The 68,229-nt window shown below is 36.3% G+C and overlaps 3 protein-coding genes across 6 annotated transcripts; all 3 read right to left on the reverse strand.

The window, feature by feature from the left end:
- Nucleotides 1–8,457: 8,457 nt before the first annotated feature.
- Nucleotides 8,458–9,588, reverse strand: LOC112778906 (uncharacterized). Its single transcript, XM_025823175.1, has 4 exons — nt 9,289–9,588; nt 9,158–9,199; nt 8,974–9,070; nt 8,458–8,873 (listed from the first exon to the last, which is right to left on the reverse strand). The coding sequence occupies exons 1-4, from the start codon at nt 9,586–9,588 to the stop codon at nt 8,458–8,460; spliced, it is 855 nt and encodes a 284-aa protein (XP_025678960.1).
- A 2,508-nt stretch (nt 9,589–12,096) lies between these two features.
- LOC140182380 (uncharacterized) lies at nt 12,097–12,953 on the reverse strand. The gene is made up of 2 exons (XM_072228564.1): nt 12,857–12,953; nt 12,097–12,710 (listed from the first exon to the last, which is right to left on the reverse strand). Exons 1-2 carry the CDS (start codon nt 12,951–12,953, stop codon nt 12,097–12,099), a joined length of 711 nt encoding a protein of 236 aa, XP_072084665.1.
- An 8,218-nt stretch (nt 12,954–21,171) lies between these two features.
- Nucleotides 21,172–26,016, reverse strand: LOC112775300 (uncharacterized). 4 transcript variants are annotated; one of them, XM_025818862.3, is made up of 4 exons: nt 24,478–26,016; nt 22,965–24,281; nt 22,417–22,531; nt 21,172–21,684 (listed from the first exon to the last, which is right to left on the reverse strand). In XM_025818862.3, the coding sequence occupies exons 1-4, from the start codon at nt 25,120–25,122 to the stop codon at nt 21,452–21,454; spliced, it is 2,310 nt and encodes a 769-aa protein (XP_025674647.1). In that variant the 5' UTR covers nt 25,123–26,016; the 3' UTR covers nt 21,172–21,451. The 4 variants fall into 4 exon arrangements, with proteins under 4 accessions (XP_025674647.1, XP_025674646.1, XP_072083308.1 ...); XM_025818861.3 differs by having other exon boundaries at nt 21,172–21,693; XM_072227207.1 differs by having other exon boundaries at nt 22,412–22,531.
- Nucleotides 26,017–68,229: the final 42,213 nt, after the last annotated feature.

The raw sequence follows: 68,229 nt of genomic DNA on the forward strand, positions 1-68,229 counted from the left end.
TTAGACAGGTGTGTTAGTACAAACCTTGTATTGAATTTTGAAAAATGTCACTTTATGGTAAAACAAGGAATTGTACTAGGACATGTTGTGTCTAATACCAGTATTTCTGTAGATCCAGCAAAGGTAGATGTCATTTCTAGTTTACCTTACCCCTCCTCTGTGAGGGAAGTCCGTTCGTTCCTTGGCCACGCAGGTTTTTACAGGAGATTCATTAAGGGCTTCAGTAAGGTAGCATTGCCTTTATTCAGATTGCTACAGAAAGATATTGAGTTCGAGTTCAGTGAGGATTGCATGCAAGCGTTTGATAAGCTGAAGATCGCCCTAACTCAAGCTCCAATTGTGAGAGGACCAGACTGGAGCCAGCCATTTGAAATTATGTGTGATGCCTCCAACCATGCAGTAGGAGCGGCGCTGGCTCAGCGCGAAGGTAAAGACCCTTTTGTAATTGCTTATGCGTCTAAGACTTTAGACGCTGCTCAGTCTAATTACACTACTACTGAAAAAGAGCTTCTTGCTATTATTTTTGCTCTGGATAAATTCTGAGCCTATTTACTTGGTACTAAGGTGGTAGTGTACTCATACCATGCAACTGTAAAATATTTATTAGCTAAAAAGGAGTCTAAACCAAGATTGATACGTTGGATACTGTTGCTGCAAGAATTTGATTTAGAAATTAAGGATAGGAGTGGTAACTAGAATTTAGTGGCAGACCACTTGAGTCGCCTTGAGCACATTAAGCATGACTCCACCCCTATCAATGATACTTTCCCATTTGATAGTTTACAAGCAGTATCTGAAGTAGTTCCTTGGTATGCACCTGTAGCTAATTATCTAGTTAGCCATACTTTCCCTCCCAATTTTACTAAGCATCAAAGGGACAAGCTGAAAAGCGAGTCTAAATACTTTATATGGGATGATCCATATTTGTGGAGGTGTGGTGCTGACCAGGTAATTAGAAGATGTATACCACAATCAGAATTCCAGTCCATTTTAGAGGCATGCCACTCTTCTGAGAGTAGAGGACATTTTGGCCCTCAAAGAACAGCTAGAAAAATCTTAGACTGTGGATTCTGGTGGCCTACTCTTTTTAAAGATGCTGTTGAATTTTGTAAATCTTGTTCCCCATGCCAAAGGTTTGGTAATATATCCAAGAGGGATGAGATGCCTCAAAAGATTATGCTTTTCTGTGAAATTTTTTATGTTTGGGGCATTGACTTCGTGGGACCCTTTCCAAACTCTAATGGTTACCTTTATATATTGTTAGCTGTAGATTATGTTTCTAAATAGGTGGAAGTAATTCCTACCCGTACTGATGATGCTAACATTGTTGTTTCCTTTGTTAGAAACCATATTATTTGTCGCTTTGGGTCACCACGAGCAATCGTGAGTGATCAAGGCACTCACTTTTGTAACAGGAGATTGACAGGATTACTGAAAAAGCACGGGATTGTTCATAAAGTAGCAACAGCTTATCATCCCCAAACCAATGGACAAGCAGAAGTGTCTAACAAAGAGATTAAATGCATTTTGGAGAAGATAGTAAAACCTCATAGGAAAGATTGGAGTGCTAGGCTACAAGATGCACTCTGGGCATATAGAACAGCGTACAAGACACCCATTGGGATGAGCCCCTTCCGCTTAGTATACGAAAAGGCTTGCCACCTTCCAGTGGAGGTGGAACACAAAGCTTTCTGGGCTGTAAGGGAGTGAAACATGAATTTTGAAGAAGCTGGTGCTGAAAGGAAGCTGTAACTAGCAGAATTGGAGAATCTTCGCCTAGAAGCATATGACAACTCCAGGCGTTACAAGGAGAAGATGAAGGCTGTCCATTACAAGCACATAAAAAGGAGAGAATTCAAACCAGGAGAGTTAGTTCTTCTATATAACTCCAGGCCGAGGCTTATGCCAGGTAAACTGAGATCAAGATGGGAAGGTCCTTATAGAGTAAAAAAAGCAGAGCCATACGGAGTTTTTCACCTGCGTCACCCTTCTAGCTCTAAATTCATCAAGGTCAATGGACATCGCCTAAAGCTCTACCATGGAGAAAAGATTAAGGATCACAAAGAACTAGAGGGTTTCTTCTTGAAAGACCCACCAACAGAAGCAGAATGAGCCTAAAGAACGTCCAACTTAAGGACGTAAAAGCAAAGTGCTAGGTGGGAGACAACCCACAATGGTATGATCGTTCCGTTTCAGTCTTAGTTTTATTTTACTTTATTCTATTTTTGTTTTTGTTAATGACTTTTCTCATAATCTCTGCATATAGCCTGCATCTGCATTTGCATTCTGCATATAAAAAAAACGCACGCGACGCGCAAGCGTCGCTGACGCGTCCGCGTCATAATTGCATTCGAAAGAAAAGAGAATTGAACAGAAAGTCACGCGAGAGCGTGGTTGGAGGCGTGCCTTAAGCACAAATATGCCCACGCGACCGCGTCTGCATCATGTTGAAAAATAGCCTTCCCACGCGTCCGCGTTACCCACGCGACCGCGTGGCCCTGCAAAATTGACGTAAAGAGGTGTATGGCAGAGAGTTATGATGGAGCTGGGCTGAACTCGTGCTGGAAGCACAAGTCCTATCACGTGAACGCATGCCCCACACGTCCGCGTCATTTTTCAAAATATGGCCATTCACGCGATCGCGTCACTCACGCGAACGCATCACCCAGATTTTTGGCAAAACGTATATAAAACAGAGAGTTGTGTGTACGCGAGGTTGCACTCGCGCCAATAGCACAAATCAGGCCACGCGATCGCGTGACCCACGCGTCCGCGTCACCTGAAAAATATCACACACCACGCGATCGTGTGACCCACGCGTCCGCGTCACATGCGGCGCACAACTTATCCAGATCAGCCAAATATCTTATCTTCTCTTCCCCAAATCCAAATCTTTTCTTTTCCTTCTTATTTCTTTCTTCTCCCTTCTTCCTTCTTTATTCTTTCTCACTTTTTACTTTCCCCATTCCTTATTTTTCACATCCATTATCAAGGTTATTTTCTTTCTTTCTTTACTTTTTACTTTTCCTTTATTATTTTTCTTTATGTTTTCTTTTTCTTTTTACTTTCATTATCTATATTTTCTTTTTTTTTCTTAAATTGGTGTTAAAAATCTAATTGGGTGATTATTTTCTTTTACATTTTGCTTGTGAATTATTGTGGTATTGTTTGACAATTAATATTACTTCTTAAAGGGTTGCTTGCATGTTCAACTTAATATTTTCAATAACATATTCACCATGCATGCTAAGTGTTTGTGAAAAAGCCTGTATGGCATTGTGCATTATTTTTATGTTACTACTATTCTAATGCTTATTTTTCACAAAACACATTTTTTATTTTATTGATTAAATATAATTGTCAATACAAACATGTTGTTAGTTTGAAAGAGTTGATAATCTAACATGGACATTTAATGCTTGATCTATGCTACTCATGCCTTTGCCGGCATGCCAATAAACATCTTGCATTTAATTGTCATCACCTGCACTTGCTATATTTCCATTGATGAACTTCTCACATGTAGTCATGACCATGTGTTAACGACATCCTTCTTCACCGTGCATTGATTATCACCTATACTATCCATTCCCTTGCTCGAACCCTTAGCTTTACATATTACCTTCTTTTTCCCTTTTCAGGATGGCCACCAAGAAAGGTAAAGAGAAAGCTACTCCCAAACCACTAGCAAGGAAAGGAACAAAAAGGACACTAACGACAAAGCCATCTTCAACAGTGGTAAAGCCCTCAACAAAACGAATCAAGAGGATCATCAAGGTCGATGAAAAAGAGAAAGCTTTTCCAGCAAAGGACACTGCGCGGTTCACTAACCGCTACTGTGAGCAGATGTTCCCTATCCTGGCATAGAGGAATTATAACAATGAGTACCTTCTCGTCCTCCTGACCAACATTGTTGAATTTGTTGAGCCCCGCATTGAGTGAAGACAATGGGAATTCCTACAGAGACAGCCACGGCAGGTTAACCTTTCATGGGTAGTTGAATTCTACTCTAATTTTCACATGCCAACCATGCAGTCTGTCTATGTCTGTCAGAAGCAAGTCCCTATAATAGAAGAGGCCATTCAATGAGCTTTAGATCTTTTCCCTGCTCCAGAAGGATTGGACGCATTCCAAGAAGCCTCACTCAAGCGCCAGACATACCAATTTGACTGGGACGCCGTTCTCAGAGTTATCGCACAACCTGGCAGCATATGGATCTACGGATACCATCGGTCCCGACCTAAGGGAATATTGGCTTCAGCACTCACCTTGGAGGCTCGAGTATGGGCACAGATCAGGTCCCATTATGTCTTTCCGAGCACTCATGAGTCCTCCTTCATTGCAGACATGGCTGTTTTACTCTGGTGTATCCTTACAGACCGACCTCTAAACCTACTAAGACACATTCGGCATGCTATGGGACACGTACAGATTGCGGACAACTTACCTTTCCCCGCCTTGGTTTCAGATCTAGTCTCAGCAGCCAGAGTCTCCTACAGAGCTGGGGACACTAATGCCATTGATTCCACGAGATGATCAATACGTCCCTAACGGGAAGTATATCAGACCTCCAGCAGCCACTATCAACCGGAGCATAGAACCAGTAGAAGATATCCCTTCTTCTTCCACATCACAAGCACCTTCAACAAACCAACTGCTCCATCAGATACTTGAGAGGCTAGACTGGCTTGACTGAAAAGGAAAGCAAAGAGAGCACCGTAACAAGCGCAGATTTACATACCTCAAGGAGCTACTTGTTGGTAACCACCCACCTCAAGAAGACCCAGACACCCCGGACTCCACTTCATTTACTAGCACAGGGAGCCATGACGGCCCCGATAGTGGAGATGCTGCTACCAGCCCCCCTTTGTTTCTGACTGATGGCACCGAGGACGGTGCAAAGCTTTAAGTGTAGGGAGGTCGGTCAGTACCTGACTTCCGGAGGTAATTTCTCTTCCTTAGCACCAATAAAATAGGATATTTATTTTATTTTTTTCTTCTTTTGTTAGGATAGGATAAATTGCATAGTAATAGGTTAATTGCATGCATGTTCTATTTGGTTGAAAAATTAATAAGTTTCTTTTTAAGACCATATTTTTGAAAAATTTCACTAATTTAAATCAAAAATTTTTTGTTAAAATGGTTAGAAGTTGTATTTGGAACATAGTCTAAAAAGCTAAGAACACACAACCTGAGAGATTTGAGCTTAATTACATGGTTACATTATTTAACCATAATATTTTATTCTTGTGTGTTTACTTCTCTATGATTGTAATCTTTATTTTGTTCCATCCTATATGTCCAATGTTTAATGTGTTATATGCATGCATATGATTGAGGTCATTAATTATTTTAGCTCACTTATCCCAAAATAGCCTACCCTTCCTTTCACCTTTGTTAGCCACTTTGAGCCTTTTAAATCCCATTTGTTCTATATTTTACCACATTACTAGCCTTAAACGGAAAAACAATTAAATATCCCAATTGAATCTTTGGTTAGCTTAAGATAGAAATTGTGTGTCAATTGAGTATGGGAAGATTGTGGGAACATGGGTTAATAAGGGAATATGTCATGATAAAATAATAGAAATTTGGGTACCTACTCATGTGAAACTAGAAAAATTAAAAATTCATGTGCATTGGCAATGTTATGTTTATTTTTATGCTGCAAAAAAATAAATAAATAAATAAATAAATAAATACTCAAGTAATTAAGTAATTAAATAAGGGGACAAAATTACCCCAATGCTAAGTTAAGTTAATGAAAAGATCAATGCATATGTGATACAAGTTAAGAGAAAAGTTGATGCATGAGTATGTAATACAAAAGTGGGAAAACTTTGGGTAAGTTAAGGATGCTTTAAGAAGAAAATAAGAGTGTGTATGTTAGGTAAGAGCTTAGGTTAATCAAGGATTCAATTTATAGTTCACTTAGCCATATATATACCCTCACCTTTACCTTGGTCCCATTACAACCTTGAAAAGACCTCATGATGTTTGCATTGGTACATTAAATATTTGTTGATTGGTTAGGTGAAGAACAAGGTTTAGAAAGCATGATTAGAGAAGATTAGAGTGATTACCCTATACACTAGAGAGACTAGAGTGCATATACACCACCAATGAGGGTTCAATGCTTAAATTCTATGTTCCCTACTTTCATGAGCTATCTTCTTACAAGTTTACTTGTCTTTACTGTATAGTTTGAATTAGTGAAGTTTGAGTTATTTTCGTCTTGAAGAACTTATTTATTCTAACCAAGTAGACAGAATCATATAGTTGCATTCATATACATAGATTGCATTGCATTGCATGAGTCTTACTTTTCCCTACTCATTTATTTTATCTCCTTAAGCTAAGCATGAGGACATGCTAATGTTTAAGTGTGGGGAGGTTGATAAACCACTATTTTATGGTTTATCTTGTGTTTAATTGAATGATTTCATCAAGTTTTCACCCACTTATTCATACTAATTGCATGATTTTTTAACTCCTTCCTAATGTTGTTTTATGATTGAAAACTTGCTTCCTAGAGATCTTTAATTAGTATATTTTAATTCTCCTTTATACCATTCGATGCCGTGATCCATGTGTTAAGTATTTCAGGCTTCATAGGGCAGGAATGGCTTAGAGAATAGAGAGAAAGCTTACAAAAATGGAAGGAACACAAGAAACTAAGGAGATGACCAGTGAACACCGACGCGCGCGCATGGCTCACGCGAGCGCGTGGAATGGAGAAAATCGCAGCGACGCGAGCGCGTGCCTGACGCGAACGCGTGTATTGGAGTCTGCACGAATGACGCGAACGCATGGACGACGCGTACGCCTAAAAAGGAAAATCGCTGAATGACGCGAACGCGTGGACGACGCGTACGCGTGACCTGCACGATCTGCAGAAATAGCAGAAAATGCTGGGGTGATTTCGGGCCGCGTTTTGACCCAGTTTTCGGCCCAGAAACACAGAATAGAGCTAGAAAACAAGCAGAGACTCAACACACACGCATAGACGGAGAGACACATTCATTCATATTAGGATTACTTTTAGTTTTAGATCTGAATCTAGAGAGAGAATTACTCTTCCTCTAGTTTCTCTTTACATTCCTAGTTATTGCTTTTGCTTTTGGATATTGAAGAGTCATTACCTCCGTTGAAGACATTATTCTAGTTTATTTATTTTGTCCCTTATTCTTCCATATCCTTATTTACTTTATCTAGAGTTCTAATTGGATTATTTTCATGGATTATTGATAAAGAGGATTACTTTTATTTTTAATTAATTTTCAGTCTCTATTTTATTTGAATTAATTTATTATGTCTTCTTATATTTTTCTGAGTATTATATTTATGTCAATGGAGTAGATTTCCCAAACTTGACATGGGGGTTGATTAAAAGGAGACACTTGAGTTGGAAGGCTTAAGTGCTGATTAAATTGGAAGTTGTTGGCTAGTTCTGTATTTACTAACGCTAGACCTTTCCAAGGGAGAGGACTAGGATTTGCGAATAAGGATTAGCTCAATCACTTGACTTTCCTTTATTTAGTAAGGGTTAACTAAGTGAAAACAATAACCTTTTTGATACTACACTTAAAAGATCCCAACAAGGATAGAACTTCCAATTAATCATTCCCCCAAGTCAAGGATTTTTATTAGAATATTAATAATCATTCTTAGTTTTATTGCTTTAATTTATAATTATTTAATTGCTCATTATTCAAACTCAAACTCTCTTGAAAATTCCTGATTAATAAGTTAGCACCCTTTCCTGCAACTCGTTGGGAGACGACCTGTGACTCATACTCCCAGCATTTTTATTTTTAAATTTCGTGACAACTTTTCTAAATTGACAAGGCGGATCTTAGCTGATTAAGAACTATACTCTCAACGCATTCTCTATATTGATTTCTTAATTAGCCGACTTCTGCCTGCACGTCAGTTACCATAGATAAATCTCAAAAGTGAAAGTATATTGTCATATGCCATTGTAGTAAATGTGCCATACACTATATTTTTTTTGCGACATTCTTCAATCAAAGCATCAATGAAGGTTGTATCCATTTCATCGGTCCATCTTAGGGTATCCCGGCTAGTGGCCTCACTTTGGCATGATGCTTTCTTTGTTATTAACACCTGTCAATCTACAAAATAAGTGGATAGAAACAACATACCATAATCTTAAATCAAATTATTTGTAAACTATCTTATCAGTTATTCAACAAATAAAGATTCAATACACTCCATAAGTACAACATGTGACAAGTTGATTCAATAATTGCACACCAAAATCAATAAACAGAATATAATAATACATCAAGAGGTAACATGAATTTAATAATAACACATCAAAGTTAAAATATCAACTCAGCATACACATAATACAACTAAAAACTTTATTTGCAAAATTTTTTAAATGAGTGATCAGAGCCCTAGTTGATAGTCAGCCCACATTTGAACAGCTATTTAATCCCTTAACATGGCTCTCCACCTATAGTCTTCATCTTGTTCATGTCGAACTATTTCATCCTCTTCTGGATTATTTTCTTGTAGTTCTCGGTCAACTTGAGCTATGAGATGTGGATCAGGATCTACATCCATTAAAATGTTATGTAATATGCAACAAGCTAGCACAATTTCAGTCATAGTTTCAAAGTCATAATGTGGTTCAGTGCCACTTGTGATTATTGCAAATCTTTTCTTCAAAACTCCAAATGACCTTTCGATAACATTTCTCAATGAAGCATGACGAAGATTAAATAATTTCTTTTTATTTTCTGGGTCACGTCTTGCATACTCTTTTAAGTGATACTTTACACTTCGATATGGGGTAATTAATCCATGCTTCAGCATGAATCCAGCATCTCCAAGGTAAAATTTTCCTACAGAATCCATCATTTAAAATGATTAATTTAGTATAAATACACAAACTACTAATCTTTACCTACTAATGAGACAATGATGTTTTATGTATATGCTAACCTCGTGGAAGTTTAAGATTATCATCCCTCAATAATGCATTTTTAATAACTTTTGAGTCAGATGTTGTTCCTTCCCAACCCGTTAATACATAAGTGAACTTCATATCAAAATCACATGCAACTAATACATTTTGTGTCGGCCACTCTTTTCTCCCTTAAAATTTGGGTTGATCTGCTATTGGTACTTTGACACGAAAATGTGTTCCATCTACAGCTCCAATACGGTCCTAAATAATAGTCCATTATTTAATAAAATAACATGAAATTGTATATATCAATCAAAATTATTTATTCCTATAATTGTACATGTCCATACCTTAAAATAAGGATAAAATCTATGATTGTGAAGGATCGCTGGAGAAATAATGGATGCAGATGGTTGTCGAAGAAATTCATCTTCTAGTAAAATAATTGCCCATAACATAGCATGGAAGTAGCGGCTAACAGTTTCTCCAGACCGGTGGTAGAAAAAAGAAACGGTTCTAATTTTCACATTATGAGCTATTATATACAAGAACCTAGCAACTTGCTCCTCTATTGTAACATGTTTTGTATCTCTCACTTGACATGTTACTCTTAATTTCTCACACAATTGAAAAAATGCATCAGGGTCCATGCGTATGATATCACAACACCTATGAGTTTTCCTTAATTGTTGCATTAAAGTAGCTCGAATTTGTTCTCGCCCAACCATTTTATGGGAGATGAATTTGTCAACTCACGTAGACATCAATCTCAATAAATATAACATGTACACGATGTAACATATCAGTGTTATTGTGCATAATTTCTGTCGTCTTTTTCAATCCTCCTTCAAAACTGTTAATATATGTTCTTGGTTTTCAAGGGTTAACATATTTTCCTGATTATCAACCCCAAACTTAAAGGAAGGGTTTAGTGGAAAATCACAATTAAAGATGTCTTTCATATTGGCGACCAAAAAACGTTCTTCATGATCAGCCTTATCCATTTAACAAGCACTTTGTAGTTTTAAATGTACATATCGTAGATTTACGGCACCAACAAAAAGAAAAAAAATGTAGCATCATAAGTTAAGCATAAGCAATGCAATTAAATAACTATTATTTATATATAGAGTAAAGTATTATTTTTGTCCCCAACGTTTGGGGTAAGTCTTATATTTGTCCCTAACGTTTCATTCGTCCTATTTACATCCCCAACGTTTGAAAACTGATTCAATGTTACCCTCCCGTTAAATTGACTGACGGAACACTAACGGAGATGCTTACGTGGCTAACTTTGTCCACTGTGGCAAATGTTTTTCCTAGTGACCGTTACTGAGAAAGAAAAAAAATAAATATTTATTTAAATGGGGGAACCCTAATTTGAGAATGCAACTCTTGTCCCCTTCTTCTTCTCACCATCGCCGACTCTGCACTGGTCGTTGGTGAGTCCATGGCTTCGCAGGCCTCCCAGGCGGCGCCTAGTTGGAGTGCTTCGTATCGAAACAGCAGCCAAGGGAGGCGACGGAGAACAACTTGTTACTGTGGGGAGAGGCTAGTACTTGTGACTTCATCAACGGCAGAGAATCCCGGAAGGAGGTTTTGGGGCTGTGTTAACTATGGGGTAAGTAGAAAACGTAATTGTTGGGGTTTAGCTGTTACCTGGTTATCTTATTTGAATTTTTTTTTTTTGTTTTGGCCTAGATTGGAGAAGAGTGTGGGTACTTTGTATGGGCAGAGTCTGAGAAGGAGCAAGAAGTTGCACGATTGAAAAGGAAAATCACAGGCTTGAAGGGTAAAGTTACAACACTTGAGAGGATGTTGACAATGGCGGTAGCAGTAGCTCTGGTTGGATGGACATGTGCTATGATTTTATTGTGAAAATTTGTCACTGACAAGAAATGGGAGGTTTTTTCTGCATTAAGGTTGCAAAACATAGGTGGTAGTGTAGGCTTCTTGGCAATATCTTGTCTGTATTTTGGAGTATGGGTGTAGGAATTGGGTTGGATGAAATGTAAGATGTTGATTGAATGATTTTGAATGAAAATTCATTGTTACCCAATTTTATCTGTTCAGTTTACATTGTCATGGAACATCATTGAAGTAACTATTTGCAACCTTGATTAAATGAATCATTGACATGGGAATAACATCAAATATTTGCCTCAACATTAGGCCTATATAGGCGATAGTCATACAAGTTAACCAACATAGATGTCATGTAGATATCCAAAAACTGGAAATATAAGTCAACCTAGATGATAAACATTGTTTTTGAAGTAGCAGCACCTCCAGATACAAAAAGTGAAACCAACAACCATAGTTTCTAACAGAAAACAAAATGCAAAATACAAAAGGTATCACAAGTGATATAAGTTCACAAGTGACCATAAATCACTCCAAATTCTTCCATGCTCTTGGTGGAGTCCTGGCCATGAACCTAAGGGTGGACTGGCTGACCCTCTTCACTGGAGTGGACAGAACCCTTGCAGTGGTTGGGGCTGGTGCAGAAGCAGTTTGTGAATGATCCACTTTAGCCCTTTTCACTGTAGCTTGTGATTGCTGGGAGCTGACACCTGAGTTTCTCTTTGGGTGTGAGGGTGATTTGTTGTTGCTTCCCTTCTGATTCCTATTTCCACTTTCACTAGCCTTACTAGAAGGTGTCTTGGCGGAGAGTCTCACACTTTTTCTGACCCCTCTCTATGACCTCCGCTTTGAAGCAGAATTACCAGCAGTCTCAACCTATACACAAGACAGAGCAACAATTAATTGAGATAAGAAAATGAAGACATCAGTAAGCACAACAACAAATAATATATGACATATACTTACAGCAGGAGATGGAGTGACTTTGCGCTTCTTTGGACAACTCCTTTTGTTATGACCAGAGCACAAACAATAAGAACACTTTTGTTGCTGTCCTTCACGAGACAGGCCAGTCCTACTTGATTGCTCATCAGCAGCTCGTGTCCTCTTCTTCTTTGGCCTCCCAATGGGTTTTCTATAAGTGGGAGGCAACACATCCTCCATTTGTGTTCTGTCCCAAAGGTTTGGTCCATTAACAGGGAACACAACATGTTGGTAGCAGGAGATGTATGCAGCCTTCTTATAGTAGCCAGATACATAGGTATCAACGTTGAAGCACATTTTCCTTATACAAGTCATCGCATGTGCACAGGGAATCCCAGACAGTTGGAACTTCCTACACGAGCACTCTTGATTCCTAAGATCCACCACAAATTTTTCCTTCCCCCCTGGATGCTAACCACCTCATATGTATCACGTCCAGCATACACACTAACCCAGTTCCCACTTAGTTCTGCCTGTTTTTCTACTTTAATTCTAATCCGTGGTAACACATCTCTATTGTAAGGCATTATCCTATCCCTATTGTCAGCACAACGTTTCATTATATAAACACGAATATCCTCTAGCATAGTCACTATTGGCTTCTCCCTAGCCTCAACCAGAACAGAGTTAAACACTTCACACATACTGTTAACTAAAGTGTCACACCTAGGTCTACACACAAACCTGTGACGACACCAGTACTTTGTCGGTATCTCCATTAGATAGTTGTATGCCCCTTGATCCACCTTCTGTATCTCACCCATCCTCCTTTCCCATTCTTGATAATAGGTAGCCTTGGTAGCATTCCACATTATTAGCTTCAACTGGATCCCTGGATATCTCTTCTTGAAATTTGCATACAGGTGTCTAACACAAAACCTATGGTCAACCCCAGGCAGAAGCTCCTCAAAAGTTGGCACTAAACCTATTGCATCCACAAAATAAATGAGTGTGCATTATTCAATGTATGCTACAACAGTTGTATAGTAAGGGGTAGAGAAAAGAATAGTACCTTCTGTTGGTCAGACATGAAGGTGCAGGTCCTAATCTTGTCAACTCACAGATCATCACACAGAAGCTGGAGAAACCATGTCCATGAGTCCTTGGTTTCAGCTTCGACAACTGCGTATGCTATCGGTAGGATTTGATCGTTTGGGTCCCAACCCATTGTAGTTAGGAGCCAGCCTCCATAGGGTGTCTTCAGGAAGCAGCCGTCCAGCCCAATCATCGGCTTACATGCCATGAAACTCCTCCTACAAGCATCTAACATCACATATACCCTCTCAAATCTGGGTCTTAAATCTACCCCTGGCACTGGTCGTTCAGAAGCAAACTCCGAGGCCTTTGGACTTTCAAATGCACGGAAGACCCTAGGTTAGTCTTCAGCAACTCATGGCAGTAGTCATACAACCTTCTATACTGCTCTATGTATGTCTCCTGCAACTCATCCAGAGCAAACTGTCTGACCCTAGAAGCCTTAGACTTGGTCAACTCCACATTCCACTTTGTGTAGGCTTTCCTCATTAGTGTGGTTAACTTAATCTTTGGGTTCTCAGCAATTTTATTCAGAAAAACTTTACTCAGCCACTTGGCATGCATGATACCAATCTTCAACTCCCTGGAGTAGTTGTGCTTGTTATTGCAACTCTTCAACTGCCAACTTCGCTCATGTTTCATCTTTTCACAGTATGCATACCACTCACAACCCTCCACACACTCCACTTTAACCCTCCTCAGATCCACCTTAGAGAACCTAAGACCTCTTCCACTACTGACAGCATATGCAGTCACACAGTCTTTGAACTCCTCCCTTGACACATACAAGGTTCCCACTTCCCACTTGTATTCACTCATGTTCTTCAAGGGCCTGTGAATCGGAAACCTCTTTCCCATGTCCTCTTTATCATCACTCAACGGAATATCTAGAAAATCCTCACTATTATAGCCTACATCCTCATCCCCAAATCCTCCTACAATTTTTTTCTTACCAACAGTTGGTGTAGCTGGCTGTGAAGATTGACCCTGGGACTGACTAGGTATAGACTTTTTTTGCCCCTCTTCCGTGATGTTCACATCAACTAATCCTTCAGCTCCCTCCCTATCATCATCACTGTCACCAAAGCCAAGGCTTTCATCTGATGCATTCCTAGCAATTGATTCAGAGCTCCATGAACTTTCACTCCCCCTAGGTTCATAGTCATCATCATCAGTGGTCTCACTCCCCTCATCCTCTTCTTCAACAGCATCATTGGGCCCAACCTCATCCTTTTCAGTGGGCCCATCAGTAGCTAGTATTGACCCAAGCCCAACACCAGGGCCTTCATACACAACAATTGGGCCAGGCCCAGCCTGAACACTTCCTTCAGCAGGAGCAGTAATTTGCCCAGGTTGCACATCTTCTCCCACTTCACTTGTCTTGTGAACAACATAAACCTCAACCATATCATCTCTCACCCCAATTCTTGCCATATCCATGGCATCTTTATCATTTTTTAGCATGGTCAATTCGTCCTCTAACCTAGCATTCACAGCTTTATACCACATCGCAGCGATATCCTTCTTCAAATATCCCTGTATACTAACTATCTCATACACCTCAATCAAACTCCATTTATCGTCATTACAGAAGTCTACAATGGATGTCTCCCCACCCAAATACCTAACAGCACCTCCTTCAAGCCGAAACCTCCCCTGGTGATAAATTTTTACACTAAAGTCACTCATCTCTTCCGCTACGTTTCCTATTACAAGTTTCAAACATTATAAAACCACGGTGATCAGTGTGAAGGCCAGAAAGTCTAAATCAAAATATTGCCTTACATCAACAGCCTCAAACCCTAACAGCAACAACATAACAATGACAGAACCTTATGTATACTCATCTTTACTTGCATGACCTATTCACATCAAACGAAAATCAAACATAGATTCAACATACCTTTTCACTCTGTCTCGTTTCCGAGTTCCTGGTACCACCAACACGGGGCAATGCTATTCTCTGTAGGGAATATAGACCACACCAGCACGCTTCAATCGGTCTTCTTCCTTAGTATTCAAGGGCAAAGAACATGCGATCACAAGTCGATAGGGTTTACGGAGTGTGGGTGGAATGCGAAGTGTTACGTTTTTTGTTGCTCTCCTCTGTTTGCAAGCATTTTGTATGCTTAAAGGAAACATTACGCGCGAAGAAAAACTCGCGTCAATACACACGAGTGGGGTTACCAACGTGTCTGGTCCACGTAAGCATCTCCATTAGTGTTCCGTCAGTCAATTTAATGGGAGGGTAACATTGAATTAGTTTTCAAACGTTGGGGACGTAAATAGGACGAATGAAACGTTAGGGACAAATATAAGACTTACCCCAAACGTTGGGGACAAAAATAATACTTTACTCTTATATATATGACCTCCTAATCAAAGAATATAATTAATTGTAAAAGAATCTTAACCAATTGACAAATAACTATTTTTTATAACTTTCGAACAAATTTAAACATATACTGCATATGAAAGGAAAAAAACAAAAAAATAAAAAAATAAAGCAACTAATAGGTGTTAATGTGGTTTTGGGTTTAAGTTTACATAAAAAAAATTATGGATATATAGAAAAGAGTATTTTAGAAAAAAATTATTGAACACTATAAAAGAGAATTTTCTTTATATATAATGACTATTCACATAAAGATAGTAATTAATTTCTTTATGTTATATCATAAATTAATTTAATCAAATATTTAAAATTACTTAACGATTTTTAGCTGTCCTTTTTATATAAAAAAATATTTTAATCATCTTCATCACCTATCCCATAATCTATGTGAGAATTACTTATGAATTTTGTGTACAAATAAATAAAATAGCTGAATAGTTATAAAAGTGTAGATTATGGAGCAAGTTTGCGAACAAACACCGTGGACCAAGTTTACTTTGTGTGTGTCCTGCGAAGTCAATTAGTTTACCTTAACCAAGTTTACTTTACGGGTTATATTTTCAATTAGAGCATTTTATCAAACAGTTTACAGACATAAAAGTTAACAAACTAATAAATCAAACTAAAATGTAATCTCTGTCCATATACTTCAAAATTGAATCACAAACACACAGATCCATCAATATATAGAGTGAAATATGAAATAAGAGCAACATAAAAAATTATCTATAGTCTATACACATGTCAATTCTCCCAATTCTGATTAACTTACGAATAAGTAAATTTGCATTTTTTTAATTGGAGCATTTGATCAAACAGTTTACATATATGAAAGTTAACAAACTAATAAATCAAACCAAAATGTAATCTCTGTCCATATACTTCAAAATTGAATCACAAACACAGATCCATCAATATATAGCGTGAAATGTGAAATAAGAGTAACATAAAAAACTTATCGTCCATAGTCTATACACTTGTCAATTCTTCCAACTCTGATTAACTTATGAATCAGTAGGTTTGCATTTTTTTCATTGGAGTATTTTATCAAATAGTTTACAGACATAAAAATTAACAAACTAATAAATCAAACCAAAATGTAATATCTGTCCATATACTTCAAAATTGAATCACAAACACACAGATCCATAAATCTATAGAGTGAAATGTGAAATAAGAGCAACATAGAAAACTTACCTAATTTCACTAGTAGATGCAAGACAATGTAACCAGACTAGTTGAGCAGTGGTGGAGGAATGGACCGTTGGTAACAGCTACAGTGGTTGATAGTGTTGGAAGTGGGTAGCATGAATGGCTGAATCCCAGGTTGAAGAAGAGTCTTGGAAGAAAGGAGAAGGGTAGGATTTGGAATTATGGAGTGGAATAATTTTTCCTTCTGTTTTCTCGCCTAAGTTGGGGAGAAAATTTTTTGGTGGGTCCCTTTCACTTTTTGTCACTGTTGTATATTTCCCTTGACATTTTCTTTCGAAACCAAACAGGTGAAACTTCACATTTCCCTCCTATATCTTTCCGTCCGTGTTGAATCCCTCCTATTTTCCATCTAAATAAACACAGTGTAAGTTATTCCACGGTAGATCTAAATTCTAGTTAAGGGGTTAAAATGCTTTTATTTTTTCATAGTTTGCCATTGGCTAATAGGTTGCTGTATACAAAAGACAAGATTCGAACCCACGATACTTATTTAAGTTGACTAATTAACTAACCATAAACAAACCCAAATTGGTTTGAAATGTGAGTTTAATTTGATGCACTGACAGTGTAAAATATTTTACGCATTCGTGCAATCACATCCGTTCTTTTGGATGATGATTCACGCGGTCACTATAAAAGATAGTTATTTTTACGATGTGGCGTTATGTAATTAGATAGACGTGTAAAAGTAAAACTACTTTACACTACAGTCTACAGTGCATCAAAATTAAGTTCTTTTTTTTTGGTCTTACGTTCTTTGTACATAAGCCAAATTATAGTTTGTATTTTGAAGGACTAGATTCAAGATCCTTTGATGCCTTGTTGGTCCAAATTTCAGCAACGATCCCAATCGAATTCGCCAACAAAATGGATTTTCCTTTTCCGGACCCTCTCCGACTCCAAACGAGCTGGGAAAATCTTAGTAATTAATTAATGAGTAAAAGACAAATAGGTCTCTGACCTTTTTAAACGCGGACATTTTCGTCCCTCAGGATTGAAAAATACATTTAAATCCCTCACCTTATAAAACGCGTGACAATTATAGCCCTCCATCGAGTTGGGGCTCAAAATGGCAACGGAGAATGCTGACTTGGAGGGGTGGAGAGTGAGCTGTCCATTTTGGTTGATGATGTGGATGGGGAACAAATTGTTAATGGACAAATTGGTCTTTAGTCTTCAAAATGACGCCATTACCTGGAATGAGCCCTATTTGATCGAAATGCATCGACGAAGCCATGGCCATTGATGGTGCGATCGTCCATGACGAGTGAAGGGACTTTTTCATGCACAAGACCTAGAGGGAGATCTTCATGCACAAGACCTGGAGGGAGATCTTCATGCGTTGTGCCAGGGGGATTTGAGCGAGATGGGGTTGCGCCAAAGTGCTCCTGCAGCGTATATGCCATTCTGTATAAGTCAAGAACAACAACTAACCCTAACAGAATGTTTCTCAGGTGTCCATTCTTCAAGGTAATTTACTATTTTGGCAACAGTTGGATGAGACTGTAATGTGTCTAATTGGGTGATTTTTTAAAAATTTGCTCCAGGCTAAAGAACGTCACTGTCGGTTCGTTGTCTTACTTGATGAACACCTGAAAAAAATCAGGGCCATAGAGTCTGAAGCATTTGGTCCTGTGGATGATGCTAAGGGAATAGAAGTTGAAGAACAGCTGTTTCGAAGGCAAGAATTGGAAAAAAATGGAGAATTTGGAGAGGAAGCTGTTATCTATGTCTCTAATGTGCATGTCTTTGAACCGGTTAATGAATTTCTTCCACATGTGCATTACATAGTTTTGATGATGTGCTCTCGGCATTACCTCCTTTAAGGCTAGTAGCAGGCCCTACATAGAATATAATGATGCAAACACATAATATTGTCAAACCAGTCCAGAGTCATGCAATATGCTAACCAATGATTACTAGCCTAATCTACCCAAAGAAACAGTGTAAAAGTCTGACCTTTTGCTGGTCGGACATAAAGTTCCAACCCTAAAAACACAGGGAGGGACTGTGGAATAGGCTTCACATCAACTCTTGCTGTCGACCCGGGGTTACTCTTAATTATCTCCATGCTGTAGTCCCTGAGCTTCCCATACTGTTCTTTTTCATTTTCCATTATCCTCTCTTTAGCCTCTTTCACTGCTCTGTAAACCATCTTCGGATGCACCACCAGGTTAAACTCTTCTCTAAGAAAGTCAATTGCCTCATTAGTTGTCATATGAGGTTGACTTGCCATTCTTTTTCCACTTTCTTACTGATCCACTGTTGATCAGCATCATTACTACCCAAGTCTCTTGCACATGTATGCTCTGACTTGTAAGTCTTTGCCTGGAAGCATAAAAGTGTCTTGTGGTAGGATAGATATGCCAGCCATAGACAGTCTTCACCCCTGCAGCCAACTCTCACCCTTTCCTTATCATTTTTTATCCAGAGAAGTTCCCTACTTTTAGATATGAACATATCTCTTATCAATTCTTTGAATCCATCAATGGTTGCAAACTTGGTTTCAATCTCAAATCTACCCTCTCCAAACCCATACTCATCATTAAACACTGGAAATTCATGCTTGTCTCCCTCATCCTCTAACGACACTAGTATGTGAAGATCCTCTGATTCATACTCATAAATGGGGTCATCATCATCTGAATCCTCCTCATTTACATAGAGGCCGATTGGAGGCCTATCATTGGGCTGCACAGTAGGCACAGCTTCCTTAGCATGTACAGCAGGCCTAGTTCTTTGGGGTTTTACATTAGGCCCAGTTCCTTTGGGCTTGGTAGCGGGTCTAGTTCTTTTGGGCTTCACAGTAGGCCCATTTCATTTGGCAGCACTTCCACTTGCACTCCTTGGTCCAGCCCTTTTTTTTACCTCCACTTGACTCTGCCCCCGTCCCTTCTTTCACACTGACCTTTTTTTTTTGTGGCAGAACCTTGTCCTTTCCTTTCAGAATTCTTTTTCTCCTCATCCCATCATCTTCCTCATCATGGCTAGAATAATCCTCATCTGAAACAGTTTCAGAAACAGTCGGAGGAAGTTTATACAGTTCGTCCTCCCCAGTTTCATGCCCATCATCTTCTGTGGATGGTGATGATTGAAGCTCCCTCATGATGCTATCAACATCAATGGGATCATCAAATTCTTCCGTCCCCTTTTCTGCAGCAGCATCTTCTTCCACTATCTGTGGCTCATCAACGGGATGGTCGAAGTATATGTAAAACTCATCAGTGGTTGAATTCCTGAGCTTGTTCTCTCAAAGTTCATTGATTCCTGCATCCCCTTTCAGAATTTGCAGTCCAGACTCAATGTCACTGCTTGTTGGGTCATACCAATAAACTGCCATATATGATGGATATCCCAGACTCTTGAACAATGTTACTAAATTCCCAAAATTCACAAAGTCTAAGTCCATCTTAGAAAAAATTTTCAACTTTTTCACTAATATACTCAAGAGTTCCACTAGGTGTTCTACCAAAATGGTCTCCGTGATGAAAATAGGTACCACATATATATCATCCATCTGCATTATCCACAAATACATAAATCGGAGATTATACCCTAGATCAAGTGCCCGAAATTTTAAAATCAGTAAACTCCACATAGCTTTTTCTCATTCTTTTACCCGAAAGAAAATATGCAATCACCCCTAAGTCCAACCCCATGCATTATATTGTCACAAACATTTAAACAACGACGCACGTAGCCTTGACTATTACCCTTACCTCTGTAGAAGATGTCAACTTCTTCGCAGTCGAAGCTTGCCGTAACCTTCGCCAACCACTACGTCCACTAAGCACACTACCACTTTCAGCTGGAGGAAGACGTTCTTTTTTTTTTTTTTTTGAGGGAGAAAGACGTTGTTAATGTTCTGATAGGGTTTTCTGTAATAACTGGAGTGACTTTTGGGTGTTATGAGGATTACAAAGGGTGAAATAAGGTGGGGGATAGAAACAACGTTGTTTTGAAGACTAAGGACCAATATGTCCATTAACAATTTGTTCCCTATCCACATCATCAATCAAAACGGACAACTCACTCTTCACCCCTCCAGGTCAGCATTCTCTGTTATCGTTTTGAGCCCCAACTCGACGGAGGGATATAATTGTCACGCGTTTTATAAGGTGAGAGATTTAAATGTATTTTTCAATCCTAAGGGACGAAATGGTCCACGTTTAAAAAAGTTAGAGACTTATTTGTCTTTTTTTCTTAATTAATTATAGGTCTTATTGGGCTCTGTGAGGAATCATGGGTCGGAAGGGAATGGCACCCAAACAAGAGAAGTGAATTGGGTCACTTTTTGATACTGTCCACAAAACAGATCATGCTTGATTCGGCCATGTCTACCTCAGAACGGCAGAACCTATTTTGTGGATCGTTTTTCAATCAAATGCAGTCAGCTTCCTATTATTCCTTTAAGCTCATGTTTCGGTTTCAATGTAATCAGAGAATTCTATTTCATAGTTCTATACTTCTATTCTAGCAAAAACCAGGTATTGCCAATCAATATTAGTACCAAAAGGTTTAAGGGAAAAACCGAATAATTCTCAGAATTTATTGTTTGCTTTGCTTGAATCTTGGTTTGGCACATCTTGAAGTTCTTTAGAGGCAACTGTGTAAAAATATAAAATGCTCTTCTATCAAAATCTTCACCTATATTTTACCTCAATCACATCACCGTATGCGCACAACGATGCCTAATGAATATCGGGGGCAAGGCAATAATATATTCAGAGGCACTGGTGCAAGGTTTTAAAATAAATCTTTCATTCTCATATTTTTCCTCCTTTTCATTTCTTAAAATCCTTTTTAAGTTAATCCACTAAACTACTTGTACAAGAGACTGGTGTGAGGGTCATTACTTGAAGACAAGATGTACATACAAGCAAAAGGTAAAAAAAATATGTACACAATTACAATATTTTCCCTTTTTTAGAACAAAAAAATAAACAACGGCCACTGCAACCCTTTGTGTAATAAAAATTGGGGTGTGATGATAATTTAGCATAAGGAATGGTTGACTCTACCAGTCAATCAAGAAAGTGTTCTGCCATCTCATTTACTGATTCTCCGGCCTGAGACTGAGCTGCTTCGGCTATTCTGACCAACATGGTGGCCTTGTAGATGGCCAAATCTGCATTCTCCATTAGAGACTGAGCCCTCTTCCGCTTCCGTACTGCATACTCCTTTGATTCGTTTGCCGATGCTTTTGCATGTTCAAACTTTCGCATCGCATTCTTCTCCTCCAAAGCATCTTGTTCAGCTACAATTGCTAATATAAATGAACAGATCAGATCAGATATAATCACCTTATTTTGGCTCTAGTTCTATGAGAATATTATGGATTTGAATGTGATTTGACTAAAAGCAAATCACTAGAATCAACCAAACAAGTGAACAATATAGAACACAATGTTAATTTTCACTATTAAACCAGAAAAGAGCCAAATATAGAACCAACATCAAATCAACAAAGAAAATTAATACATAAAAAGGTCATGTGAGATTTTCACAAAGGCTTCTATTTCTCTTTTACCTGGTTATGATATGCACTTTCTATTTTCATTTCATATTGTGTTTCAGGATTTTATGAAGGAAACTATATAAAGGTCAATTTTTCCCCTCCTCTGCTTGTTTTAATTTTATTCGCAAAAATTCTTGAAACTGAAAAAAGACAAGGAAAACAGAAAACCAAAGTAACAATTTATATTTCATTTGAAAACACAGATGATTACATGATATATTGAATGATGTACCACAGAAAAAAGCTGAATAGAAAAAGCCACTAAACAGGATCAGCGGCCAACACTCAACAAATTTTAGTATAACATGTGGGTATATAGCGTGTGGGTAAGATGAAATTAGTCAAAAGAATGATAGCGCCAGATTACCAATAAGATGTAAGCCGAAAAAAAAAAACATCACATCCAAAATATTCTCAGAACTAGAGGACTCGATCTTTGTTTATGAAGAGGACAAGAAATCACTACCTTACCTTGCAAAACCCTTGGATGTTTGCCTCTGCCAAATTGACTAGGCTGTCTCTTGAATGACCTCCTCTTTCTCAGCAAAGGCCTGGGAATGAGTGGAGCCTTCTTTGATTGATTACTCTGAGCAGAGAAAAACCATTTCAAACATGTTAATTATTGGGAGCACACTGTATATTTAAACATGCATAGATTTGATCCTCTCACTCTCATATAAGCTCACTTTTCTCACTAGGTATCTCCCCTATTCAGGTAAACATGGGACACATGCAGCTACAGACAGTGACAAAACCACTGACCCACTTGAAAAACTATATCCCTTAATAATGAATAAGAAATATTTTTTGTGATCCTCTATTGCTTCCAAAAATACAAAACATACATGGAGAAATATATTTAGGCCAAAAAATAATTAACAGATTCAAACGGATCCTAATTTACAACAGACCAGAAGTGTTTTTCCCGCTTTGCAACCAAGAGATGAGAAGAAAACAAAAAGGAACAATATCCAGAAAACTAATTACTTTTACAATATGTAAAAACATAGACAAGTTACCTGGAAAACCCTAAGCAGAGAAGAACGTTTTTGTTTCCGCTTTCTCATCCAAAAGCTACAAACAGCTTCTAAAACTACCTTGCAACAAAGATCCCGGCACTGATTAACAAGGTAAGTCTCATCAAGACAATCATCTGGGTTAGAGTAGCTAGCCTTCTCCAAAGCATCAACAATTAACTCAAATTGATCCTCAGATACATGTTCTTGATACTCAGCATTAAACTTGCTCAACCATTCTTCATCTTCAGAATCCAAGTCATAATTTGCACTCTTCCTTGTTATTGCTCTAGATAACTCGTCACCATTTGCTAATATATAACTTTCAGGCCTACAGAAGGGAGCCATGATATTATCTCCATAGCCAACGACATCTCGGACACCTGGCACTGGAATAAATTTAGAAACAGGAGCAGGAACATTTCTGTCAGAACACACTTTGTAAAGGTCTTTGAAGACAACCCAGTCCGGTCGATTAGGAAACTCCAGTTTCAACCCATGGTCCAACGAGAACATTATCACATGGGTATAACGATTAGAAGAGCAGGGTCTCATCACTTTTTCTGGTTTGAGGGTACATCTTGTCAATCCATCTTTCTTTACAGCAAGATGCCACTCCCTTGATGAAGACATTTCTACAGTGACAACTGCTCCTTCTATCCGGTAACATCTATCTGACTCTGTAACCAATATATTTGTAGAACAAGAAGATGAATCCAGTCCTTCGGTTGAGTTTACTGCGGCACAACCTGCTTCTGATAAGCTTACTGAAGTGTCACTGTTAGCCAAATTTCTAAGCTTCATATTAGATGCTACAGCTGCAATATTTCTTTTAGGCCCATTCCTTAAATTATAAGTAATTGTTCCATTACTTCTTTCTAACAATAAATTATTCCGAGTCTTCCGTTTCCCGAGAGAAGTCCTCCTCCGTTGAATGCCTTTAGAGTTCACATTTCTGTATTGTCCACTTCGACCAGGTAACCTGGAACTCTTGTTGGATGCAAGTGCTGATAAAGCATCATTGATTTTAACAACCTCAGGCAGGATCATTCCACTCTCATCAGGTTCTCTCACGAAAGAATTGTACGAAACCTTCAATTCATTCTGCAACTCTGGGAAGTCAATTTCATCCTCGACATCACTAGACTCATGTACCGGATTATATACAAGAAAAAATGATCTAAACATCGATCTCAAAAACACTGAAGAACGCAGATAATTAAAACAGTGAGGAACCGCAGAAAAATCCAGAGAGAATGATGGCCCAAGCCTCATGTTCCCAAAAAACTGACAAACACCAACGTGGACCATAGGAGAACCCTGAAAGAGAAAAGATAAAATACAACTTACATGTTAGGAAAGATAACCCGAAACTTAAAAAATGCGCAATCAATATGCGGATAATCACTAAAGAAAAACCTCTATAGTAAACATAACTAAATCGACTATCCTGTTTTCCATCCATTCATTACTACTATTCAAATCACAAATACAAACCCAAACATAATCATAATACCTGCAAGAACTGTATTCCCCTTGAAGCATAAGCACCACAGAGAGGCTCAGAAAGAAGGAATGCAGAGAGCTCCTTCATCTCAACCCCGGTCCTCAATGCAGCCCTCAACACTAAAACCAAGAACCGCGAAAACATATCATCCTCCGTGCCCAAGCACTGCCTCCTGACAACAGCTGCAAACACGCACGGATCCTTCCTCGGTTGCTGCCGCCGCGAAAACCGCAACCCAAACTTCTTCTTTTTGGCATCAACAACAGCCCTCTTCCTCTTCCTCGTATAGACAATCCCAAAGAACTTATCAGGGCCTTTGCTCAACGACCGAGCACCCTGCACCGTCCCCTGCTTCCTGATCTCAACGGCTTTAACAACGCTTTTCTTCTCATTGGCACGAACAGGAACTGCATTTTCTTGCTTCAATTTCGCAGTTCCGCCGCCGCCACGAGGCGAGGTGAAAGCTGCGGCATCAACGTTGTTCTTTTCGGGCTTCTTGGGCCATTCATCCGCCTTTCCACTACCTCTCTTGGGTTTCAAGCTCTCGCCGGATTCCGGCCACAGACGCCGCCCCGACCGCAGGACACGGGCGTTTTCAGAGCCCGTGACCACCCCAAACACCCTCGTGGTCCGCCTCATCCCAACCGCCGGCATTGCCGTCCGGTCCCCGAAGAACACCGCCCGGGATTCGATCTTTTTTGGCCCTATTCCCAACCACCTTCGAATTTCACCGAGTCCGTACAACGAGTTGAGTCAACTCAGCACCGAGTCGCAAAAGTTGCCCAAAAACCCCCCAACACTTACGGAGACGACCTAGACTCTATTTCTCAGCAACAAAGTGTTAAATAAGCCCAAAACCCAAACCAACTTTTTAAAATATAAATAAATAAACAAAAAAAAAAGAAAAAAGGAAAACACATACACTGATACACCCACACAAAGTCACAAACAACACCCTTAACCACAAACTTGATTATTCTAGAAGGTTCTTAATCTCAGAATCGGAACATAATAAACCATAATCATCAAAGACGAACAAAGTCGGTACAAGAGAAATTTAAAGAACGATCTCGTGTGATACATGAACGACGGATTTACAGTGACCAAAAACAAAATTTTAGGAGGGGGTATAAAGAAGAAACGGAGGGCAAACGTTACAGAAAGCGAAGACGAAGAATTGAAACCGAGAAATTAATCACAAAGCTCGAGATCTGCGAGAAGAGAGAGGGGGAGGGAGGGAGAGAGAGAAGGGGGGAAAAGGCGGAAGCGGGAAAGAGCGCGCGCTTAGTTAGAGAGAGAGAGAGAGAGAGGGTGATAGAGAGAGAGTGAGAGTGTGTTTCGATTTCGGCTAGGGTTTATGGTTAAAACAATAAAACCATTGTGTGGGGAAAGATGGGGGTAACCACTGGTGAAGGGGGAGTGATGTGAGCCGTTAGATTAGAAGAAGGGACGGTGGATGTTTGTTTTTTTGCAGAGCAGTCACTTCGATGGCTCAAAAAGAGCGTTTCGTGCTTCTCACTGCTCTGGTCTTTAGAGAGGAGAGAGAATGAGAGGAGGGAGGAACTAGGAAGAGGATATTTGTTTCGGTGACACGTACGAGTGATTTGTGGGATACGAAATGACTGATTTGGGCTTTTGTTGTGTAACGTGTGAGATGGAGAGAAGGTTATGGTTGTGAGTTTTGGTCTTTTGGAGGGTATTATGAGAATATTGAGAGAGGTGACTCATGAGATTCTAGTGAAATTATTAACTTCGGTAAAACTGAAACGGATTATTGACAGTTTGACACAATTTTTAATTATTTATTCTCAACATAATTAAATATTTTTTGATCAATTATATTAAATATTTGTTTAGGTGAATTTGTATGAAAATATTTTTTTAAGTGATATTTTTTTAAAGATAAAAATAATTTTATGTTTAAATATTTTGTATAAAAATATTTTTTATTATAATATTATATTTAAAGTACAATAATATAAAAATATTTTTTATTTATTTATAATGTTAAAAATATTTTTTTTAAAAAATATAAATTGAAACTTAAAAAGGATATTTTTTATTTTTTTACTATTTTTATTTTTACTATTAAAATTTTATTAAACACACTACAAAATTTAAAAAAAAGGGCGAATAACCTAATTAAGCTAAGGAGATGAAAATTTTACACAAATCCGACAAACCAAAATCTGGTTCATTAATCAACCAATGCAGGTTTCTATGTAATTCGAACCAGGTCAATTCGAACTCCATTTATATATAATTCGAATCATATCGATTCGAACTATACACAGACGCAAAGACACACTAATTCGAATCAGCCTTATTCGAATTACACACACATAGTAATTCGACTCAAGGTGATTTGAATTACTCCCTAATAAACCACTATTTTATGATTTATCTTGTACTCAATTGAGTGGTTTTTATCAATTCTTCACCCACTTATTCATATAATTTGCATGGCTTTACAATTCCTTCCTTATTATGTGATACATATAAAAACATGTTTCCTAAGCTTTAAAAATGTCAATTTTAATTATCCTTTATTACCATTCGATGCCCTGATGTGTGTGTTAAGTATTTTCACTCCCCAGCACGCAATCCCAAATAATTCGATACTGGCTGATTCGAATTACACAATGTATAGTTCGAATTAGACTGGTTCAAATTATATAGGACCAGACGTGTATAAATAAGGTGTGAACGTGAATTGATCTCATTAGAGTGGGAAAATGGCTAGTGAGGAGAGTTTTGTAGTGTTGGTTCACCATAGAGGATCGATTAAGAGGAAAACATGGTCCGGTGTGAAGTTTACCGATAAGGATCCTCTCAGTATTTTTATGAGGCCTACGACGAGCTATGATGACCTAGTTAATTCTGTACTACAGAAACTTAGTCTGGAAGGCGTGAAACGGGTTAAGAAGTTTTTCTATCGCATTCCAATTTCGGTGCTGCAAGAAATCATGAAGTATGATTGTCTCACGATAGGGAGTGATGAGGACTTGCAGGTCATGTTTCATTGTCGTCGGCAGTTTCCCGAAGTTAGGACACCTGAACTGTTGGCGAAGTTGGTTGACGTGGTATCCAGCTCGGGGGTTCGAACCGGAATACCCCGACTGTAGGCACGGTAGCCGGTTCTAGTTCCAGACCTGCTGGTGCATCTTCCTCCATCCCTGTGTATGAACCTCTGGTCGAGCATGTCGCCTCCCCTTTGTTCGCTGCTGATCTCAACTGTAGTGGAGGGGGCGAGGTTGGAATAGGGGATACTGTGCCGACCTCTTTACAGTGTGCTGCACCGGCTGGTCTGGAAGATGCATTGTTGAATGATCCAAACGATGATGATGTGGAGCCGGATATCATTGCTGATGACAGTGGCGATGATATAGGAGCAAGTGAGCCAGTTGGGGCGGGAGGTGGTTCTAGCTCTGGCACACAGCAGTACCCTTCGCACTTTTCATCTTTGGACTTGGATGCCATGAGGCAGGATGGGGTTCTTGGGGAGCCTGCTGGATTTGGTGCTAGAGATGCCGAAGGGTCTGCAGGTCTGATAGAATTTCAGGTTGGTCAGCAGTTTCAGGATAAAGATGAGACTGTGTTAAGTGTCAAGACGTACAGCATCCGACGCGGGGTACAGTACAATGTGGTGGAGTCTGACTATCGCCGGTATGTTGGGAAGTGTTCTGAGTATGGGAATGGGTGCACATGGTTGATTAGGCTTAGTCTCTGGCAGCGCAAGGGAATTTGGGAGGTTAAACGGTACAACGGACCACATACGTGTCTCGCAACGTCCATCTCCAGCGACCACAGGAGTTTGGATTATCATGTGTTCTCGGTATTCATCATGCCAATGGTTAGGGCTGATGCATCCGTTAGCATCAAGGTGCTCCTGAATGCGACGGCAGCACACTTTGGGTTCAGGCCGACGTACAGGAGGGTTTGGTTGGCGAAGCAGAAGGCCGTTGCCCATATCTATGGTGATTGGGATGAGTCGTACAACGAGCTCCCTAGGTGGGTGTTAGGAGTTCAGCTGACGATGCCTGGTACTGTTGCAGTCCTTAGGACGAGCCCTGTTCGAGTTGGGGGTCAGGTGGACGAGTCGCAAGCTTATTTTTACCGACTGTTCTGGACGTTTCCACCATGTATTGAGGCATTCCGTCATTGCAAGCCCTTGGTCAGTATTGATGGCACCCATCTGTATGGCAAGTATGGGGGAACGTTGCTCGTCGCAATTGCACAGGACGGGAACTCCAACATTTTGCCTGTTGTATTTGCACTGGTTGAGGGTGAGAATGCCGAGTCCTGGTCCTTCTTTCTCTCCCACATGCGTCAGCACGTGACCCCATAGCCGAGTCTGCTGGTTATATCAGACAGGCATAACGGCATCAAGGCTGCCCTTGAGGCTCCGGACGGAGGATGGCTACCTCCAGCTGCCTACCGTGCATTCTGCATTCGACATGTCGCATCAAATTTCGCCTTGACCTTCAAGGGCAAGGACGCAAGGAGGCTTCTTATGAATGTAGCCTATGCTAAGACTGAGGTGGAGTTCGATTACTGGTTTGATATTCTGCGGTCTGAAGACCCTGCCATGTGTGAGTGGACGAACCGGATCGAGTATTCGTTGTGGACCCAGCATCAGGATGAGGGTCGGAGATTTGGTCACATGACGACAAATATCTCCGAGTGTGTTAATTCAATCTTGAAGGGAATCAGGAATCTCCCTGTGTGCTCGCTGGTGAAGGCAACTTACGGGAGGTTGGCCGAACTATTCGTTCGCAAGGGAAGAGAGGCTGAGGCCCAGCTGGGAACCAGACAACAATTCGGTCAACATCTGGTGAAGTGTATAGAGGCCAATCTGAAGACGGCGAGGTGCTTCACGGTAACTTTGTACGACAGAGATAACTCGGAGTTCACCATTTCGGAGACGACTCCTACTGGTTCGTTCTCACTCGGTAGCTAGCTACAGGGTGTCACTCGAAGCTCAGACATGTGACTGTGGATACTTTCAGGCACTTCATTTCCCGTGTCCTCACGCCCTGACATGCTGTGTCTATTCACGGCTAACTTGGCAGCCGTATGTCCACCAGGTGTATCGTCTTAGCTCTGGTTCGTTCTGAAAATAGCGTTCCCGGACTAACCCATGGTTGACTCTCCTGAAGTGCATGGTCGTCAGCGGGGACATCAACGAAGTAATCCCCGAGTGGCCCTAATGCAAGTTCACCATCACCCTGTGCTGAACCATCTCCCACACCGGACCCGTACCACTCTCCACCATGACCACCATGATGAGGACTAACACCCCCTACACCAGCATGGCCACTAGCGTCTCTCCCACCAGGCCCATGCTAGTCACTATCGTCGTAATCGTCACCATGATCACCGTGATCATCCCACGCAGCACGTGCCTTGTGTCGGCCTCCACGCCCTCGTCGTCTGCCTCTACCCCTACCCGCCGCGTCACCCTCCTCCATGGCCTGGTCGAGCCACCTCCACTCACGCTGGCTCTGTTGTGTCCCAACACGAGCTCTCTGCTCAACTTGACGCCTATCCGGAACGTCGTCAACACGGTCCATCTCAAGAACTCGTCCGGCACCCCTCTGCGCCGCCTCAACAGGAATAGGCACGGCTCTCGGATCCCCAAAGTACATCTCCGGTGACAAGAACCTCTTACCATGCTGACGCCACCAATCCAAGAAGTCATGTGAGGGACCTGGGTCTGCGACAACATCAAACCGGAGAACGTGATCCGCACAGCTCTCCTAATGAAGATGCCAGAACTGCAAACTGTAGGGGAACCAACGATCACCGCCTCTGCCGTCCTTCGACATCAAGAAGTCGATGTTCAGGGCGGGCTGCGGGTGGGGCTGTAATCCGCCGAACTGCGGTAGCACCCGATCAATCTGATGCCACTCTATAACGGCGAAATATATCAAAGAAGTCACACACCGCCATAACACCGTATGACGAGGTTCCAACACCTCCGAATGCACAACCTGAAGGACGTCGGGAGAGCTATACGACATCTAAATAAACTGCAAATATATATCAACAATGTTAAGCCACCTCGTGAAGCGAAGTTTGAAACGTTACTTAACTAAACATAAGCGGTTAGTATACTCATATCCCTGGCCTGTAACAAGTCTATCCTCAGCCTCCACATCTGCACTCGAGGTCCCTTCTCGCTAGCGGAAAGATTGTGACCTGACCATCTGCAACTCACATTGGTGTTATAACGAAAGAAAAGTGTGATATAATAGTATAACATTATAGGCGGACATGGAACAAAATAATTTAACTCGAAAAAGAAAAGTCCGACAACAGTACCTCGAGGCCAAGGGCCAGCTGAACGTATCATACCCAGCAGGTCTAAACCAAGGAAAGCGCCAAAAGATCCAAGACTGAAGTAACTGCAACGGGCCAGCTAACTTCATCACATGTCTGTTGGCCACTCGGCACATGCACTTGTACAACCACGCTAGTGCTGCCGACCCCCAGCTGTAGCCACCCATCTCCTCAAGCCTAGCAACGTAGGATAGCCATCTGATGTGAATACGGTTGCCGGACTTGTCGGCAAATAGTTGAGTGCCCAATAACATCATGATATAGGCACAAGCATAGCGCCTCACTGTCTCCTCATCGGCTCCCTCGGGGCACTCTCCAAAGGTCTCCTGGAACCAGGTGCAGTTCACTGCAAACTTCTGAATTTGGTTTGCAGGAGGTAACACTCCAAGCAATTCCTAGAACCAAACCCACGCTGGACGGCCTCCCTAGATGTATATTTGGAAATCCGTCAAGCAATCACTGACATAACGCCCGTCGACCGGCAACCCCAACTGGTACGCCACATCCTGTAGTGTTATCGTGCACTCCCCAAACGACATGTGGAATGTGTGCGTCTCCGGACGCCACTGCTCGACAAAAGCACTGACAAAGGGGCTCATCCAATCTAAACCATCTATCGTTTAGTCTCGCAAGGTGGTATAATCCGGCCATCTGCAAGTACGGAATGTACCTCTCGTCGAGTCGCATAATTAAAACCACTAACAAAACCACTAACAGAAACCACTAACAACATAATCCACTAAAAGAAACCACTAACAGAAAAACTTAACATAAACCACTAACAAAGACCACATGCAAAACTATTAAAAAAAACCACTAACAAATCCACCAAAATAAACCACAAAACCACTAAAATAAACTACTTCTGAAACCACTAACAAAACTGCTAACATAAACCACCAACAAAACCACAAACAAAACTACTAAGGTAGATCACAAACAAAACCACTAACATAAACCACATGCAAAACCACTAACAAAACCACTTGCAAAATCACTAACATAATCCAATAAGCAAAATCACTAAAATAAACCACATGCAAAACCACTTACAGAACCACTTGCAAAATCACTAACATAAACCACTAACATAAATCACTACAATAGACCACATGGAAAACCAATTACAAAACCACTTCCAAAACAACTAACATGAATCACTAACATAAACCACTACAATAAACCACATGCAAAATCACTTACAAAACCACTTCCTAAACCACTATAATAAACCACATGCAAAACCACTTACAAAACCACTTGCAAAACCACTAAAACAAACCACTAAAAAACAACTTTAACTACTAATCTCGTCGTTGATGACCCCGGCTATATGAGCAACTCCATCCAAACGATATAGTCTTTCTGGATCGTCCCCTATCGCCTCAGTATCCTGCTTGAGCCTTTGTCGGAGTGAATCTGGGTCGTTTTCTCTGGGATTTGGTGGGGTATGAGTTTGGAAAAGTGATTCGAATGAGGGTGGTTCGAACTCCTTTTATAGGCGAACCAAGTGTAATTTGAAACACCCCAATTCGAATTACTACTAGAGCTAACAAACAAGTAATTCGAATCAATCTGATTTGAATTACTTAGGGTTTCGTTGTTGGGTGTAATTCGAATCAGGTTGATTCGAATTAGTGAGTGTGTGCGTGTGTGTAGTTCAAATATATGTGATTCGAATTACATGTAAATTGAGTTCGAAGCAAACTAGTTCGAACTATATAGTAATGTGCTTTGGTGGATTCATGAACCAGTTTTTCAATTGGCTGATTTGCGTAATTTCCTTCTACCCTTGGCTTAATATAGTAATTTGCCCTAAAAAAAAAGGATATTTTTCAAAGGATACACTAAAATTAGATTTTTTAAAATAAATAAAATAAATATTTTAATTACGAATATATGTTAATTTGAGGATATTTACCGATTTTCATCATGTGTCTTATCTCGTTTACACTGTAAACGAGAAAAGTCCAGAGAGCGACTATAAATAGAAGTTGTTCACATCGTCCCTGGCCCCATATTTCTCTCATTTCTCTCTTTCTTGCACCGTTTTCTTGATATTTATTAGTTACCCAGACGTTATGGCATGCAGGGATGCACGCACGGACGCACGGGACCCTGACATCAACCGCCTCAACGCTAGTTGGCACATTGCGGGAGCTATCGACTTTGAGGTTAGTGTTAACTTTATTGTTTAAATTAATAAGTGTATGCACTTTTATTTCGAGAATTTTTATAGAGTTGTTGTTTTAACACATGAGTAGACTGGATGATATTGAGGTAACACAGTTTAGGTTAGTTGGCAAGTTAGTAACATGAGTTAGGTCTATAATTTACTCATAGTCAAAGTTAGATAAGTAATTTCTTTGATTTGATTAGTTAATTAAATGTTTTTGTTAGTTAATATTTTTTTTAAATTTGGAGAGGATTTTTAAGTATTAGTTTTGTATCTTGTTTATTATGTTGTGATGTTTATTTGAATTACATTTTAGATTTGTTAGAATAGATTTGGATATGCTAGAAAACTTAGTTTGGAATCAGATCTTTATAAAAGTTTTTCTTTTAAACAGAGGCCTCACCTGCTACTACCTAGGCAGGTTATTCACACACTTGCACCCCCAAATGTCATCGTCTCTTGCTTGAGGGAGGCTGGGTTCGGCGACACGGTACAACTCAGGGACTTTGTTTTTGACAACTCCCTGATCACTATATTTGTGGAAAGCTGGCATCCAGAGACCCACACTTTTCACCTGCCATAGGGTAAGTATACCATCACCCTGCAGGGTGTTGTGTACTACCTCGGGTTACGTACACACAGGAAGCCAATGGGTGGGTGCCTGTATGACTTCCAGATTTGGTACCAGCGACTGACATGGGAGTACGTGGAGGAGTTCTTGGGTACCAGACCTCTACACGGTCCGTAGTAGGGTGTCCAGAGGAAGGAGTCGTTTAGCATCAAGATGACATGGCATTGGGATAGAGTCTGCCACATGCCTCTGAGTACCACGGATCCAGCCACGCTCCGACAGTACACTAGGTGCTACATCATGTTGTTGATCAGTGGTTACCTGATGACCAACAAGTCCAACAATCAGGTGCATATCAGATGCTTGCCACTGTTGGCTAACTTCAGGAGGAGCAGTGGTCTGTTATGGGGGTCCACTGTGCTTGCATGGACGTACCACTCCTTGTGCTATGCAGCACATTGTGACACCACGGACATAGCCAGATGTACACCGCTGCTAGTCTCGTGGATATACCATAGGATTCTACAGTGGTATCCGCCGGAGAGGCAGGTTCCGACCTTTCCCTTAGCAGTGAGGTAATTATTATCGTTTAATGTTCCTATCAATTTTTATTTATTCAATTCAAGTTTTACCTGCACGAATTGACGCAATTTGATTACTACGAGGTTGATCGGGATGACCCAGCAGACTAGGGACCATCATGCACATAGAGTCCTCCATTGGCGTACGACCTAGATCGGATACATTTGGACGAGGTATACCCTTATCTTTTACTTGAATATGAAATATTTGAGTACGATTATCGTATAAACTGCTTCTGATGAGCCTATGACACTCGGTTATGCAGTTTTGGTGGACGTCGTATGCTGACCCCAGACTGCATGACATTACTCCAAATTGGATGAAGTCCGCAGGGGAGTCGGAGACTTGGTTGTCTGTTGTACTCCTGGTGTGCTTCAATATTGTGGAGTTTCACCAGGCCGATAGGGTGAAACGGCAGTTCACAAGTGAACAGCCAGTTCCTGCCGATCCGGTTAATGTCGATAGGTTTCTGAACACTACTAGATGGGGAGAAGATGTGTGGTGGCCTACTCGATGGTTTCAAATCCCGGTTTGAGGAAGGCCACATGATCTCCATTTAGCCATCCTCCGACGATAGGCTGACGCAGGAGTACTCGGTTTGGTACTAGCAGGCCTGCCGGGTCAGACATCTGTCCGGAAAGGATGTGCTTGATGAACCCAAACTTTTGACCTTCCCTAACGACATGCAACCCACACCTAGTCAGCCTAGGGATGTCCTCTACCTTCTACGAGATATCCCTTATCACCGTAGGCATGCCAGGGAGGTGCAACCAGACACTTGGAGACCTGCCCAGAGGGAGAGGGGTGGGAGGGACCCCGGAGGAGCTGCAATGCCTCGACCAGAGCACGTCAGACTCAGCATGGAGAGGCTGGACGTTGCGTCTGAAGAGGAGGTAGAGTATGCTCGTTTGCTGGAATAGCCCGCACCGTTTCTCTTTGTGCTCCACCTCGTCCATATTGCTATAAAACCTCGTAGAAATTGGTCTGCTGGTTACCTTTCTATGCATGGCCGGATTAGGGTACAAACGTGTCCCGTGCCACTCTGGCCAAAGCTTCTCGTCAGGAATTGGGTGAAACTCTACCTCATAAACCTTGAACATAGACTCTTGAAAGTAGACTAGATGAACATATGGCCCCCACTCGACGCTGACAGTAGCACAAGCAGCAAGTGCATGACGACAGAAGAAATGAAGTGACTGGAAAAGCATGTAGTCACATGTCCCTGAGCTCAACCAAACATGGAATGAACCCTAGCTCCAACCCTTAAACAACTTTAATTCCTGTATCAAAAAAGCCAAAGCCCTCGTGTCGCAATGTGTAACTCGCATTTTCTGGATACCCTCTCTATTCTTTTAAACCGTAGCCTACAGCCACTGTGAATACTGATTACCCGTTGCCATTTGAGCTTGTGCCTCCCTACCCTTCCGGACAAACAACTGATGCAATCTCTCATACGTGCATCTAACAATATCTGAAATGGGTAGATATGTTGTACCCTTCAGAACTACATTAATTTACTCGGATAGGTTAGTTGTCATGTGCTCAAATCGACATCCACCATTATAATGTTGTAACCATATTTTCTTATTAAATCTATCGGCCCAGTTAGCCATCTCACACGATAACATCCTCAGAGCATCCATGTACCACTCATACCCAGCATTACTAGGATTTTATGCAGCATTAATGAGATACCACTTGCCCTCGGCTAACTTGAACCAAGACATATAGTTTGTAGCTGTGTGCCTGACACAATACGCATGGAACGCCCTGAGAGGCTCCTATAGGCTGTCATCAGCTCTAAGTGCAGTCTTGATTACTTGAGATCTATCAGATATAATCAATATCCCTTCTTGTGGTGTCACATGACGTCCCAGATTAGTAAGGAAGAAGGACCATGACTTCATACTCTCAAACTCAACAACGGCGAAGGCCACTGGGAGGATGTTACTGTCACCATCCTGTGCAACTACAATTAGCAACACTCCATCATATTTGCCATACAAGTGCATGCCATCTACGGAGATGTTCGGATTACAATGCTTGAAAGCTTTAATGCATGAAAGGTATGACAAGAACACCTTGTCGAACTGACCGCAATCGTGCACCATCAAGTGGCCATCATAATACGGCAACGCACTGATGTCACATACCATGCCAAGGAGACAACTCTGCAATGCTTGGAGCAACCACGACACCTTGTTGTACGACTCCTCTCAGTCACCATATATCTACGCAATTGCCTTTTGTTTTGTCATCCAAATGTTCTTGTACGACGGCTTGAAGTGATAGCTCTATCTCACTGTACTCTGTAGAACAGGAATGTTCACTGATGGACTAGATTGTATGGGTGGCAGGATGATTCTGCATATGAGGTTGTTGTCCAGCTGTCGGTGATCCTGTGACATGGTGGGGGCTAGACACATGTGTGCTCCGTCGAATTTATGCACCTCCCTAACCATTTTACATATAGTCGAATTAAAATTTGACCAAAATAAGAACGATGAAACAAAAATCGAATTAAAATACAACAACACTCACCAATATCCAAAATTTTGTTAGAGGGCGACACAGAGACTCTAAAGACATCTGTAAATTGCCGGCAATGGTACATAGTACTTTAACCGATCCGACTCGACTACTCGACACTCGGTACTTCTCCGAATGCTGTAATTCTTCATGCCTTGCAGCACTGCCTCTCTGCTCCTGAATCTATGACCAACCCAAAACTCCACACCACCTTCGGTATTGTAATCGTTGACCCCCATATTCAAAAATGAAGTTTTCTCGTGCATCGCATCCAAATCCAATGTATAGTAGTGGCTGGGTACAGATGATAACTCTGGAATTGGACGCGGAGTAGGCAAAATGTATCGAACTGATCCACCCGCAGGAGTCTCAATATGAACTCATCGTCATTGTCATCGTCAGAGGAACCACTTTCGTGACTATCGGCAACATACTCTTCGTCAGATTCTTCATCCTCAATGTCCATGTCTTGGACTGGACTAGCACAGTGCAACGGTCGTGATGCGAGAGGAGGGTCTTCCGTACAAAATTCGAGCCGCTAGCACCACCACCAACATCATGAACCTTTGCAGAAAGCTCCATCACTTGTTCAAATATAATTCTGCCATGCATGTCAATCATTAGGGCACATGCTCATCGCCATCGAGCTAGAATAGACAAAACCAAAATATACAATTTTCTATCGGTGCTAGCATTCTATACCCAACTCTACCGATTTTTTTCTCTCACCATCGCCGATGTGCGTCAATATCATGCTCTTTAACTCGAACAACAAATTTTCTCTTCGAATTTGGAACAACGCAAGACTCTCACACTCAAATATAACCCCGCTGTCACTGTTTCTTATCTGATAGTTGGGATACACTATTACAACAAAGAAACCACTCCTACTAGACATTTTTGCTAAGTTTTTCGAAGAAAAATGGAAGAAAAAGAATTGAGAGATTTCTAAGGAATACCAATGGTTTCCTGATCCTTTTATAAGGGTTTAAGTTTTGTCCTATTCTATCTCGTTTACTGTGTAAACATTTTTTTCTCCCACGTATCTCGTTTACAGTGTAAACGAGATATGACTAAACAATTATTTTCCACGTATCACGTTTAATGTGATACATTGCCACGTGTCGTGCCTATTCTCGTTTATAGTGTAAATGAGATACGGCTAAACTTATCTCATTTACACTATAAACGAGATAAGACACTTGATGGAAATCGGTAAACATCCTCAAATTAACGCATATTCATAATTAAAATATTTATATTTTATTTATTTAAATTAAATCCCAATAAAATTAGCAATCATGTTAGGTAAGCAACTAGGGATGCAACCAATTGTAGCCAATTAATTTTTTGTTTTGAATTTTCTCATTAGAGGGAACGTGAATTCAAATATATCATGAGAAACATCCAAAATCTAAATAAAAAGAAACATCCAAAATCTACAAGAAATCATCTAAAATTATTTTAAAATTTCTAAAATCATTATACGAATTTCTAATAAAAAGAAATATCCGAAACGTACCAAAAAGATATAAAAATCCTAACAAAAAAGAAATATCCAAAATCATTTTAAAAATTCTAAAATATAACAAAACAAAATATTTAAAAAATATTAAAAAAAAGAACATCCAAAAAGTAAGCAAGAAACATCTAAAACTATTAAAAAAATATATAAAACCCAGCTAGCTTCAATTTTTCGTTTCACCCAATCCACCATGTTACTGTACAACCCTTTCCAATCCCACTACAATCGTCTCTCCTCTCATCTTTACATGTACCATTTCACCCATATGACATACCACTTTTCCTTTCTTAGATACCAAATAGCCACCCATAGCAAATCTATTATCAACAGGTATGTATGTGCATATAGCCACCGTTCTCAAAATCCTTCTTTCCTTCTATCTAATATTATTGTCAATTTATCAGCTCTCCTCATATTTTTATTGATAAATCTCTCTGTCTGCCACTGTTTTATATAGGATTTAATTATTTTCCAACAATTCTCCTAAGGTTCTATCTTATTTTCAAAAATCAACTAATTTTTACAACTCCAAACAACCCAAACAATAACAAAGAAATACATAATTTATGTTTTTTTCCCTAAAACATACATCTTGACTCATTCAAATATTCAATTTTCAAACCAAATGTTCATATCATGTGGACCCACCTAATATATTCCTCCCTCATTTTCAGCCCTCATCCATAAATTATATACAAACTTACAATATAAAAATGAATGAGTTGCTTATTCTAGAGCTTCTTTGCATAAAGCACATCCTTCATCGTCTTGATTTATGATATTCTTGTTGTTCAACTTATCTTTTGTGTTTAATCCATCCATAATAACGAACTATGTTAGTATCTCCACTCTTGGCGATACTAATCATTGCCAAACATTGTCAAATATGTACTTCGCCACAAGCACGCCATAAATCTTTTTCATTGTAACATTTGTAAAGTTCTTCGTGTTATATTCTCCATCAGTACTGAAAGTCCACATCAAAGTATCCTTATAATGTGCAAACAAACAAACAAACAAACAAACACTTTCTAATAAAATATTTGTCTCACCAATTTGTATTTTTTCTCTCTCAAGAACTCCCTCTTCCATCAATGGTGCTCTTCCTCTAATTTGAGATCATGAATAATCTCGAAAAATGATCTAAGATTTTGCCCCTACCCTGATATCCTTCTAAACTATCGTATTCTTCCCATATATGGCATACATTCTCCAGTCCTCATTGCTCATTTCTCTATATACCTCATTATCCTTAGCTATATTCACAATGTCCTTCCATGATCCATTTGTTCTTTTGCATTTATACTCCACCACATACTTACTCAGATTAATGTCGTAGAATGATCCTATCACCTTCTTCCATAATGGAATACTTCCATTTGAGAACTTCTACCACCACTTGAATAACATTGTCATTTTTTATTACTAGATCCTCACTTCTAAATCCTCGTGTTTCTTTGGCTTCTGAATTAAGCTCCACTTAATTATTAGTATTACCCTCTTATCCTTTTTATCTCCCCTCCCCCAAAAGAACCTCGACTGCATGGAAATAATCTGTTTTGCCACCTCCTTCAACATTTTGAATAAACTCAAAAAAGTATATTAGTAAGCTATTAATCACTAATTTTATGATTACCAGTCTCTCAACTTTAGACAGTAACTGATTTTTCAGTTTGTCACTAATTTTCTTGCAGGTTATTTTTTCAATAACCCAAATCGCTTTTTCTATTGATTTTTGGTTCGACTGATTCTGCCAATTGGTTCGAACTAATTAAAAAAATTTAACACCATCATGTGTTCAAGTAGTCTATTACAACAGAAGTTGCTTATTTGTACTTTGCAAAAAAGTAAAAAAGGAAAAGGACATAAAATAATACAAAATGCTTTTCAAAGATTATAATAAGACAAAAAAATAAAAAATAAAAACTTCTCACAAGTGTTAAGAAGTTCAAATTCTATATTCTTACATTTCACTCACAAACCTTATTTTACAGTGTTATACCAAAATTAAATTCATATCTATATTTTTTTAGCTTGAAACATTTTGCTAAAGTTTATTGAAAAATCTTATTACATGAAAGGTGAATATTGATATTAAACCTTTTCTTGTTTTTGTTGAATAAAATGTATTGATGTGTTTGATATAAATCCTTTTAAAAATAAAACCTTCTTTGTGTTATTTATAAATGGAAAAGACTATTGTCACTCCCAAAATAATAATTGAGAGCTTTCTTGTTTAATTTTTGTTTATTATGTCTAATGCACTATTTAATTATTACATAAATTAATCCAGTGTCATTTCAGACAGTAAAACTTTGGCCGTCCAAGCCACAACCCAGAATTTTGAATCTTCCAAAAGGATAAATCACAAAAGATATACTTAAAATTATTTTATTATTGACAAAAATATTACTAAATTTTATTATTGACAAAAATATTATCAAATAATTTAAAAAACATATTAAAAAAAATACTCAACCACAATAGAAATCCTACTCTATTAACAAAAAAGTGTAGCGTAACTCACTTGCCAATATTCTTAGTCGCAAAAAAAAAAAACTCTATTTTTGATATCACTTTTTTCTATTGATATAGAATATTATCTCAGTACACGAGTATATATTTTTGTCATATTTTTAAATAATTTAAAGGCATTTTTGTCAATAACAAAATTTAAAAATATTTTTATCAACGACAAAATATTTGGAATACATTTTTTTGAGGTTTACCCATCTTCTAAAATATATAACTTGATCAAATACAAAAATGAGTTAAGAACTACCGAATTAGCCAACAAATTTTATATACTAAACAAACTATTGATTCATGTACTTAATCAATAGTTCTGTTAGGTAGACAATGTGGGATGCGAACAACGTGAAAAATAGGATGCACACCAGGCCCACTAAAACAAAAAATATTCTACCACATTTATCCACCACAATCCTAACTTCGTTACCCCTTTCCTGTCGTGCTGTCACCAACGCACCTCACCACCGCTGTCACTGTCTGAAGAAGCAACTGCTGCGGCTTTTTCTCTCATGCGTCGCGCCACTCCTGTGCTCCTTGCAACCGACGCACTGTTGCACCTTCTCCCATGCGTCGCGCTACCTATGTTCTCCCTGCAAGCGATGCTGTCGCTACGTGCCTTCTTCTCCCTTCTATGGCGTCGCACCATCGCAGAGCCAGCAACCTAGTTTCACCGCTGCGTCATGTCTTTGCCACTTCTATCACGTGCCACTTGGTTTCATTCACTCAAATGGTATGACCCAAATAAACATTCACATTTTAATGAAAAGAACCATCCACATACATAGTAAAATGATTATCTTGCAGAATATATACATGCAGAATCAAACGAATCAAGTAAAATACCAATCGTATATCCAAATAAACATCAACTTTAGAATGAAAAGAACTATCCGCATATATAGTAAAATGAACACCCAACTTAATTAATAAGAAACAAGTAATGAGATAGCAACTGCGGAGAGCACTGAAATCGTGATACAGCAGCGGCGGCGGTAGCATAGGATTGCAAGAGAGGGAAGGTGTCATCGTTTGAAAAAAAATGATTCAAAATAAAAATTTTAAAATTATGATTAAATCTAATTAATTTAAAATTTTATTTTTAAAATTAAAATTAACTTTTTTTAAATTTATTATTTACGTTGTTCAGAAAAAACGTTATTCTCCTATCCTTTCTCCTTAATCAATCACTCTATATTTTATCAACGTATATCGAGATCTAAAAATGATAATCTTTTATGACAATGACATTAATTTAAATGTGATAAATAAAATACATAATTTTTCCTTTTTGCAAAAATAAGAACAACAAAACAATACACATACATACCCAAATAAAAGTGGCATCAATGGAATTAAAATAATGTAGCAGAAAAATTTCACAAAATCCAGAAACCAAGAGACGAGAATATATTAAGATTTTTAAGTGAAAAATTTATTCTATAAGAGAATAAACCAATCACAAAGAATAGAAAAACAATTTTATTATGATAAAAAATAAGGACAAATTACTTAAATAAAACAATTGGAGTTTATATTTATGTAAATGCAACCATTTCAAACTGATTACATATGTATCTTATTTTGATTTTATATAAACTAGGGAACCCCTTTAATGGTGGTAGAATTCCAATCACAGTTTATGAAAAGGCACATTTACACATAAACTGTAAAACTCCTATTATGGTTTATAAAGAAGCATTAGTTACACATAAACCATGAAACCTCTACTAGGTTTATGAAAAGTTAAGTCTTTACATCAAATGCGAGACTAAGCAACGGATTCTTGAGTGTGTATTAATTATTTATAAATTAAATAATTCACATATAAAAGTCTAGAATTATATGCGACGATCCATCTTTTGGGTACCTGCGTAATTTTTTACTAGGTGGTCGTTTAGCAAGGCGACCTGTAGGTGCTACACACAAGTCGCGTGCTAAAAGTGACCTGCAGAATAATTCTTGCAAATAAAATTCTACCTCGGCCAACTTTAATTCACTCCCACATAAAGAACCATCGTTGTGATGGCAAAGAAAGTTTCGGAGAGAATAAGAAAAAATTAGGAAAGAATAGAGAACTTAGAAATAATTTGTACTAAAAAATATTGAGTTCTCTATTAGACATTTTTTTAGAATTTGGATTAGTCTGATTTATTCAATTTTTAAAAATATTATGTGCACAAATAAATTAATTACTATGTAATTGTATATAAATATATGTATTATTTAATTTTTAATAAATATTTTATATATATAACTAATTTGATGAGTACAAATTTTTGTAGTATATTTGTTAACGAGTAAAAATATTAATCTTTTTATTTGTGCACATAATATTTTTAAAAATTGAATAAACTAGACTAATCCAAATTCTTTCAAAAAGAATGTTTAATAAAGAACTCAATATTTTTTAGTACAAATTCTTTGTAGATACTCTATTCTTTCCCATTTTTTTCTTATTCTTTTCAAAACCTTCTTTGCCATCACAATGGTGGTTCTTTTGTGTGGGAGTGGATTAAAGTTGGCCGAAATAGAATTTTTTTTGCAGGAACCGTTCTGCCATCTAAACGGCAACATGTGTGTTGAACCTGCAGGTGGCTTTGCTGAACGACGACCTAGTTAAAAATTATGCACATAACCCAAAAATAATGGATCCTTCGTATATAATGTTGGATTAATTATTATTGAAAAATAATGTTTTGTATTTATTTATTTTAGAAAAAAAATCCTAAACTTTTATCTGTGAATTATTTCATTTATAAATAATTAAGACACACTTAAGGATACAATCCGTCACTTGGTCCCGCATTTATATACAGACTTAGCTCTTTGTATACCATGAGAGGAGTTCTACAGTTTATGTGTAACTGATGCCTCTTCATAAACCGTGACAGGATTCTATGGTTTACGTGTAAATGTGTCTCTTCATAAACTGTGATAGAGGTTTCACGGTTTATGTATAAATGTGCAAATCGTTGAAGAAGGGGTTTCACGGTTTATATAAAATCGAAATAGGACACACATGTAATTAGTTTAGAATTGTTATATTTACGTAAATATAAACTCTAATTATTTTATTTGAGTAAATTACTTTCAAAATAAAGTTCAATAAAATCACAAATTAAAAAAATTATTAACGTATAACAAACCAATGGACCAAACATCAAAACTTATAAACATAAACAAAAAACATTAAAATACTAGAAAATAGAGTTGTTGCGCCAACAATATTTCTAACGACATAACTGTCAACAACGAGCCAAACTACTATAAAAAAGAATATCCAAGTATCATGAACAATTGAATTCAACTAGATTTACTGCAAATTAAGTGTTGTATATCACTTATTTAGTATAATTTGAAAACCTTCATATCAAACTACTAACTCAAGTCTCATTTTGGTTGCTATAGTTTTAGTTGTTAAGAAAGAAATATTATTACAAGTATTGAGATATTCTATTTTGCAAAGAAAGTGGCTAATTTTCACTTATTTTTTAAGGTGATTATCGAAAAAGTACAAATTTAATATAGGTGTATATTGCTTAGAGATGAGGTTGATACTACTTTAAAACTTTTGTGCTAGTTGATTAGCAGATAGAAAGTAAAATTATTAACTTGTTGATTGTGCACCAAAAATATGAATTTTTTGTATAAAAATAATTTTAAGATGATCCAAAAAATGGTAAAAAAAATTAAGTTCCTTATAGAGGTGTTGGATAAGAATTTTTTATTTCATTATTGGTGAGAAGATGGAGTTTACTTGAAAATATCTATAAACGGTGTTTAACAGGAGGCTGGGAGCGCCGTTCTGATGGAATAAGAATTCGGCCCCTTGTATTGTTTCTGACAATCCGCCCCATGGAATGCTTGCATGGTCGACACGTGGCAATACGCTTTCATTGTATTGTGTTTTTGTATTTAAAAAAAAATCTCCTTAAAGTAATCCGCTCATGCGAATTGTTAGCCCCTAGAACCTTGCAAAATACCACAACATCCAATAACAAGGAATTACACCAATAATTACCCAATATCCAAAAAAAATGAGCCGTTGGATAATAGAATGAAATAAAAAAGAACACCTTGAAGAGTTAATTTTTTTTAGTAGGATCTAAATTGGTAGAAGTGGATTGGTTGGATTTGAAATATAAAGAGTACCATTTAATTAAAAAGAAAATAAACTAGATGTCCTTTCACTAGTGTTACATATCATGAGCACCTTTTTTACCCAGACACCTCCTTTCTATAGACACCCACAGCAGAACTTTAGCTTAATTTGTGGGAATCAACTTCCTCTATTTTTTGTTAAAAATACTTGAAATGATAGAAACACCTATATTTTCTACCAATTATCCTATTTAGTAATAAACCTTGGAATAAAAGGAGTAAGCTAAATATCATATTGTAACCATTGGACAATAAACTCCCTCCTTAAGACTTTACACTATAAAAGGACCTCAAGTTACCTCTTTAGAAGGACTTTTTGCTGAAACTTGGAAGCTCATATCCATCTTTTTCTCTCCTTAAATTCTTCTCATTGTTCTTCATTTTGTTCATCAACTTCGTACATAAAATTAGTATTCAGATGTTCTACCAGAACATCCGACAACAAGATTAATTAACCCTTGTCCACTCTAAAAGAGATCATTCATCCTTTTATTACATTAGTGGAGGTCTCAAAACTTGTTCTCTACCTCTATTTCTCATCATTAGTTCTTGTGTTGCTTATTTGCCATTAATAGAAGTGTTTTTTCACAAGTTTACTTATCTCTAATCTCTCATCTTATTCTTTTTTCACTTAATCTATTTTCTACAAAACTCACCCAAATCACTTGTAAATTTTACAATCATGTGTGTTAATAGAATGATTCATTCACAAACTTTATTGACTCATCTAAAGACTGTAACGAACGACGACAATAATTGTGACGAGGAAAAGGAGGGTGACACTACTAAAAAATTACATATCTCCCGATCTTATGGCCATGATGGTGACCTTTTTTTTGTTAGTTTCATTAGTTAACTGGACTTCATACTTTATGCATTCTTTCTTAAGTTTTTTTTTTTGGGATTTTGAGACTAACTTAGTGTAGTTTGTTGTGATTATGTTAGATTTGATGTGAATTTAAAAATGTTGCATGTTATAAATATTTTTGATAAATTAAAGTTACGACAATGTCAAACTGTAAATCATGTTGAAACTATAGTATAATTAGGTTTAGTATTTGGATTTTGTTTTTAGTCAGTAAAAGAGGAAAAATTAATTAAAAACAATTTAACTATTACTGTCACATGCAAAAGCTAGAAATAAAATTCAATGCAATTATCGACAAATTAAATCAATCACTATCATCTTAGAAAAGTTGGATTTTAGATTCGGGTTAAAGATGAATCTTGTAAAAAATTTATAGCTATTCAGTCACTAACTAGCGACGAATAAAAAACATTGTCATTAATTGTTAGCGATGCTATTATTACTGTCGGATATTATCTGTTTTCAATAATATCAATATCCATTACTAACCTATAAAAATTCGGCACAAAAATCTGTCGCTAATGCAAAAGATTTTAGTTGTGGAACATGTTCAAATTTTAGCTCAATCTAATGGATAAAAAAATTTACAATGACTATTATATAATGGTAGAAAATATTTTCTCTTCTCCTCTCTCAAATAATTGTTCAACTTTTTCCTTCAAAACCTCTCTCACTCAACCCTAATTAATTTTGAACCCTCCATTTGCAACAACTAAGAATAAGCATGGATTTAGATACTAATATTTGGTTTTCTCTAAAGAACAGAACTCAACCCAATAAAACGATATTAAAACTCTCGTTACCTTGAAAATTTTGAGTTTGGATTTCTTCAATGTAGCTTAAACAAAAGTAAGTTAAAGAAAATTTTAGTACGGCACATTGGCAGTGATGTATCATGTTTTTGAACATGCACGGTAGAACCACCACTCAGTTAACACTCTATTATGTTTGTAAACATCATGTTTTTCTTCTTTTATTTTTTTTGGTGGTGGAATTTCACATCATCATTTAATTTGTCTCGCTGAAATTGATACACAAATATTTATGCACATTTTAACCAAAAAAATATGCGTATATAAAACATAAACAAGTAGAAAAATTGCTTTGACTTTTGACTTGGTTTTTATTTCGTATTATAGTTTTAATTAAGAAAAAACAATGGTTTGAAATTTCGTAAAAATATAATTTTACTATTTCATTTGTCAAATATTTTTATTGTGGAATGTGGTAGTTTATTCCATCCAAATTTCTTGAGTTACAATCTTATATGCAGTCTTCAAGTCAGGTTCTAATTCAACAAAAAAAAATTTAATTAGTAACAGAATTTGTGAATGTATTACACTCGAACAAAAATGACCCGTTTTATTCATCTTGTTTATTGGGTTTTGGTGGTTTAAACATCGTAATGAAGGTGAAAAAAATGTTAACCATTATCAATTTATCGAGGTATTTTACCATTTTACTAGCTATGTAAGATCTATATTTAGCTACAATCTTAATTAAACCATATTTTGATTTATTTAATACTATTCTTCTAATAAAGGATTTTCAAGTTAGTGGAATTCCACGCTATCAAGATCCTCAGATGGGGTGCAACTATTTACGACATGCACATCCATCTAGCTTCATCATAATTCATTTCAATCAGTATTCATCATGTTGTATTTCATGTTCATTCCATCATGCATACATTCATACATGCCAGGGGAACTATATTTCCTTGTATCAGTACTTCACTTTCTTTTTGCCACCTATAATTGTATCTTTTTAGTTACACACAAAACCCATCTGCTATATATATCTGGCCATTTTCTGTCAGCAATCAGAAAAGCAATCATTGTTTCAGTGATAACCAATCAGTGCCTCTGTTTTCATCAGATATTCATGCATGCTTATTGATTTCATCAACTTCCTAGCTTCAGTTTGATTTCCTTGATATTTTTAATTTGAATTTAAATCTTGAGATTATGTTTGGCCGGTTTTATTTATTTAACTTTTTTATTTTTTTTATATGTTTTTCCTGATTGTTTCCTTGTCCCATTTTCTATAAATTGTGCAATGCTATATCGTTTTCTACATTCCTCACTATATTTCTATTCCAAAAGGTTGCATTCTTTTTCACATAATAGTTCTTCTCCTCATTAGATGGCTCTTACTTCTAAGATAACTCAAAGGAGGTCATTTTTCCTGGAGGTATCATCTGAGATGGTAAAAATGTGTGATGATAAACTATTATCTAATTTATTAATTTGTTTATGTCTTATTCAATGTAGATCTCTTTTTGTTCCACCTCTTATATGACTATGACCACGCTTCATTGCTAATTTATGCTAACAGGACATGGGTGAGCTTTCAGTCACTTTCTACAGGAGATTTCAAGATGAGTTATCATCCTTATTATCTTTCACTAATTGTGTTGGGAACGAGTTGGAAGTTTTAATTGAAAAAGGCCTCCACACTGGAATTATTGTTAATGGTTATCGTAATTTTTCTTCCTTTTATGGGCTTAAACTTGGCGGTTGGCTTAAGATTTCATATGTAGGCCCTAACCAATTCATAATATATGAGGCCTTTGATCACAACATGAAGGTTAAGGATTTTTCATATCCTTCATTCAAGGTTTCTTTAGATGTTAAACCGACTGTAGCATCTGATCATGTCATTGATATAACTGATGATTTTTCTTATGTTAACTCTGTTCAGGTTAGAGACACATCTTACAAAACTCACATTCCATCCTCTAATCAAGTATCCATTTTTGGTGATAGCACCAGCTTTGATGTTCCCATTGATAATCATAGGCATGTTCCATTAAAACTTTATCAACAAGTTCTTAACACGTCATAAGTTGTTAACCCATCCCAAGTTCATTCATCTTTTAATGACAACTTGTGCGATAGAGCTGATTACATTTTCAATCAAACACATTCCCATGAAGATTCTAATCATGTTTCCTTTTTTTTGTAATGATAGGCAACCTAACTCTTCTCATGATTTATTTAGGACTAGGTGTCATAGTGTATTGAGAACCATACATCTTTCTATGGAGGATTCTACCATGTCTCTTGGGAATGAGATATCTAACTCATTCAATCAATGCCTGCCTATGCATAATATGAATCCAACTAATCAATCCCCCCAGTCCCACCTCCTCCCTCACAAGTCCCACCTCCTCCCTTACAAAGTTTATCTGTTGTTTATTCAATAGTTAAGGTCATATCTCCTTATCAAGCCCACCATTATGCAATGGTTAGTTTCTTTACTTCATTTAAATACTTTGCATTCATTAATAAACTGCTTTTGGCTGGTTTTATAGTTGATCACTAATTTTAAATCTTCTTTGTTCATTGTCCAGTTGCTTCCTACTAGGTTTGCTAAAAGAGCATTTCCCAGGAAGTTTGATTTTGTTAATGTTGTTAAACCCTCTAAACACTCAATAAGGATGAAACTTCAATGCCGTGATATTAGGCCCAACAAGGTGTTCCTCACAAAAGGATGGCGCACATTTTCTAAGAACCATAAGCTGGTAGAAGGCAGCGTGTTTACGTTTTAGTGTTTCCTCAATAGATGAGACAACCATGTCAATTAATATATTAAGTCTTTGAAGTACAATAGATGTTCATTTAGTGGGTTGGGTTTACTGTTAGTAATTTTTTTATAGTTATGCAATGTTATTGTTCAGTTTAATATTATGTTATTATATTCGCATTTAATTTCAGTCCATGTTATTTTAGAAAGTCTTTATTAATTCTATGTATATATTTTGGTCATGTTAATTGTTCATCTAATAGTTATTTTGAATATAAATTTATATTAATGCTAGCATATTCTACTATTTTGGTTTATATACTCATCCTAATTGATTTTGCTATAACTTTCTGTATATATCATTTTATCTATGAAGATGCAGCATTTAATTTCATGAGTAATATTAATTATTATATTGTTAGTCATAATCTTTAACCTTTTGTTTTATTCTTATATCAGTGAGCGACCCACTCATGAAATGTGTTTCTTAAGCATAGTGCTGCAGGCAATACCTTTCTTATTTCCATCAATGTTTTGTTTAATATAACTGCATATATATGAGTAGAATGATATTATATACTATTTTAATATTAGATTTCAACCAATCATCACCACCAGTTCTAGGATGATTTACTATCTCATATATGGCTCACACGGTTTCATATCTACATTGTTTAGTTATATATACATACCATGTGTAACAAGGTTGTACCAATTTTGTAATATTGTTTTCAATATAGTTGACAACTTAATTTTATTTATCTGCATAGCAGTTAAATTGATTTGATTTCAATTTTTGGATTAGATTTCAAAAGAAAATGATTTTAAGATTATACATGCTTATCTATCATTTGTATAGCCTTAATTTGATTATATATCAATCCTTAATAGTTGCTATTATTTTTTCTTATGCAAGCACTTTAGAGTAATTAAATCTGTCAATGCTTTAATCTTTTAATAACTTTTACTCTTATTATATTTACACCACAAAGTTAATGATGATATGCTTTATCCACTTACATGCTTATTATGCTGTTTGATAGATATTCTACTTTTGCCTTTTTTTTTTCATTTATGCACATTATCTTGATTACAGGAGTGGTATTAGTTTTTACTCTATGTAAATTAAACTCTATTTTGCTTTTTCCTTTGATCTTACCCATTTTTTGGCACATGTCACATCTTTCTGCAGTTTTATTTTCTTATTCATAGCTCTATAAGTGTTTTTTAGATTTATTCTTATATACCTTTTGAGACTAATATTTTTGTAGCCATCTATGATTTCGCATTCAATTTCATTATATATGCATTAACCTGTGTTTGCACAGTTATAGTAAAATACATTTTTTTACATGTCTTCCTACATACGTTATAAATTTTCTTCCATACTTTATTTTTATTGGTTCATGGCATGCGCATAGTAGCCTTTTTTTCGAGGTAGTATACTCAGAAAACACAACTAGAAAATTTCTTAATATAGACAAATTTACAGATAGATTTGGTCTTTATTACCGACGAAATTACCGACAAATTTCGTCCCTCTGTAAAAGCCTCGTCGGAAATTATTTACCGACAGATTTTTTCATTGGTAATTTACCGACAGATTTTTACCAGTTACCGACAGATTTTCCCTCGGTAAATTCTCCGCTCCATTTTCCTGGAATGTCAAACTTTTCGACGGATTTTCTATCGGTAATTAGAGACAGATTTTTCGACGGATTTTTTGTCGGTAATTAAAGACATATTTTTTGACGAATTTTTCGCCGGTAATTAGAGACAGATTTTCTGACGGATTTTTTCTCGGTAATTAGAGATAGATTTTTCGACGGATTTTTTGTCGATAATTAGCAACATATTTTCCGACAGATTTTCCGTCGGTAATTGGAGCCTTGGAAAACCATTCCAAACTCTGAATACAGACAGAAAATCCACCTGTAAATTTGTCAGTAAGGTAAAATAGAATTTTTTTTAGATTTTTTCATTGCAAAATAAACCTGTTCTTATAAAGTCAATTCTTGTCAATAATTGAGAAAATTATTTTACAGAACTTAGTTGTTTGTCCCTTACTTCAAATAACCAACATTTAGTAACAAGTGAAAATCTATAATTGATGTTAAATGATGAACCGAATTGAGTATGAAATGATGAACCGAATTGAGTATGAAATGAACTTACAAGTACAGCCCATGCTGATAAGACATATCAGCTACGGTTTACTGGTCTGCAATACTAAAGTAACACTTGATGACCATTTCCTGCTCCCCTTCTCTCTTCATCTTCTCTATCTTGTCCCACCACTCATTCTCATCAAGCACCTCCTTCTGATTAGGGTTACCTGCACGGCTGAGGCAAGATCGAAGAGAAAAATACATCAACTAAGCAACACACGAGCGAGAAATGCACTTTTGATTTCTGCAAGAATAGCTTTGATCAAGAAATTAATGAAACAAGTAGCGCATAAATTCGAATAGGAGAAAGGAGAACGCGAATCTCAGAAAGAGATAGAAAAATGGAAGACGTACAGTTTTGAAAAACTCGAGGGATGACACCGGGAAGGTAGAAAGAGTGAACGCAGGAGAAGGTGAAGAGGATGAGGACGAAGGCGACGAAGACGGTGGCGGAGAAATGCATATTAGGGTTCGAAAGGGAACAACGGGAGCAACACACAGAGAAGAGCCGGGAAGGGGTGTGACGGAGTTTCATGGCAATGGAAGTTCAGTGCAATGGAGGTTCGGTGCGACGGCGGCGCAAGGTAAGACGGTAGTGCAATGCTGAGATGCACTGCCGATAGAGCATTTGGAGGGGATGGGTGTGGAGGTGCGGCGAAGAGACATGTGAAATGAGGAAAAGCTCATTTGGCCAAATCTTTATTTTAATATTTCCGACGGAATTATTGATGGATTCTCTTTTCCATCTGTAATTTATGCTAATTCATTTTTTTGTTTCCGACAAAAAATCCCTCGCAAATTCTATCTGTATTTCCAAGGGATAAAATCTGTCGGAAACATCCGTCTGTAATAACTAGTTTTCTAGTAGTGAAATAATGCAGATGTTATTAGTTCCTGTTTTAACTCTTTTTACAAGTATATAATTATGGGCTATACTATAGGTTTCACATTGTTACTCACAGTTTGCTATCATGTCCATTTATATCATATATGGTCATGTTTTTAGAGGACCAATTTCCACATTTTTTTTGTATTATAGAGTGTTGTATCTATTTAGACCAATTTTCTTTTGGATGTATCTATTTGTAATTTTGTAAAATTTGTCTTTTTAGTGTTGTCCAAGTCTACTGTCCGTTCCTATAAATATATCTACTTCGTTCTACAAATTTTTCATCTCATACTCTTCTGCTTATCTTTTGTTGCTTAATCCATCTATTCAAATATGTTTTTTTACATTTTCTACTCCTCAACTCCCATGGCAACCTCTTTTACTATGCTTAAGGACCTTGATGCCTCATCTGACCAACAGAATTAGTGCCTCAAGGTTAGAGTCATTAAGAAATGGTCAATCTCTGCTGCTGAAGACAAATATAGAAGACCAATGTTAGGTATGATTGTGATGGACCAAATGGTATGTGTTTTTTCTGTTTATATTTTTAAGTAGTATTTCTAATGGTAGTTACAGTATTGAGTTCAGTGATGTAATGACTTTTGTTATGTTTTTTTAGGGCCATAGAATTCAATGTTCTATTAGGAGCCCTTATAGGAGATTTTTCGAGAACGACAAAACTGAGGGGAGGCTTTACTCATTGACAAACTTCTCCCTTGCTGATAATGATAAAAAATACAAGCCCACTTCCCATGCTCTTCGTATTTATTTTAAGAGGAAACTCATTTTTGCCATGTTGATGATATTAATTTTCCTACTAATATCTTTCACTTTGTCTCAAATAAATTAATATTATCTCAGCAGAATCCATAGTCCCATCTCATAGGTAATTGTTTTTGTTGGACATTTTTACAAAGAATTTTATGATAGACGTTTTTGTTATATATTATTATCTTATAATAATTATGAACCCATTTTGTGTCTCAACTTTACCTATAAATGTTATGGGGCTGATGAGCGGATATTTTATACGCTTTTTGGGGATAATTTCATATAGTTTAGAGTATGTTTTAGTTAGTTTTTAGTCTATTTCTAGTAGTTTTTAGGAAAAATTCATATTTCTGGACTTTACTATGAGTTGTGTGTTTTTCTGTAATTTCAGGTATTTTTCTGGCTGAAATTGAAGGAGCTGAGCAAAAATCTGATTCAGGCTGAAAAAGGACTGCTAATGCTGTTGGATTCTGACTTCCCTGCACTCAAATTGGATTTTCTGGAGCTACAGAACTCGAAATGGCATGCTTCCAATTGCATTGGAAAGTAGACATCCAGGGCTTTCCAGCAATATATAATAGTCCATACTTTGCACAAGGATAGACGACGTAAACTGGCGTTCAACGCCAGTTCTCTGCCCAATTCTGGCGTCCAGCGCCAGAAAAGGATCAAAAACTGGAGTTGAACGCCCAAACTGGCATAAAAACTAGCGTTCAACTCCACAAATGGCCTCTGCACGTGACTCACTTAAATCTCAGCCCCAGCACACACCAAGTGGGCCCCAGAAGTGGATATCTGCATCATCCATCATAGTCCACTCATATTTTGTAACCCTAGGCTACTAGTTTAGTATTTAAACAACTTTTAGAGACTTATTTTGTATCTCATGACATTTCAGATCAAAACTTTGTATTCTCTGACGGCATGAGTCTCTAAACCCCATTGTTGGGGGTGAGGAGCTCTGCTGTGTCTCGATGAATTAATGCAAGTATTTCTGTTTTCCATTCAAACACGCTTGTTCCTATCTAAGATGTTCGTTCGCGCTTAACTGTGATGAAGGTGATGATCTGTGACATTCATCACCTTCCTCAACCCACGAACGTGTGCCTGACAACCACCTCCGTTCTATATCCGATTGAATGAGTATCTCTTAGATTCCTTAATCAAAATCTCCGTGGTATAAGCTAGAACTGATGGCGGCATTCATGAGAATCCGGAAAGTCTAAACCTTGTCTGTGGTATTCCGAGTAGGATTCAAGGATTGAATGACTGTGACGAGCTTCAAACTTCTGAAGGCTGGGCGTTAGTGACAGACGCAAAAGGATAGTAAATCCTATTCCAACCGGATCGAGAACCAACCGGTGATTAGCCGTGCTGTGACAGAGCGCGTGAGCGTAGTTTTCACTGGAAGGATAGAAGGTAGCCATTGACAACGGTGATCCACCAACACACAGCTTGCCATAGGAGGACGTGCGTGCGTAAATCAGAAGACAGAGGAAAGCAGAGATTCAGAAGACAAAGCATCTCCAAAACTCCAACATATTCTCCATTACTGCACAACAAGTAACCTTTAATTTATGCTCTCTTGGTTATTCACAATTCAACTAATAAACATAATTGACTTCCTGACTAAGATTTACAAGATAACCATAGATTGCTTCAAACCAACAATCTCCGTGGGATTCGACCCTTACTCACGTAAGGTATTACTTGGACGACCCAGTGCACTTGCTGGTTAGTGGTACGCGTTGTGAAAAGTGTGATTCACAATTCGTGCACCAGGGGCTTCTTACTGTAAAAGGGGACATAGTCGAATTCTCGAAAAATGGAAAAAAACCAATTTATATGGTTGTAGAGCTCGATGACATGCAGTATGTTTTTTTCCATATATTCTTTATAGGTGTTGTTGTCCATCTTTTTAATTGTTAATCATAGATTAATTTTTTCTTCTATTTCTTCATAATTTTTAGGGATAAAGGTACCATTACGTGTACTCTTTGGGAGGAGTTTGCCACAATGCAGGATAATCCTACTACTGAATACATTCTTATTATTCAGTTTGCTAAGTTCAATTTTTTTTAGGGTATGTAGCTTTCTTTGATTATATTGGTAAATAATGTATGCACATGAAGTTTATATTTGATACAAGGTTGATTTTCATAATCTTCATACCCTTAAATTCCTAGATTTGTTTTGCAGGTGCTATGGGTGTATCAAACACTAACTATAATTCAATTCTATATATCAATCCTGATTTTAAGGAGGTTAAGAATTTTAGGCAAAGGTTAATATTACTCTTTAAAGGTTTAGTGGTGACAATGTATAAGATGTTATGTTTAAATGTTTTTATGGTATTCTGAATTAGGTTTTTTTCCCAGTTTTATTATTGGCAATGATCAGTCCAAAAATGTCTTAACTCAAATTCCTTCTCACACGTCATACTCTCTTGAGGATGATATGCTTAATAGAACTCCATACAAGCCTATTTGTGTGATTAAGGAGTTAACTGAGGTATCATATTATTATTTGATAATGTACTTATTTTATTTGTGTATGCATTATTTATAAACCGTATTAAATTTATAATTTTCTAGAGCAGATTCTACTGTACTATTGGCACTGTGATTTCTATCAAGAACAGAAATGGATAGTGGTACAAAGGTTGCAAGTTGTCCTATCGTGCATTAAAAGAGGAAGAGAGTTCATTTTATTGCATGTTCTGTGATTTATTTCCTAATACTCATGTCCCTAGGTTGGTCAAACCTGCATTTTTGGATTTTTTTTGCTAATTACTTTATTTATTTGCAACCAGCAATTCTATATTAACCGATACGTTTTTCTCATTCAGATTTTGCATCCAACTCAGGGTTTCTGATGACACTGATAATGCATCATTTGTCATATATGATAAGGAGGCTTCTCGATATCTTCGCATTTCTGCTTCAGATCTCCGTGCTGCTCAGTTGTCTAAGTAAGTTCATCGATTCTGTGTAGTTGTTATTGTTCAATATGTTCCCTTTTTATCCATGTTAGTATTGTGATTGACAGTAATTTATTATTGTTTCCAGTAATATAGGGCTCTTCTAAGGATAATCTTCCAGATGAGCTTAATTCCTTTATAGGAAAGAAATTTTTGTTCAAAATTTCTGTCAAGCTTGATGACATAAATGCTTTCCAACCATGCAAGATAATCGTTCTTAAACTTTGTGAAGATTTGCAATTGATATCATTAGTTGCATTTAAATACAACATTTATGATGTATGGTTTCTTTTCTTTAATAGTGTATTATTTTTTTATTACCTATTTTGTGGTTAATTATTTTCTCTTATACTAGGAGAACATTGCTATGGAGAACTCTGAAATACAGAGTATACAAACTGATTCCAATGAAACTCCTATAGTATGTGTTGTTTTATTTCTAAGTCATTTTAATCTCAATTTTTATATAATTTTTTATGATTCTGATTTCATAAAAATTCTCCAGGATTATAACTCCCAATCATGAGAGATAATCAACCTTGACTCTAACCAGGACTATGTTACTCCTAAACGACCTATAAATTCTGTAGAGTGTGCAAAAAACCTTGCTGATGTATTCCCATAGCTCGATAACTCTTCATGCAAGAAGATCATCAATGAGTCTGTTATCACTGTTGACAAGGAACATGTTGACTAGATTAGAGATTACCTCTTATGTTTGAGTCACCTGCTTTATAGTTTATTTCCTTGAAATGATGTTATGTTTTAATTTTTAAATTCAATAAAGCATGTGTGTGACTATGTCACCATGCTATGTCAGCAAGTATTTGTAATTTCTAAGGTGTTATTGCAGGTGTCTTTTATTTGTATCTTCTCTTTCTTATTTTTTATCTAATTTCAATTAATGGTTCATGTTGCTGTTTTTCTTTTATAATTTAATCTTATATCAGATATTCTATTTTAATTCAATTATTTTATTTTTGTTATAATTTTTATTATTCCAAACGAAATGGCATATGTAAGTGCTTCAATAAATGTGCTTTTATTTGCCATGGATTTTCTAATCAATATGTATGTAGAAATTTTTTCCTATTTTCGTTGCCCCTTTTGGCGTTAAATTCAACAATCAACATGTGTTTAGTAAAGTTTTATTTTTTCACTTTACTTTGCTGTTACTTTTGATTCACTACTATGTAATGCTTTATTATACTTTTTGTATATGATTCTTTCTTATTTGATTAGATAAACTATAATTTATATAAATTCTTTAAACTAACTATTGACCGTTCCATCCATCAAATATTAGAAGATAATTTTTATAAACCAGTCATATTCAAAATTTTTTATTTATGAAGATTACCCTACCATAACCTTATATATATTTATTATAGATGTATGTTCTTTGTGTAGTTGATAATTTTAGTTAGTAAACATTTATTAGATGTTTGAATGTTTAGTTTTACATGTCCAAACAACCTATGTCTCATCACAATATATCTTCTTTTTTACTGCGATATTTTCTGCTGTTATCTATCATCACTTTTATTTTTCAAAGTAGTTAGCTTCATTAAATATTATATATTTTAATATATAGCTTTCTTTAGCCTGTTAATGGTGCAAAGGTCTTCATAATGTAACATATGTTCATTATGAAAAAGAGACATTTGACAAAATTGCATGGATGATTAAAATATGAGCTATACTCATGTTTTTCTTCCCTTTCCTATTCTTAGCTACTTTGCATTACTAGCCACCATCTTTGTCTAATTAGAGTTTTGTTTATATTTTTCTTTACCTGAAAAATCATTCAAGAATATCACAGTCAATCAAATACATGAGTGTTTTCATGATCAAATTGCTTTTATGTAATTAATTTTAATTGTTGCTTCTAGGAGGCTTTTTGCTCAAGTTTTTGTAGTTTTCTTATTACGATGATTTATAAATATTTGTCTCAGTAGCACAAATCATTTCCAAGCCAAGTAAAGTTATTTTACTTTAAACATATGGATGCTTTTTCTTTTCTATTTTCTTTCAATGAACTCCCTCCTAATTGATGTTTATGTCTTTTCTATATTTCGTAGAGACTGATAAGAGTAGATTTCTTCCCGCTGATTTTGAAGACGATAGGACTTTTTTACTTTGTAGTTGATCCGAAGGAGGTTGTTTTTTTTTTAGTTATACTTGATGTTATGTTGATGTAGTTCTTATAGATTTTATTTATTTTAGTGGTTATTGAAATACTCACTGGATATCCTTTATTCAATTATTGTGTGTCATGTAGGTTCAACCTGAGTTTCCATCTATATTCTACAAGAGATATAAGCACCAATTTTTTGGGAGGGTTTTTTCATTGACCTAAATGAGAATTTGGTTGAGTTGATATTAGAATTATGTGAGTCTACTGGATATATTCTCTTTGGCTTTGATAATTTGGTAAAGTTGTATGGTTTGGATAATGGTGGCTGGCTTAAGATGATCTATGTAGGTGAGAATATATTCATAATCACCAAGGTTAAAGATGTTAACATGGTTAGGAAGCCACTTCCTTTTCCATTCCAGAAGTGTTTTCTTGATCCTATGTTCTATCCTCTTTTCAATACCATAAGCATTGATCATTCTCTTGAGGTTTTAACATTACAACCAAATCCTAATGTTGTGATTGATATCTCATCTGATTCTAGCTTTAACTCTGATGTCTTACCTATTGAGAAATTCTCTAATGGTTGTGTCATGTCACAGCCTAATATTTTGAGCTCTTTCCCATCTCATTGTACTAATCATAGTGGGATTGATACAAATCTTATGTCTTTGAATGATATAATGAACAATTATCTTCATCCACAGCAGCAATCATATTCTCAGGATCCAATAATTCATGGTTACCCTCAGATGAAATATTCTTGTGTTCAGCATCCAATAAATTCTCTATTCCCACTACAATATGGTGATCCTTTAGGTTTTAGTTTCAGTTCATTTGTTAACATGAATCATAATATTCCAAACCCCTAATAGTTGTTTGCAGAAAATTAATCATTGTTACATATCTAGCCCCTTTAAGCAGTCAGATAGCATCTCCATGAAGCCTTCTCCTGAAGTCATTAGTTGCCACAAGCAACTTTTCTCCAATCAACTTGATATTTTGTCTTTGGTAGTTTTTTATACTTTATTTATTAGAATTTTATATTATTTAGTTTTTTATTTAACTTTATTGACATTTTTTTCCTTTATCATGTAGCTCATCCCTTCAAGATTTGCAGAAAAAGCTTTTCCTAGAAGGCGTCGTTCTGTCTTGGTTGTGTTTCAGAATGGACATTCATACAGAATGGGTTTAAGATGGGGTAAAGCTAAGAAGGCTTAGCTCTATTTGATAAGGGGATGGAAGGATTTTGCCATTATACATGGTTTCAAGAATGGCACCATGTTAAAGTTTTTTGTTAGTTCTTTAGACGAGTCTATAATGCATGAGAAGATTATTGAAGAATAAATAGTCAATATTTTGGCTTATTTAAGTTTGTTTATTTTTGAATTTTTCAGTTCAATTGCTTTAATTTAAGTGTATTAGTTCAATCTCCAGTTTGTTATGAATCCTGTATCAATTTACTTTTCTTATTGTTTTCTGTTTCTAATTTAGGTTTATGATATTTAGTGTTATGTTAAGTTTGTATTAATTTTTTATTTTAGTCAGTGTTCTTAAATCTGTTTCATGTGTTGGCATTATGTTTTCAGTTGTGCAATATGAGTTGCTTTATGTTTAATCAAATTCAAAATTACTACACCAGTTTTTAGGCTTTTTTTCCACCAAATTGATATTATCTGCTCTTTATTAACATTGCCTAATGTTCTTATTTTATTATGTTTAGATTATTTTTTAAGAGAAAATTTTTTTACTCGTGCTCTTTAACATTGAACCAATTGCATATGATATATTATCAGAAGTATTCCTTTCAGTTCTTTTAAATGTTTTTTAATAATTTTTTCTTGCTATTTAACAATTTAGTGACTTTAACATTGAACTAGTTGCATATGAGATATTATCAGAAGTATTCCTTTTAGTTCTTTTAAAGGTTTTAATTTTTAATAATTTATTCTTGCTATTTAACAATTTAGTGAGTTTGTTCGGTGTTCTTTCATTATAATGCATTATTATATGTCCTATGCTATTTAAAATTTGTTAATGTTTGTAGTTTCTTTAATTCGAATTGAATTGCCATTGTTAAGCTTTTCAATATTTGAATTGAGATTTAATAATTTTTTTTATTTTGTTCGAATATCATAATTTAATATGTAATCCATTTTGTTTGATGCAATGACTACGTTAGTTTTCATATAGTCATTCTTCATTAGTGTATCACATCTCAACTTTATCTAATGGTTTATTCTGTTCAGTATTTGTTCTAATGATTTCTTTCCATTATGAAATTATATTGAAAAAAAATTAAACTTGCATAGCAGGTTTTTTGAACAATTCCATAAATCATTGCAGATTCTGTAACATTTAATTCTTATACAATTATTATAATAGAAAGTATGAATAGAACATAAGCAGGTCTTTCTATTTATTGATTGTCTTCTCCATTTATTTAAATTCATTTATCTTAAAAAAAATTATTTTTTCAATATAATTGTAATCATTGACCTGATATTACCCTTTATGGTGGACATCCCACCGTTTCAGATCAGAATGTATTTGCACTGCTCTATGCTAATCATGATATTTTTCTGCTCTTAAACTAACCAATCCAGATTTTGAACAGCACTAGGTTCTGAACTTAACTTATTGTATTCCTGCTGAAAAGCAGACAATCCACCAGTGGTTTTATTGAGTGCATTAAAGGAAAATATATTCTTGACTTTTAATCAATATAACACAACATTTTTGAAATCCATTAACAAGTTTAAAGCTGTCAATTCAGCATAATCATAATATCTAATAGGTAGGAAAGTGTAGAATATGCAGTGTCATGTACTCAACCTATTAAACTATTATAATATTTATTTATATTATCAGAGTTCTTTTTTTTTAGATAAAACCTTTTGTGTCTCATAAATTTCCAACAGTTGATTACTTTTTCTTAAGGTCTACAAATCAATTTTAGTTTGTTACAATTTAATATGTAACACTTTAAATGAACTTCCTCCAACTTACATTAAGTTATTCTTGAATGCATAATTTACTTATTGTTATCTTCATTGCTATTTTTTTACTTCATTTATTGTTCTGCATCAAGTATTCATCCTAACTACATTAGTCAGTTTCTTTCTTGATTGCATAGTCTATCAATGGCTAACACCAATATTTCACATATCAAAGATATGTAGGCTAGAGTATTCTACCTAAATATTGATCCCTTTTCGGTAGGTGGATTTTCTTTAATGACATGTTTCAATATTTTAGTTCTATGTATATATTAGTTATATCTATCATTAATACTTATCCTCTTTGTTGTTTACTCTTTCTTTATTGTGTTTGTTCTTTTGTAGTCACTGCATGGTATTCCACCTCTCTTTTATAGGAAGTACAATGACTTCTTTGGGGATATCATATTGCTATTTGATGAGAACGACAATCAAATTGAGTTGTGTATTATTAGAGGAGAATCAATTGCATATATTATTGATGGGATGCATAATATTATTGAATTATATGGTATTAAAAGGGGCGGTTCTTTGAAAATTGAATATATTACCCAAAAGTTCTTTTATGCTCTTAGGGTGAGGGATGACTTAGCCTTAAGAATGTTACCACTGAAATGTAGTTACAATTTTTCTTTGTATGTTATTGTATCTCGAAAGGTGAAAAAGTTCTTATTTTTTATGACGAAGAACAAGTTTTTAGGCAGAATGTTATAGTTGCTCAGAAGAGAAAAAAAATCTGACAAGGATGGTAGTTCTTCTCAAGTGGCAACTCCCTTTAAGGATAATGTATTGGAGCAGAACACACATTATATGCATGATCCGAATCATTCAAGTAACATTGGTAGCACTATGAAGCAAGCTTTTGAGTTCACTCCACTCTGCACTAATGATCCAGCTCATTATATGCATGATCCGAATCATTTAAGTAACATTGGTAGCACTATGAAGCAAGCTTTTGAGTTCACTCCACTATGCACTAATGATCCAGTTCATTCTATTGAGTCTTTGATTCCAATCAAATTTCATAATTTTTTTCCCAAAGATTCTAATGATCTAATGATCAGGTTGTTTATCTCCCTAACCATCCTATATCTCATGCTACATTGAACCGCCCTACATTTTTTGAGTTTCTCCCAAATCTCCAGCAATCTTAGTCGTTCTTTGTACAATTTGTTGCTGTACTTGATGTCAACGATATCTGTTCTGCATCACTGGTAAGTTTGCATGCATTTTGTATATCAATATTTTTTTTATCTCACTAAACAAGTTTTTTGGTTAACATGTATTATTCTTTTCATCAGGCTTTACCTTCTAATTTTACAAAGAATGCATTTCCTTCTCAATTTGATTATGTACATTTACTTCAGAAGGGTGGATATGCTGACAATATGGTGCTAAGATGGTTTAAGGAGAAGGCTTATTATGAAGTTTTAATGACAAGGGCTTGGCGTGCATTTGTTAGGAACAACTTACCTAGTATAGGTAGTGAAGTTAGGTTCATTATATCACCAGGGGATGAGAGAGTAATTTATGCAGAGATTTTAAAAAATTAAAATAGTAATAAGCATTAAGTCTTCTATTTAATTCCTAGATAGGTCTGTTGTATTTATGTATGGTTTGCTGTATTTAGTTTATGCACAAGTTTTTTGTTTTGATTAGATATGCAAGTACCATGTTAAGATGTTCATGGTACCTTAGTATCTAAAGATTGCTTTATTTTGTTATAATCTACGACAGCTATTTATCTCAACTTATGAATCCACCAGTTTAGTATTTATGCTCATCTTCAGTATTTTATGAGTTAAGATTGTGTAATTTATATCTTTTTTATGATTAGTTTAGCTTTGAATCATCAGGTCCAGCTTGCCCAAAAATAATAGTATTTAATTAAAAATATTTTAATTGCATATTTCCTTTGATAATTTGTTCTCTTAATTTAGTTAATAAAGCTGTGTCTTTCTTAATTTTTTTTTATGAAACCACACCTTAATTTGTTTTCGGGTTCCTAATATAATTCCTTATTTTGGTTGTATTTAAGTAATAAATAACTGCTACCATTTTTACTATGTGTCATACTTTGCAACTGCATAGCTTTAATATTCCTATATATCTTACTTCTCCTTTTTAATAATAGTTTATTCAATTTGTATTTAAAGTTAATTCCAATACTTTAAGCACTGGGTTAATCACATTTATGTTCATTGTATTAACGAAGCCATCATGGCTATACTTTTTTATTTCTATGCACTAATGATTAGGTGTGTGTTTGGATTTAAGTTTGCAAATGAGAGTTTGTATAAAATTGATTTTACAAACTTTATTTTGATAAAAAGTATGTTAGTGTTAACGTGATTTATATTTGATAATTTTATATCAAAATGGATTATAATAAAATGAATGTTGTTTGGATTACATTATTCAAAATTACGTTTAGACAAATTATTAAAAAAGACATGCATCACTACAAAAATAATCACTTTTAGCGGCTATTTATTTTACTTTTAGCGGCAATAAAAATAGCCGCTAATACATTTACTGGCAATTAGACATTAGTCATCTTATGCTTCGCCGCTAAAAGGTTTTAGTGGCCATTATAACATTTGCCGGTAAAGACCATTTTAATGGCCGCAAAAAGTATATAACTTTTAGGGACAATTTTCTTGGCAATTTATATGGCCACTAAAAGTAATTCTAAGATGGAAACATTGTTCACTTTTAGTTGCCATTACTATTGCCGCTAAAATCCATTTTACCGGCAATTTATATGGCCACTAAAAAAATTCTAAAATTATACTATTATTCACTTTTAGCTGTCATTACTATTGCTGCTAAAATCTTAAAGTTTTTTTTAGTTATGTTATACTCATTTTTTTAGAAGCAACAAATTATTATTATTATTATTATTATTATTATTATTATTATTATTATTATTATTATGGATAATATAAAAATGCTGAAATTAATTACTACAAAATGAGATATTTCATTAAATTCAAAATATTGATTCACAAATTTCTCTTGAAAAGTAATAAATCATGTTACAAATCTAAACAACAAAAAATCCTACAAGCCTATAACTATATTACATCAATGTAGCAATACAAGTGTTAGCAATGATCTAAAGTTGCACCTTGAAAAGTTGCCTAACTTTCATTTTTAGCAATTGATATAAGAATTTAAAAGTTGCCTAACTTTCATTTTTAGCCTAGATTTATTACTGCTATGATTAGAAGCTGATGTCTTTCCCATTCCTGTAACAACATCAAATATTGTTGGAAGATCAGTTATTATAGTAAATAGTCTCTTCCTGCATGTAAAATGAGAGCTGGATATTACTTAAACATGACCAAAAGGATAGCATCGCAAATCAATTACAAACTTGAGAGGGTACATGAAAACAAACTAAAGCATATTAGAAAACTTGGGGGGAAAATAAGCATCATGCAAATAGTATTAGGACTCATGACATCAAAAAACATTGAATACAATTAGAAAGTATATGTTTTGTTTGCTACAAAAAAAAGGAATGAATCTGATTGGTGATTAATTAAACTTATAAATTTGAACTTTCTGACGCTCAAAGATTATAGAGATAAAACCAAAAGGTTCTGGTAATGAAACTATGAAACAGAAAGTAGCTCAACTGACTATGATACCAACAATAATGGACAAAGTAATGAATTTATATTCTAATTAAACATTTAGTTACTAGTTACTAGTTGCAGCCATCAACATGGTCAACTCTACAAAAGCTAACTAAAGTGCATCATGTGCTATGGTTTTCTTAAGTTGCACTGCCTACTTCTGCTGTCTTTTACTATATAGACATGCGCCTCTTTTATGTCTAATTATTTCTTACAATTTAATTTTTGTTTACTTATTCCAAGAGCAAATAAAGCCAACTCTATAAATCTATTTACTTATATAAGAAAACAGTTATACATTTGTAAGGTAATTATTTACAATGATTATGAGAAATAATAAAAAAATATTTGAGGGAATTTGAATTAATTAAATTAATTAATGTGGTGAAGCTAATGTGTGTATACCTATAATTTTGAAGCATGGAAAGCTGGCTGAGATTATAAATATTATTTCTCTCTCCAATTTCTATTAGAAGCCTATGATGATTAGCCATTACTACTGTCATATATATACACACACATAATCAAATTCATTAGGTTTGCAATTAAGCACAAATATAACCATAATTACTCATTGATAATCTTGCAAAGAGTAATTAAAAATTAAACTAAATATTTTATATATATGTACCTTGATGATTTGTGTCCTCTACCTTCTTGCTCCTATACATTTGAAAAAAAAAAAAGAAATAGATAGATGGAAATAAAAGAAATTAACCAAATTAAAAGATTCAAATTCAGGTTGTGATAACAATTATGTAACTTCATATATATACCTGTAAATGACTCTTGACATGAGCAATACTTAAACCTTTGATATTCATCAATTGAAGAACCAATTTTGGTGTTGCTCCTATATATATACACATCCCAAATAAGCAAACATTATTTAAAAAAAAAGAAGCAAATATATGTAATAATAACATACAAATTAACTAAACTATGGAGTTAATTAATCATTACCCGAGCAAGATTAAACAAAATTGGAAAAGAAAATAGATCTATGTTAATGGAATAAAGTAACTTACTCTCTTGTCCTCCAAGTCTTTGAACAGCATGAACAAATCAAAGATGAAGATTAAGGTTCCAACGCATGAAAGTAAGCATCAGAGAAGGCACAGGTAATACATTTGACCCAAGCATATGCTGACCTGTTTCTCCCAAATATCTCCACTCCTTTCTCTAGCAGTCCTTTTTCAAGAGCTTTCCAAGGCACTTTCACTTTGGCTGCATTTTATTCGTCTTTTAGCAAAAGACTTCTTCCTAGATAAAGAACCACCTGAACATTTCTCTTCAACATCAACCTGGGCAGAAGAGGTAGCATTGAAAAACCTTCCTGATTTAAGTACCTAAAATAATTCAAGAACCTTAAGTAAACTATTTCAGAAAATTCTTCAGACAAATCAAAAGCAAAGACTGTATACCGATTTAAAACAATTCAGCCCACATGGTTCATTTTCAGTATCAAGAGGGTTCCAGAGGTTGCTTCTCAGCCTATTAAATTTATTGAGTCAAGAAATATGCAAGAAAATTCATGAAGATAATAACCTATCAATAAAACTTACGGGGAAGACAAGATCCTAGGAACATCCATGTAACCGGCAATCGAAAACCTGAAAAGGTGAAAATTGACATTAGGGCTGCTGGTGAGATATAAAGAGAAAAAGAAAATGAAGGCTATTCAGTACCCCCCATGGGATAAAAGGCTTACAAGACAGCGTCGGCAAAAAAGATTGTCAAAGGAGTCAAGAGCTGCTTCAAGATCTTTTTCCAGAAAAGACTTTTCACTTTGAGAAATATCTTTGGTATCCCCATTCTTGGAATCCCTAGCAGCATTGTCTTCGTTACTAAGAGTTTCATATCTGGCATGTATAAGACGTTTGATGGTGATTCATATCTCTGTAAAGCCAGCACAAAGAAAATGGGAAACGGCTGGACAAATGCTTACACTACGACCAGTTTTCATAATAATAATCTAGAAGGAGATGAAGTGTAAATACAATAGGGACAATACCAATGAATGACAAAAATAAACCTTAATTTCACTAGTATTTCTAGAAAAGTATTGAGCCAATGAGTCCAGAATAGTATCAGATAAACCCAATTCTCTAACGGTCATCCTGTAAAATTAAACCGCATAATATGAAATCCACAAAACTATTTCTCATGCACAAAAGAAAAATGAAAAGGTAAAGAAAATAGAAACTCATAATAGATGTGATGCATGGAAATGATAACTTTGAAAAAAGAGCACAAAGTCACTTCGAATTTTAGGTCATTTGATGTCATCAACATTAAGATAGAATATTCCAAAGATGACGGATGCTATTGAATTTTCTGTTTACAGTTAAAGAGATCAAGCCATAGTCACAGTTTATCAGACTATCAGAATTTCAAGCACATTAAAGCATCATTCCAAATGCTTGTTACCTATCCAAATCAAATAGGAACCAGTGCAGAACCAATGACACTAATTTGCATACCAACATTACAATACATTGAAACAGAAATCAGTCAAAACTCAAAGTAGAACTAAAAACTAAATAAATAGATCTTTATAATAGCAGAGTATGTTTTTTAAATACCCAGAAGATCTTCAAAAAAATTTTGAACTGAGATCAAGAATGAATTGACATAATAGAGAGTTTCAAACCATATAATAAAAGAGAATTGACATAATCAAACAGAAATTAGACTTACAAGTAACCGAAAACGTAATTAATCAAGCAGGGCTGGTGAAACAAACATTAATCGAAGAAAGATGAGTCTTGAAACCAATGTCATCGCCGCTGCTACCGAAGGAGAAAGACGTGCGTGATGCTGCTGGTGTTGTCTCGTCAGAGCCTACTTCACATGGCGGCCATGGAGAGCAAGCTGAGTGACGGCGACAACAACACCAAAATCCTGCAAAATTTTAGAATTAACAAAAATATAAAATGAAAAACAAAAATCTAAAAAATAAAGGAAGAATATCTACCGGCGGTGCAACCGGTGGCGGTGCAAGCGGCGGAGGTATGGTGTTGTGAAGGTGAGAGATCGGCAATGCCAGAGCAGAAAAGATAAATGACGAATGTAGCGACAAACCTCGTTTGCAAAGAAGGCGTTGCTACCAGATCTGGAGATGCGTTGGTGGAGGAGGCGCCTTGGCTTGATCTGAACTGCGGTGGCGAGGGTGGCAGCGCCGACTATGGCGGGCTTCCGCAGTGAGCTTAAGATCTCTCTAAATCTCTTTCTCTTAATCTCTTACACTACAAATTTGTTTTTTATATTTATTAATGGTAATAATGATAATTGTTAATATAGTATAATTTTAGTAATTTTAATAAGAATAATACTGGCTATAATACTATGGCCACTAA

This window comes from Arachis hypogaea, chromosome 19, assembly GCF_003086295.3.
Source record: "Arachis hypogaea cultivar Tifrunner chromosome 19, arahy.Tifrunner.gnm2.J5K5, whole genome shotgun sequence".
Classification (NCBI taxonomy): Eukaryota; Viridiplantae; Streptophyta; class Magnoliopsida; order Fabales; family Fabaceae; genus Arachis; species Arachis hypogaea.

What these genes read in the sequence shown, in the direction of transcription:
- LOC112775300 (XM_025818861.3), bottom strand. Translation starts at nt 25,122, where the DNA reads ATGCCGGCGGTTGGGATGAGGCGGACCACGAGGGTGTTTGGGGTGGTC. An exon ending in GGGGAATACAGTTCTTGCAG is followed by an intron (nt 24,282 to 24,477) that starts GTATTATGATTA and finishes TTTCTCTTTCAG; the next exon opens with GGTTCTCCTATGGTCCACGT. An exon ending in CTCTGCTTAGGGTTTTCCAG is followed by an intron (nt 22,532 to 22,964) that starts GTAACTTGTCTA and finishes TTCTCTGCTCAG; the next exon opens with AGTAATCAATCAAAGAAGGC.
- LOC140182380 (XM_072228564.1), bottom strand. Translation starts at nt 12,953, where the DNA reads ATGGGTTGGGACCCAAACGATCAAATCCTACCGATAGCATACGCAGTT. An exon ending in ATGGTTTCTCCAGCTTCTGT is followed by an intron (nt 12,711 to 12,856) that starts GTGATGATCTGT and finishes TGGATGCAATAG; the next exon opens with GTTTAGTGCCAACTTTTGAG.
- LOC112778906 (XM_025823175.1), bottom strand. Translation starts at nt 9,588, where the DNA reads ATGGACCCTGATGCATTTTTTCAATTGTGTGAGAAATTAAGAGTAACA. An exon ending in GATTTTATCCTTATTTTAAG is followed by an intron (nt 9,200 to 9,288) that starts GTATGGACATGT and finishes ACTATTATTTAG; the next exon opens with GACCGTATTGGAGCTGTAGA. An exon ending in GAACACATTTTCGTGTCAAA is followed by an intron (nt 9,071 to 9,157) that starts GTACCAATAGCA and finishes TTTGATATGAAG; the next exon opens with TTCACTTATGTATTAACGGG.